This window comes from Uloborus diversus, chromosome 1, assembly GCF_026930045.1.
Source record: "Uloborus diversus isolate 005 chromosome 1, Udiv.v.3.1, whole genome shotgun sequence".
NCBI lineage: Eukaryota > Metazoa > Arthropoda > Arachnida > Araneae > Uloboridae > Uloborus > Uloborus diversus.
The window spans coordinates 186,894,094-186,966,182 of NC_072731.1; positions in this window are offsets into that span (position 1 = coordinate 186,894,094).

Sequence of the window (72,089 nt, forward strand, 5' to 3'; positions counted from 1 at the left end):
AGTGTACCACTGTTGGCCATGAGGTGCCATAGGTAACATTTGAAAAGTCGTTTTGAATTTCATGGTCTCCAGTACATTTTGTTTTGTATTTCAGTACTTGATTTGAGTTTAGTCTATGTGTTTAGCTAACATTTTAAACGCTAATATCTGCTGCTCTAAACAGCTGAAAAAAAATTGAAATATAAACTTCTCGTGCAAGCACTCGTTCAGAAAAAAATTGAAATTGCTTTTGACTAACGTAGAACGTGAAGGGGTGCGTGAATTTTTTCACTACCGCACTAGGCAATTTATGTGAAATTTTAGCTTAACAAATTAAATAATAATAAAAATACTCCTCGGTGTGCTTCCTCAGGGTTCGAATTAGTTTTGTACCAAAGATCAAAGCTGTCTCCAGGAAATGAGCAGCTACAGGGACGATTTCTTTGGCAAAACTTTAGTAATATACAAAGGTCACTTTTTTTTAACATACAGAGGCACATGTCAGTCACAAAATGAGACACAACGTTTTCGCAGAAGGCCTAACTATGTAACGTTAATCCAGGTTGGTATAGTTTTAATGCAAATTTATTACCTACATAGGCTGTTCAATAAGTAATAAGACTAATTTTACTGCCGCAAAACCACTCATCAGAATGTTAACTCCTTTGGCATGAAAAATGTCTGTCGTCTGTATTAACAAAGGCTACCGATAGTTGGTGCGTACAGATTCATGTTCCTAAGCATCACGTGATTAAATTGAAGCATGTTGGCGGGTGCCTACAAGAAATCAAACTAATTTTACTGCCGCGAAACCACTAGTCGGAATGTTAATTTCTGTGGCATGAACAATGTCTGTTGCCTGTGTTAACAAAAGCTACCGATAGTTGGCACGTACAGACCCATGTTCCTGAGTATCACGTAATTAAGGTTTGTGAAGTCTGTTGGCGGGTGCCTACAAGATGCAGCCAGTTTTGTTAAAACGGAAGCGTCGTTGGAACAAAGTTTTGCGACTAAAATTTGTTTTCGTCTTCAAAAATCAGCATCGGAGATCTTTGATATGATACGTGAAGTTTTCAACGATGAAGCGATGTTTAGAGTCAGTACTTTTTGCTGGCATAAAGCTTTTGAGGAAGGCAGGCAAAATGTAGAAGATATTGAACTTGAGGGAACCGGGAGGGGGGGGGGTTACAGAGACAATGATTAACACTGCTGCTATTATCATCAAGAGGAATCACAGAATTATTTTACATCAGTGATTTCTGACTGTTTCCTTAACTTAAGAAACCATTAAGAAGCAAACAGTTTGAAAGAAACAAAACATATCGAAACTCTCCGCAGGCGGTTTTGAATAAGCTCTCACAAACTCAACGTTCACAAGTTTTGAAGAAGTGGACAGAACGTTGGAATAAATGCATTTTGTCCCGCAGAAGTTTTTCTTAAAAAAATCATGTAAATTATGACGATTAAAGTTGTTCTGTATTTTTTATAAATTTAGTCTTATTACTTATTGAACAGCCCTCGTAATACTCCTTACCCAAATTAAGTCTTTTGATCTAACGAAAAGCAATCTTAAGTCCCGTTTGAATTGTTATTAAACATTTCCTTAGAATTTCTAATCAAGGATTTTTCTTAAACGTGCATATGGTTAATTTTCTGTATTAAGTAAGTGGAATGTATACATATTGTTATCAATATCTTGATAAAAATTCCACTCATGACTCTATATTGACTTATATGTGCAATTATGCAAAATAAATACTTTAAAACCGGTAAAAACTGCACACTATTTGGCATTTTTTGCACTTAAGGGGCTCTCAGTCCATAAATGATGTCTCATATTCTTTCAACGCACCTGACTCCCCCTTCCTTTGATACAAAGCGTCACACTTTACCTTACCTCCTCTCCTTGTCACAAGTGACGCCATAATACATAGACATACTGTCACAAAAATGCTTTTATTTTAACCAAAATGTGTGGTGTCATATTTTTTGCTATCTCCTCACCTTTTCCCGAACTGCCACAATTTCAAGAAACCCCCTCCTCACTCAAAGTATGATAGTATAATATAATTTGTGGACGTATCCTAAGCACGCCAATCTGCATATTTATGGTAATTACCTTAATTAATTGCTTCACAAACAAATAGTCAACTTCTGTTAACATGATGCTAATCCTGTAAAGGGAAGTGGGTACATTGTAGATACTGCATTATACTCAGAATAGGCAGTTTCTGAGCTTGAAGCCCTTCATTTTCAAATACAGATTGAGTATATTTTTTCATTTTATCTGTGAGTCTGAAAAGTTTTAATATAAGTTCACCGCGGGAGCTGAGTTGCAGTGGACATTTCCCCTCCTTTTCAGAACTTCTGGAGAGGTGTCACCGTCTATCAAGGGTGAAATCGAACTCCCCCACATTTTTAACGAAAGGGGGAGGGGAAAGGGGCTCACTTTCATATTAAATTCTAAAAATGCATCAATGCAAGTATGTTGGTATGAATTTTCTTCTTTGTAACACAAAATAACATGTTATTTTAGTTTGGTAGGAAGCTTTAATAGAAAAACCAAACCCCAAACTCGTAATTAGAAGAGAATGAAGCGGAATTGGAGAGCTACTGTTCTGTGCCAAAAAAAAAAAAAAAAAAAATTCTAACTTGCCCATAGAGGTAGCACCTTTAGAGTCGCCCTTCCCCAGTTAATGAGCAAGTTTTAAATATTTTTTCAGTTTATTTCAGTACAAAAATGCAGCTGTTCCTTTTTTCCCGGCATTCTCCAACTCTAAATATCAGAAGAAACAGTTTCCCGCTGTAGAACAATTCTCAAATACAAACTTTCCTATAAAGTCAGTTTCCTTTTGAGGAAAAGAAAATGCTGGTATCTATACTTTCATTGCAGATTTCGCAGAAATAAAAGAATAATTACGACAGTGATTTACAGCTGAGAATTGCTCACTAATCCGATGTAAATTACGTTGTAGTTCAATATTGTTGCATAAATTGTCTGCAAAAGACTTCATCAACACAAGTGATGACATATTTCTTTTAAAAATATTATTAATCTTATGAAAACAAAAGCTGATAGAAATGTGAAGAAGTAAAACAACTCTTAATAAGATCAAGTTCTTCTTGCTCTAGTATCGAGGAAAAAGAAACTAGTAAACGGAAAACGTGATCAAACTGTAAGATTCTTGCTTCGTTTCTAGCATATAGAGTCAGTGCTAAATAAAAGCGTGGAGGATAGTTTTTACCAAACTTATAAGAAGTTTTTATGACGGAAAAGCTGATTAAATCCTATATCGCAGTGTTTGAAAAAGTGGAATATTTTAAATAAGATTACAGGAATAATCTTATTGAAGAATTAGTTAAAGAAGTGTTAGGGGCTGTACATTATTTTTCCAAAAACTTTTAATCACTCCGTCTCATTGCTACAATGTACCACACTTCACCTTACCCCTCCCCTTTTTGTCATATGTCACCCAGATTTTCATAAGCACAATGTTTTAAAAATGTGTAATGTCACACTTCTTGTGACAGCACCTCACGCCTTGTCTCTCTCACTTCACACACACACACACATTAGGGTGTCCCCCCCCCAAAAAAAACAACTAAAGTTGATTTTTCAAGTCGCACATCCTCTTATATTTTTCCTTCTAGGTCAAAACAAATGTAAAAAAAAAATCATATAATCTAATCAATGGCAACCCGTGCCGACATGTGCCTTGAAACTGTAAACTAGCACTATGCATTAGGCCGGAAAAAAAAATCAAAAAAAAAAAAAAAAAAAAAAAATGGAAGTTCGAAATTTTATGTTGATAAAACGCTGCTTAAGCCCTACATCTACCACAAATGTTTTTTATCCAAATTAAAAAATACACTGGCCCCAAAAAGTTAAGGTTCAACATGTTTTTCAAAGCTCACCATAAAAAAATGTCAGTAACAATAAAATGCATAGTTTGCATGAATGGTAATAACGAATTTAAAAACCATTTATTACCATACATTTTTTTTAAATGTAAGGCAAATTTTAAGAAGTTATCAAGCTGAAAAATATAAACAGTAAAGTAGGTAATTAGGGTTAAATAGATATCTTTGCTCTCTTGCAATGTTTAAGTCTCATTTTTTCACTTTTAAGTTACATTTTTTCATTTTACAATGCATTCTTTTTTTATTATTCATTTGCAAATGTTGATTTGAAAATGTGTTCGCTAATAATTTTTGAACTTGATTTTTTATTTAAATGTGCTTGTAATTTTATAAAAGATATGTAAAAAATCAATTTTTAGAAGAAAACTATAAATTTTAGGCCTTCTTCTGGACACCTAAATATTTTTTAATTTGGACAAATATTTTTGTGGAACATGTGAGGCTATGGGGGCATCGTTTTATCAACATAAAATTTCGAGCTTCAAAAAAAAAAAAAAAAAAAAGGCTGGTTTACACTTTCACGCACAAGCCGGCACGGGTTGCCGTTGCTCCAAATATATGAAACTTTTTTTACAATTGTTTTGACCTAAAAGGAAAACATAAGAGGATGTGAGACTTGAAAAATTTACCTTTGTTTTTTTGGACACCCTAATATATATGTATTATTTATTCAACACACATGTATACACATACGCACAAAGAGAGATACAGAAGCAGAAATGGTTAAAGTGAATTTCTCCCATTCAAAAGCTTATCTTCATTCTTTTCTACACATAAAATCCTTTTATTCCCTCGTTGACGCTAGTTGAAGCCAAAGCGCAATTGGTGAAGCTCATTTCACAGCTAATTGAGCTTCTTGATTGGTCTACTGCTGCAGTCGATTCAACCCTACCGAAAAGAGTCATAAAAATTGTTACTGCTACGGCGTAACTCTTTTCAGAGCTAAAAAAAGGCAAGAAAAATGTTCCTCGTAAAATTAGATGGCAGACTATTTAGACGTTTTTAGACAGTTGTATAGCCTTCGAATAATGGAATAGAACACATTATACACTTCATACACTTCGAATAAGTGTATAAAGTGCGAAATAAAATGATTATTCCTAATTTTATAAATGGGATAAGGTGCATGTAAAATAATTTTATTTTCAGCTGACCTTTAACAATTCTTCCTATAAATGATATATTTTTAAAAGTGCCTGATGTTTTTAAGAAGGAGCTCCCAAGAAATGCTTTATGCTTTACCAGTGCTTTGTGACCCGAAATATTGTCTATCAAATTGTTTGAAATGTAATTATTATTCTCAGAGAAAGATGTCATGTTAGTTTTTCCCAGAAGTAAAAATGGCATAAATGAAAATAGTGCCACGTTATTTTTGGACTTTTATGAGGAATCATACATATCGATCTCGTATTTTCCAGGAAACGTGTTAAATTTAAGGCTAAAAAAAGTGTTCTTCTAAATTCAAAATTAAAAACATATTATTACAAATTAAATTTTTAAAACGATAAATGTCCTTGTAGAGAAGAATGGCGAAGCAGTGAGACAATTGCATGTTGTCTTGGGTATTTTTTTTTTTTTTTTTGCAAAACAATAAATTGAGCATTAAATAGATGTAGTTCATGGACTCGGCAAGGAAGAGGTTTGGAGGTCAACCCCAGGGCACCCAGAGCAAAGGCGTTCCCGTTGTCAGTTTGGTCGCCGCCCCCCCCCCCCCGTCCATACATAAAAATTATAAGACTTATACTATTCTGATTCCTAGCCGGGCTCCCCAAAAGGCCTTCCCATTAGTTTCCGACTAGAATGACATGGCCCTGATCAACATTCCCAAAACCGTCGATTTTACGCTAGACGGCTAGCCAAAGTATAATATTTTATGTACCTGTAAGCTCTATTATGACCACTTTCCAAAATGTAAATTCTTGCTTCAGAAGTGATGTGGTAATACTTTTGAGTTCAAGCCGAACCTTTTTTTGAGCATAGATTAGAGCCTCGATAAATCAAAGTGTTTAAAACCGGAATACTGCGGTGAATCGGAAATTCCGAACACAAGAGGGTATTTGAAAAGGGTTATCAAGAAACCGCAGAAACTTTAACTCTGGATCAAAACATACATATGTATGAAGCACGTACAATTGTACACATTTACAAAAAAAAAAAAAAAAAAACTACTAAAGGTGATGTTTGTAATTATATACTGTTACTATAAAGAAGATATTTGTTTGATAAATGTCATACAAGTTATAAAGCGCAATGCTTTTCATAAGACACAATATTGAACTTGAAATATTTAATGTGTTACTTGCTGTGCAGTAAACTCATTGTTATGTTCTTTCATTTCAAACCAAAGTTCGTAGTTGAGAAATAATTACGAAACAAAACAATAATTTACTTTGATATACAATCGGTTTCAAATTAAATAGCATTTTAAAAACTAAAGTCATTTACATTGTTCCAAAACTTAACTGGTGGGTGTAAGGTAAAAAAAAAAAAAAAAAAACAGTCGTGGCACTGGCCAACAAAAGTTATGCTTTTATTTTTCGGGTTTTTGGATAGCATAATCTTATTATTTTGAAGATATTTTGAAAGAACCAATCGAACTAAAATTCAGTTAATGCAGTTAAATGCATCGAAATTATGTATTATACAGTCATACGACATACCTTTGTTAAGCCCTCTGTAAAAAATAGCGTCCGTCGGCCTGTCCCATCACAGAACATTTTTTTTTAAACATTGAAAAACAATTCATTCATGGGTGGGCTTTAGTCACCAACCTTTCGGCTAACAGTCGAACGCGCTCGATTGCGTCATGGAGGCTGCGCTTTAGCGGAATTGTTAAACGATGTTGTATAAACAAAGCGTGCATGCGCGTCGAAGGTTGCAGACGGAGCGTTTTTTTGGACGTTTTTTTCTGTTCATTGAAGATGCTCAACTTACGATAAAAAGCATATTTTCAAAAAAAAAAAAAGGTAATATAAGCGCACGTTATTCGGAATAGCTGTCACTGGGAAGGTGACCATGAAGTTATATTGCTAAATTACGAAGAAAACAGTAATAAGAATAGATAAATAAAATACTAGGAAATCGAAGTCGGTTAAACGAGTTTCCGATTACAAGAGTTGCATATAATCGAGGTATTAACTGTATTCAATCGATGAAGATTGCGCGCCGAATGTTTTCCAGTTGTTATCATATTTCAGTAGAAATTGGCTGGTTTATCATGACGACGAATCACTAACAGAGCGTTTGAAATAATTAACTGGAAACTATGCAACAACGGTTTACGCTCTTCAGAAGTATCTCCTTGCGATTGCCGCTTATTTCCAAGAATGAAGGAAAATGTAGCGATAAAATGTTTTCAGGACGAAGAAGAGGTTTGGGAAATTGCTCGGGGCACTTACAATACATGTTCACAAGAATGTAATATATGTTTCAAACGGAGAAAAAAAAATCTTTTGTCATCTAAGGGAGAGTATTTTATAAATAACGTTTCATGGCGTAAATAAAATGAAAATTCTACGTAAGTTAAGCACGAGCTATCAAACATCTACTTCGGTTTTTGAGAATTTCTAACGATGTATAGAAAAAACTCCCACTGGTCAATTGTATTCCACATGCGTTGAATTTTAATTTCAAAAAATGTTTTAACGGAACACGTTTTTGATCACTTTTATATAAATGTTCTAGAATGTTTTTGCACATAATAAGAAATAAATAATAGGTTTTCTTTCACTTTTAGAGAGTCACTTGTTTTTCTTTAGAATTAAAGTTGGGGCTTTTTATTATATAAGGTAAATGCACTAATAGTTGCCACAGTTAAGCATATTTTGTGTATTTTTTAAACTGTGGGTTTACAATATCAATACCAATTTTAAAACGCAATGATCGTATTATAGCCTAACTTTTTCTTTTTCATTCCCTTTTTTAAAAAATACCAGAATCTCATTTTTTTTTTCAATTTTTCATCCATTTTTTTCCAAATTTCAAATTTGATCCATTAGTGGCCACTTCAGAATCTGAAATTTTCAGTAGTAGCCACATGCTTAAGTCAATAATGGCCATCTGACATTCTTTCCCTAGAATTTACATTACTTACTTTAATTTCAAATAACTGATGAATAAAATTGATTCAATATGATAGTTAAATCAAGTACCAATATATTAATTACATTTTCCTTGAACATTTCTTTCTTTAAAGTTCATAAGTATACTTAGGTTAGTAGAAAATTTGTATTTCTTGTACGCTAATGTAAAGAAGTAAAGTAAAAGAAAGTGCATGCACTTATATAAGTATTATACATAGGGTCTGGTGGGGTAAAGTGGTCATAAAATCGTATGTTTTCAACTTAGGTGGATAATAAATGCAACAAATTCTTTAAACACTTCAACTTTTTTTGTTGTTATTTTACATTGAATTCTTAAAGAACACGGTACATTACATTTTAGGAAGAAACATATTGATTTTAGTAGTTTTATAGAACTTTCTTTTCCCTATGTTTTTATGACCACTTTACCCCATGGGGTGGGGGAAAGTGGTCATAGCATGGGGTAAAGTGGTCATAGTTAAAAATAGTAGCAAAACCATTATAAAAAACCCCTAATACTTGTATATTTCAGCTGTTTTTATAATTACAAGTATATTCACGAGTACATGTGTACACGAATATATACGTGTTGTGTTATACACGAGTAAACACGTTCCTATATGAGTAGATACATGTATACATCAGATACATGCATGCACGTGCCTACTCAAGTATATACGTGTAAATACGAGTATATAAGCATGTATACTTGATTACCAACAGGAGTCTATACGTGTCTACATGAGTACATACGTATCACATGTATATACGTGTCACGTATATGTACGTGTCACGTGTATATACGAGTATATACGCGTATAAACGAACATCATATGCGCGTATGCACTTGTATCTCGAGAAAATACGTGCATACTTGAGTATATATGTGTATATTAGACGTATATACGCATATATGTGTACATACATACATATACGGGTGTACACGAGTTAATTCGTGGATACATCCAGTGCGTCTGTGTACGTGTCTACTCACGTATATATAATATGGAAGCACGAGTATATACACATGTACACGTGTACACACGATTATATACCTGTATAGACGTAGATACGTACATTATCGTGTATACACCAGTATATGTATGTGTACACGAGAATATACGTTTATATACATGTCGGCCTACAGAGTGAATCTAAGCTCTTGGGCAAAAATCAAACGGGTGTGAGAGGGGAGGATAGAAAGATAAGAGGAAGAAAGATAAGAAGCAAAGAATCATAATTAAGTTATAATCACTGACAGGCTACATGCACACAAAGCCACGAGGCAAAGCAGGGCACAAATTTGTTGCACACAGATGATTTTACCTAACATTTTAGTTTTTAAGAAATATTTAGAGCAGTTGTTGAAAGTTACGGTCCGTAGTAGCTCTAATACACGCATCGCAACAAAGGCGCAGCGGCTGATGAAAAATTTTCAAAAGTCTCGTTTTTGCAACAGAGAGGGATCTGTAAATGCGACGCATGATGTTTTTCAGCTAAAGGCCGTAAATTTCATCAATCGGTTTAAAACTTTCTTAAGTCCTAAAATGTTGTGTAAAATTGCATTTGTGTAATATATATATATATATATATATATATATATATATATATATATATATATATATATATATATATATATATATATATATATATATATATAAATTTGTGCCTTTTTTTGCATCCATCAATTTCTTACTTTGCGTGCATGTAGCGCGTAAGCATTGTGTTTGTGACCATATGTTCCTTATTAACTCTTACTTCTCCTCTCCTCTAACACCTTTTATTAATTTACTCAAAAATGCAAACTCAACCTGTACACTTTTATATCATATGCTTGTATGTAAGTGTCTACTCGAGTACGTACACGTATATACGTGTCTACCTGAGTATATAAGTGTTCTTATATATACGAGTATAAGCGAGCATATACGTGTATAGTAGGATGTATAGCTGTGTTGATAAAAAATATTTGCAGATACCCATATATGTATTTATTGGCGCATTTATGTGAATATGTCTATGTACATGTCTACACGAGTATATATGCGCATATATATACGCATATACTCGTATATTTAACCCCGTTTACTGTAAAAACAATACATATTGAGTAAAATGAATATTTAATTTGTATCTGCCTTATACCTAAAGATTAAGTGACATTAGAAGAACAATATTTGTTAAGCCTAATATTATGACCACTTTACCCCATCTTACTTAAATTGTTCTAAAAAATTATCTAAAATAGATTCAGCTAACTGCTAATGAGTAAGAGTTCTTGAGAAATGTAGGAAGCTTCCTGTACAGTCAATCTGTTCCTAATTCTAACAAACAAAATTTCCCAAGGATGCTAATATAGGTGTTTAGATTTTTAAATTTTTCATGTTCACGCAAAATATTTTTTTTTACCAAATAAAATTTTTCCAGTTGTAAAATTTTGTGTTCAAAATGTAGTTTCTAACTGCTTTACTGTAAAATAAAAGTTTCACATTCATTCGAACGTTTATTTCCAAGCTATAGCCATTTATTTGACGTATGACCACTTTACCCCATTGACCACTTTCCCCCACCAGACCCTATAAACTTTGGTAAGTATGAACTGAATAATCACTATCACTTCAAAATCATTCATAATAAAATAGCAAGGTAAGCACACCATTCAATGTAATTCTAAGACATTTTGTTTCCTACAACTTACCAAGGCACATTATTGGATATAGGAAATTGATAGCGGAAGTTTTCAATACTACTAAAGGCAGGGTGTCCAGGCATCTGGAAAGTCAGGGAAAGCCATGGATTTCGGCTATGATCGAAAATAGTCGAGCAATGAAATGGAAAGTCATGATTTTCGGCAAAAAATGCTCAAAAATCATGGAAATTGACAATTCGTCATGGATTTTGAGTTCAAGAACATGGATATTTATCGAATTCTACAGATTAGAATAAAAATACACATCTTCGCCATTTTTTTACGCTATTCCGCGTCAATCCCGGTTTTTAACACATATCGAAATCCAACTGCCTCCGCTTCTTTAATACTCGCTCGCTTTTTCTTCTCTATGTGATTTTACCACTTGGACATTTTTAATTATGTATTTAGTATTCATTTTAACCATTCTTATATGTCTAATTATGCAGTTGCGATTTTTTAGACATCTAACTTTGCCGATCTCATTCAAAGCGAAAATTTTAAGTCATCCGTGTTGATTCAAGAGACTCACAAAAATTATCATTAATCTTTATCTGTGTCTTAAGTTAATGAAGATTTTTGAAAATAAAATTGGTCTGAAAAACTAATTTAAACGTTTTAGACATCGATAAAATACAGAAATCAGGAAATTTTTAAGGGTAAAATTTTTAAAAAGTCAAAAAGTATTACAAAACACACAAATTCGGAAATTTTACAATATTTTTATCCTATCCTAAAGCTTTGTCGGTAAATGTCTGGTATGTCAGGTAATGTCTGGTAAATTAATTATTAAGTACTTTAATTTAATATTTTATTTCTTTCCGATTATTTATGTTATTTATTGTAAACATAATTTTAGTAACTACTAAATTATTGCTAGTCACATATATTTTAAAAGACTACTAGTAATACAATGTCCGTATTTTGTTATTCGGTAAACTTTGAAGTTTTATTCGGTAAACTAATAATCTCTCCCTTCCCAAAAATTTGAACTTTGCGCGTCCCCGACGATTGGCAGTCATAAATAAATATAAATAGTAGATTATTAATTGCAAAACACATACTTGCTGACATGGTTTAAAGACTTCAAGAAAACAATTGTTTAATAAACAAGTTTTATAACTGAAAATTTTATCTATCATGGTTTTTACTAATTTTACTGTGTGTGACTTACCTCTAATTAGTTTTTTATCTTTAAAAAATCTGTATTTTCAAGAAATGATTGTTTAATTCCAAGATATTGAAAATTATCTGCTTTGATCAGAAAAGGGATTACCTAGATCAAACATTATGCTCTCTCCCCTCCATTTTTTTACTTGCTCAGAAGGCAGGTTGCAATCGGTTCTAGTTGATTTTTTCTCCTCTATATATATACTAAGGCGTCAAATTCCTGTTTTTTTCCTTTTTGCTTTTTCTCTTTTTTAACTAACAAGATATTTAATAATTTTTTCCTCCATGATATACGCCCCTAGGCCAGGACCTAAGATGACCTCATGGGTAATCCGGGAGTGTCCATAGAAGAGGTAAATGCACTAGCAGACGCACTAGCAGTCGCCAGAGTGAAGCATATTTTATGGCTTTTTTAAGATGTGGGCCTACAATATTAATTACCACATTTTAAACTCAATGAGCATATTATAGTCCTACTCTTCTTAATTGCCCACTTAATTTAATTGCCCCATTTTTTAAAAATGCCAGAATATCAGTTTTTCATTTTTTTCCCCAAACCGCAAATTTGATCCATCAGTGGCCAGTGGCCATTGTATGCGAGTCAGTAGTGGCCATATTGTTGTTTAGAAGTGGCCACCGGGTGGCCACTACTAGATCACACAATAATATTATATCAGAAATGATGCAGGCTATTATGCAAAGAGGACCTATTGAAAGGAAAATCGAGTTGATTTATGAGAAAATTTATGATTCAGTAGGGACCACTCGGTGGCCACTTTTGAACTACCCATCCTTTTTGGTACCAGCAGTGACCAGATAAACTGACAGCCAAGAAAGCAGCTTTTTCCAGTTAGAAACGTACTAAACATGATCTATTACATTTCTTCCCATGTTTGCAGCTCTAAAGATATTATTTTTGAGCATTGTTCTATTCATAATACAACACAATGTTTATATACCTCGTTATGGAGAAGCGTTAGAAAAGAGCTGAAAAAACATAGACAATCCAGACGAACATACTGAATAGTTGATAACGATTTTTCATGATGCTCTGCATATTGCTCACTACAATATAGCCTGATCTGTACCTCCTACACGTTTGAACCCATTGGGAGACAAGGGAATCCTAATTTTTCAAATATAAACCTTAAAGTGGCCGCTACTAGAACAGAAGCCACTACTGGTGCGCTTATATTACGGTAATAAAACAATAAATTTGCAACGATTTATATGCACAGTTTTCAAATGTTGGAGCAAATAAGTTATACAGTTAGGAAAAAATGAGGGACGACATATAACTGAGAGACATGTTATGCATGAGTTTTAAATTATTACTTTTGCACCGATAATACGAAAAATTTAGCTTGACATAAAAAAAAACACATATTTAAAATAACGAGCTGATGTGTGCATCACATGACTTCCTTTTACACCAATTTAATGCTATTTCCCTATTATTGCAATTTTAATGGGATTCTCTCTCTAACTCTTTAAATATCACTAGCAATGGCCACATTGAAAGCAGATTTAAAAAAAAAAAAATCGCCAAATTTTTCGCCAAGTTGGCGACAAAACTTGGCAACCAAAAGACTGGCGATATATCGCCAAGTGACCGCCAAATTATAACACCACTTGAGTTTGCATCGAAATTAACAATGATTTCCCCCCAAAAAGGTGCAAAAGACCCCTTTAGAAACACCCGAATGCAAACAAAATAGGAGGTGCACAACTAGACCCCACTACGAGTCTATGTACCAAATTTCAACTTTCTAGGACATACCATTTTTGAGTTATGCGAGATACATACGCACATACGCACATACGCACATACGCACATACACACATACGCACATACATACAGACGTCGCGAGAAAAGTCGTTGTAATTACCTCGGTGATGGTCAAAATGGATATTTCGCGTGTCTATACATTCTTAGGCACTTTTCCGCATGTGGTCGAATCGAAAAAAAAAACTCAACATTCATTTGGGGGTGAGCAAAATGGAAATTAAGGGCGATTTTTGAGTGAAAATTTTTTCGCGAATACAATACTTCCTTTTTGTAAAAGGAAGTAAAAATTAGTAAAAACTTGTGTTTGTAGAAACAAAAGAGTTGAGTATCATGAGAAATAGGACAACTGTTTTTGTATGCCGAAATAGAACAAGAAAAATTATTTCTTGCTAGTTAGGTTGATGTCCAGCTTTAGATCCTCGGTACTTTATTTACTGGAAAAGCTAAAGCTGTTAAATCTATCGAACAAAATAAAGCTACTAAATCTTTTGAACAAACTAAAGCTGCTGCACTTGAAAGGCAAGATAAAGCTGTTACCTCTAATGGACAAGCTACAAATACTTTTCTTACTTTATTTCGGCGTACAAACACATTCGTCAACTCTTCTCGGATCACCCCTGGCATAGTTCATGCCAATTCAGGTTGGCGAAGAAAAAGTCCGATTTTCATAGTATCAGAAGTTGTTAAATTTAACATAAGTTGAAATTCAGAAAAAATAAGTCACAGGCATATTTCGATTTTTACAAAGTAAATAAACATACCATGCCGAAATACAAACCGCACTACAACAACTTTTAAAACAGCTATTGAGTTTCTTGGATGCTTTACTTTTCCAAAGTCGTTGTTGAAATTCGCAAGTCTTGTTGAAGTTGCTACAACAAAGTGCTTTGTTTCACTACTTGATAAAATACAACCGATCTAGGAATAGAATGCCGAAGTGCAAATGCTGTCCACATTTTAAGTGTGATAAATAAGGGTAGCTTTTTGTTTTAGTAAACACTATATTTTATAATTTAAGTGAAAACTGAATTCTTGTCAGTAGTTTTATTTAATGCTCATGCAGGGGCGCCTGATGGGAGGTCACTGTGACCTTCCCAAAATGTCCTTATTCGGCAAATTGCGTCTAACGATTCGGCAAAATTATCATCATTCTGCAAAATGTGTAGTTCTATTCGGTAAAAGTATCATCATTCGGCGAAAATTGAAGTTCCATTCGGCAAAATTTAGAGTTTCATTCGGCGAATTGAGGATATCCGCCATTTCAAAAATTCAAGATCGAGGCGTCCGTGTGCCCATTTGCAATCTGTTTAGGTTCATGAAATTAAGAGTTGAATGATTTCAGAAATCTTTTAGCAAAATTATTCATCCTTGAAACGACACGCTTTAAACAAAGAAAATTTACTTGATCTGGACGCAAATATATTACTCACACACACACACACAAGACTACTTTCGCTTTCTATAAATATTTCCATTGATTTACAGGTGGCTAGAAAGTCAATGTTTATGATCAATATTTCATATGCGATAACCCATTAGGATCCATTTTTATTCCGCACTAAAAACCTATTGCTGCCTTATCTGTACATTTTCTTATCGTCAAAAATATTTCAGTGCTCAGTAAAGGCAAACATTGACCACACGTCGTTAAGTGACAGAAAATAAGGAACAAAAAGTTTAGGCTGAACCCAGGAGAAAAAAATTATCGTTATGGTGAAAGTAAGTGTTCAAGTTATAGTACAATCTGTAGAAGAAATGAAGATGTAGTTCTCTTGAAGTTTATACTCTCAGTATGATTTTTTTTAATAGGAAAAGCACTTCGGCAAATGTTTTAAAATGTTCCTCAGATTTTTTAAGTCACACTAAACGTTTTATTGACTATGTACTCTTTAGTGTTTTTTTTTTTATTTTTATAGATGGTGTGTGATAGCATTTCTTTCTGTAATTGCTGGTTTTAACCATAAGTTGTTTGGTAGAGTATGGGCATTTTTTAAACGTAAATTATACATAATTAACATGAATGTGAAGTTTTGTGAAAATTGGTTCAGCAAATGTTGCGTAAATAGATGGGATATTTGCGTCTATATGCTTCCGTGGGCTGGTAAAGGCAAATTTTTCATTTTCATTTTTTTTCTTTTTTTTTGCATTTATGTCATCTATTGTGCGTTAGCGTTTTTTTGCTTATTTGGTTTCCGTTGGAAAAAAAACTACAACATTTCCTTACTGTTAAAATTTAATCCAAAATGCATTTCTTCAAACATCTCGAAAACTCATTTCTGCAGATAATGCCGCTTGCCTGCCCACGGCAGTATGGTCCATTAGAAATAAAAAGTTAAAACCATTAATTTTTGATTAATTTTTTTCGACTCAAAAATGTTTGGATGATACGTGACATTGCCAACATTTATTCGTCAATTAAAAATAAATCTTGAATAAAAATAGAAGCATGGTTGTACGAAGGTAGATGCGTTCTTCATTTTGGCACGTTTTTGGGAAAAAAAGTCTCATAATTTTTTTATTTCCTTTTACAAAAAAAAAAAAAAAAAAAAAAAAGGAAGTATTGTATTTGCGAAAAAATTTTCACTCAAAAATCGACCTTAATTTCCATTTTACTCACCCCCGAATGAATATTGCGTTTTTTTTCTACTCGACCACACGTGGGTAAGTGCCTAAGAACGTGTAGACACGCGAAATAACCATTTTGACTATTCCCGAGTTAATTACAACGAATTTTCTCGTGACTCTGTATGTACATATGTATGTATGTGCGTATATGCGTATGTATGTCGCATAACTCAAGAACTTTATGTCCTAGAAAGTTGAAATTTGGTACGTAGACTCCTAGTGAGGTCTAGTTGTGCACATCCCCTTTTGGTTGCATTCGGGTGTTTCTAAAGGGGTCTTTTGCCCCTTTTTTGGGGGAAATCTTTGTTAAAAACTCAAGTGGTGTTATAATTTGGCGAACACTTGGCGATACATCGCCAGTCTTTTGGTCGCCAAGTTTTGTCACCAACTTGGCGACAAATTTGACGATTTTTTTAAATTGTTTCAATTTGGCCACTGTTGGTTGAATCACGTATAAATTGCCAGTAATGGGGAAATTACATTAAATTGGAGTAAAAGGAAGTCATGTGATGCACACATCAGCTCGCTAAATAATAAGTCATAAGTTTTTAATAAGTAATTAAGAAATACCGAACTGATTACACCACGTTCGACGTATGCCTTGTAAACGATTACCAAAAGCTGTTTTCTATTACAAGCAACAAGGCTGACGAAGGCAATGTCTAGGAAGCGCTATCCTGGTCAAGAAACCAAAACTAGCCTTTGGCCTAATTCTTGGGGAGAAAGAAGAAGATTTTTTTTAATATTATGGTTCTAGCGTCTCTAGAAAGTGAAAAAAATATACTTTATCATTCTTCTGTATTCCATAATTTATGAAACAAATTTTGACACAACACACACACACACAAAAAGAGGTTTTGTGTCAGTGTTTACTTTTAAACTTGTTTTACTTTTAAACTCTTTTAAATTTATGTAGTAATTCTAGTAAATGGTGTAGAATTTTAAACAGTAATGGCAATAGAAACAATCTATGTTTTTTAATGTTAGGAATAATGGTAAAATGTTTTAAAATTGAGAATTACATAATATAAGTATGTTTTCTCATGAAATTGGTTACAAACACTTCGGAAAAACCAATCTATTGTATACTTACCGATATATTTCAAAGATATAAGGAAACAAACCCAAAAGTTTGATGCAAAATCCTTGTTCAGAAATATCTTGAATTTCAAGCACTTTTAGAGCAACAATCTCAAAACAATTTTTCATCTTTGAAATTGATAATGGGGGAAAAACATGAGTTGCAATGGAAGTTGAAAGAAATGCGTTTCCTCACAAATATGAAAAATATACTATTGCTTCTTCCTTTTGAAAGGATAAACATCACTACTCTTAAAAGGCATTTTACACAAACGAAAAATTGCAAAACATGTAGTTTATATGGGATTGATTTTCATGCAAGCTATTTATTTAAATCTTATTTGCATAAGTTTTTCCATATCTGTTGAAACGTATTAATTTCACAATGTTTGCAGCTTGTATTAAGAATAAAGCATTAAATATTTCATGTTGTATATTTGTTTTAGATTATCATTTTACATTTTCGTTACTTCAATTTTTAAACACATACCATTTTTGTAAAGATAAATTTTCTCTCATTTGATTAATTCCAAGATTCGGAATTGTTTGCACCAAGGCTGCGGAGTTCGAGAAAAAATGACCGACTCCGACTTCGACTCTAAAGAGTTTTAGAGTCGAAGAGTTTAGATTCTTTGACTCCGACTCTTTTACCCCAAAATCAGTCCGACTCCGACTCCGCAAGCACTTTGAGGAAAACGACTTCGATTTGGACTCCGACTCCTGAAATTTCAAGCCTTCGACTCCCGACTCTGACTCCGGCTCCTCGACTCCCAAAATTAGCCCGACTCCGACTCTTCGACTCTGGCTCCAACTCTGCAGCCGTGGTTTACGCCTCAGTTTTTCTTTGAGGAAATTTATTCAAATACTTCCCTCTTAGATTTTCTGGACAGAGTAATGCAATCAATCTCAATTAGAAATTTACACCTTTAAACCTATATGATTTGTAATATCTCCGTTGTACGATGGCTCATTATTAGAGAAATCTTCTTTCATTAAATTTTTAAACACGTCTAAAGCAGTATTTAGATAAAAACATTTGTTTGCGAACTTATGATACGTGAAAATGATGCTAATCGGTATTTGGATACGATGATTTACGACGAGGGGATAATTATTTGAAAATTCGAGGGAGTCTAATGTCCACATAAATCAGCTGGTAATGAAAGGGAAATTAGTCTCACGATTGCATAACGCAAGAAGGGATTGTTGATTTGTATTCAAGAAAAGAAAGTTTGAGAATTATACCGTAAAATAATCAGAAAGCAAAGTTAATTAGGTTGCAGAAACATGAACAAATAGTAGTTTTGTTAGCGCTAGAAATATTTAAATTAAATAAAAAACTAAAAAAATCCCCTCATTATTAATTTTTTTTTCAAATGGGGAGGTTTAATGCTATTATGATTTTTCAATCCCGCAATATGGATAATCATTTGTCAAGAAGTACCTAGTAGATAGACCATCACCGTAACTAATACAGATCTTCGATAACAGGCTAAAGCACCGATAGATGGGGTTACCAGACATCTCCTTTTCCACAATTAAGATATTAGGTTTGAAGATAAATAACATTTTCCCGAGTCTCCTGTATCTAGCGGATGCTGATTATCTACTATATTATTAAAAAATAGTGAGGGGATTAAGTAGCCAAATTTTTTTTCTGTATCGCTTAAAAATACAGGACTTCAATTGAATTGAACTGAAGAACGAAATTTAAATATAAAAAGAAATTCAAATAATACGCGTATAACGACGGCAGACGATGTTTGAAAATTAAATAATCTTCTTTACTAATAATAAAGCGGAAAGTCTCTCTGTCCGGATGTCTGGATGTCTGTAGGATGTCTGTGACGCGCATAGCGCCTAGACCGTTCGGCCGATTTTTTATGAAGTTTGACGCAAAGTTAGTTTGTAGCATGAGGGTGTGCACCTCGAAGCAATTTTTCGAAAATTCGATTTTATTCTTTTTCTATTTCAATTTCAAGAACATTTTCCGGAGCAAAATTATCATAAGATGGACGAGTAAATTACGAAATTATCATGACGTGGAATGGGAAAGCGAATGAACATAGCCAATTGGCGAGAAATTCGTCATCCATTATTTCTAAATATACAGGCGAACCGAAATACCTTTTAATTTTCAACTACGGGCAAATCCGTGCGGGTCCACTAGTTAAGTAATAAATTTAATGCTTGAAAATAATAATTAGCAATTAAGAAAAAGGAGAGGGTCTTTGAAACGGCTTTCCAATCGAGATGTCGCACAGTGTTTCGATTAGTACAAGCTAGGTGGACAAAAGTCATGTTCAAAATTCTAAACTTTGGTATTGGGATACTGTAAACAATAAACCAAAGCATAATACTTAGTTATTTGTTTATGTCTAACTCCCTTCGGTCACGTGAGTAATAGGGTTCAAAGTACGTATCTGTTTATAATAGAATAAACCAGTTGAGTTCCAGACATCGTTTCATCACACAAAATTAAAGTGTTCCTAATTTCATATGATTTTAATGTTCAAGATGGATATTATTTATACTAGTGTGCTTTTTTTTCCCTAATTTAATTAATCTATCTCGTAGTTTAATAATGTTAAATATTTTTTAAAAGATGAAGGAATGATTTTTTGCCTTTTTCAAAATTTTCAATTGATGGTAATGAATGACTTGTACCCATTTGTATTTTGTACCCGAGCTAAATTTTCTGTATATAATAGCTGCAGCTTTCCCATTATTAATAAGACATAGGGGAGACCTGGGCAAGATGACTATGTTAACTATTTTTGTTGTTTATTAATTTATTTTTAAAGATAGTAGAATTAATTTCACATGAGCTTTTAGAGTAATCCTTTGTGGTATTAAATATATTACCATTTAATTTTTCAAATAAAAATAACGAAGATATTTTTATTTTTTCATGACCTTAACAAATCGTCATCTTGCCTCAGTACTGGGGCAAGATGACTTTGACCTTGGGGCAAGATGACAACGTTGAAAAAGGTCGAACACATTTTATGGTTTGAATATGTTACCTAGTTTTAAGAATGATAACTGTGTTTTAGACATTACAAAGTATCAAATTAAGCGTAATCCATTGGAGCGTAGTGTTGAAGTGTTAAGTTGTGCAGCGAACAATAGACACAAATAAAAATGCTATTTTTATAACTGGAACATGTCTCATGACACCACTCTTGACTTTTACAGCACTGGGTCCGTTCTTCTGTTCGAGGGTCAAAATATTCCTCTTTACAAGCAGGGCATCTTATAATACCATCTTTTGAAGTTGATGCAACTGAATTGCTAGGCATGAATTGAATAGACTTGGACCTAAAGGAACTTAGTTTGAGTTTTTTTTTACTCCCTTTTTAGCTTGACAAGCTTATTTTCCCTGTTTTTTTAAATAATCCTTTTTGTCCTTCCGCTTTGCTCCTTGTTCTGACATTTCTTTGATAGGTGTGCTTGTAAGAATGTTTGAGCTCAGTTTTCTGCATTTTTTTAAAAAAATCAAATTGTGTTGCTTTAGGCAATGCATTGAAATCAGAAACACTAACAGGCTTCTTTGGTGCATCGGAATTAGCATTTGCCATAACTTCTGCTTCGTCTGGATGGTTTTTATTTCGGTTTTCCACTCCCAAGGTCTAAGGATTAGCACTATTATTCTCAGGTTAATCGCCAACAACATCATAGTCCGCTAAAAACAAGAGAATTATGAGTCTTGATCCCTCATTCTTTAAACCCTTTATCGGCATTTTCAACTGTAGCTGGCTTGAAGTAAGCAGTGCTCAAAAGACCACCAATATTTTTGTCTGTGATAGTTTGTCCTAGATGAATGACCATAAAGTTGTCACATGCTTGGCTATAGTAGGTTTTCAATGGGCTTAAAAATGACGCATCAGGAGCTAGAAACGATGCGATGTGTGGGGTGGCAACCCAACCACATGATAATGTTTTTTTCACTGCAATATAAGATAGTCTGCAAAGTTATGCGAGATTTATGATTATCAATAATCAACAGAGCAGGAGATTCTTTGCTTGGTTTAATTCAGTCAACTAGTCATTTGGTCAACTAGTTTATAAATAGCCTCTGTCACCGGCTTTCGAACGACACCTCCCTTGATTCAATGCGTCCATTAACCTCAGAGGAGATAGAAGCGCAAGGTCGCGTTAAAAAACACACAGAGAAATAGGCGTTTACAGGATTTAATAAAACGGACAACATAGTTAAATAAATTCCGAAACACGGGCAATAGGCTAGCTCGTCATCTTGCCCCGCGTTGCTTGCCTTCATCTTGCCCCGAACTGCCTGTTTGAACGGATTCTTCTCCATTGCCATAAGAGAAGGCGATTAATTGACATTTATTTATGGTAATAGGTAGTATTTAAACTAAGTTACTCATAAATACTAAAGAGACACACTATAACTTATCTGTATCTGTAACAGAGCTTATTTACAAATGCATAAAAGTTAGATCGTGGAAACAGTTAACAATCAGAGCTTCAGAACTAACACAAATAAGGCGATTTCAGCGTCTCTATACTATTGCTGAACGAACAGCAGATAGGAGAGCCAATAGTGTGCCGTAGATGCTGTTAACTGGGGGGGAAACGGAAAAAATAAGGCATTCGTCATCTTGCCCGGCTGGTCATCTTGCCCCGGTCTCCCCTATCACCATCAGCACACTCAAGTACAACATATTTCTTTTTAACCAAAGCTTTGTGTGCTTCAATCATTCTTCAAAAAAGAAAAAAAAATCCCTACTCGAAAGAAAGTAATCTAGAGGAAAAAAATATGTTGTACTCGAGAGTAATGAGTATAATACGCCTTATTAATAATGGGAAAAGTGCAGCTATTATATACATAAAATTTAGCCCGGATTCAAACGGGTAAAATCATTACCATCACTTGAAAGGTTTTAAACGAGCAAAAGCTCCTTTTATCTTATTTTTTTTTTTTTTAAATATTGTTTGGTTATCAGATACAGTAGTTAAATTAGGGAAAAAGAACACTTACCAGTATAAATAATATCCATCTTAAACAATTAAATCATGTGAATTTAGGAAAACTTAAATTTTGTGTGATGAAATTATGGATTCTAAACTTGGCTTTTGTCCAGCTAGCTTGTATTAATCGAAACACTGCGCGTCGATACAGAAAGTCAATGAAAAATTAACTTATGTGTATTGTTTTAGTTCACACAAGGTGATAACTGACACGGCAGGAAAATTACTATGTCTCTGCCTTATCCTATTGAGATAAAGAAAGAAGTGGCATAAGCTGCAAAAAACATAAATAAAAAAATCATTAACTAAATGAAAATAACTCAAGTAAAAATCAAAAGGTTTTTGTCACAGACGGCTTTTTTATCAGCTATTGTGGGTTTGTATAAAAGTTTCCACGTTTAGATTGAATAAGTGAAAACTGCTTAATCAAGCTAGCTTCGCAGCTTCATATTCATTATTTTCAGTAGAAAGAACAATTAAATCTGAATCTCCACTTTAGCAGGAGTGTCCACAGAAATTTTGGGGCCGTTCGTTTCAACATACAAAATACCAGGCAGCCCGGTTATCGAATCCAGAGAATGAGTTTCATTCTTATTAGTGCATAACCAAGCTGGAAGCAGATGTCATCTCATTGAAGCTGAGAGCGCCAACAAGCTGGTAGATAAAAGAAATTTATGTCACCTGCAAGTATCCGCAGCATGGTACGGTTCGACTCGAGAATTGAAGGCAAAGCTTGGGTTGCTTTGTAGTAAGCTACCGCCCCTAAGCCAGGGCTAAGACATAACTACATGCAAAACACCAGACAGTCCGGTTATCACATCCAGAGGCTGCAGTTTCGTTTTTATTAGAACTCATCAGTCTGAATTAGGGAATGGAGCCAGCTGTCATCTATTTGAAGCTGAGGGTGCCAACAAACTGGTTGACAAAATAAATTTGCCTCACCAGCGAGTGCCCGTGTCATAGTGCGGTTTGACTCGAGAATTGAATCGTTTCGTATTCAAATTTAAGAAATAATAACTACTAATTCTATTTAAAAGGAACTAATAGCCTGGTTTTAAGCTATCCTGTCATGTAGGGTAACTTTTAGCCAAGTCAGAAAACTAAAATAAATTATTTTAATAAAAGAAGTGCTGTTTCAATACAGAAAAAAAATCTAAATGTTTAAAAGCTTCAATTTTGTTCTTCAAAACATTCAAAGATTTCGATTATCATCAGCGTTTCTTAAATTGTGCTCTGCGTAGCCTTGGGGTTCCGTGAAGATCCTTCAAGGTTTCCACGAAACTTGCAGTCTTTGGTAAATTTGAAATTACTGAATTAAAAACTCGATAAAAATGGCTTGAAGATTCAAATTAGTATTTTTCGAATGATACAGTAAATGTAAAATGTTACGAATAAAGGTAAATTATTTTTAAAAAAGCATTTGTAACCATTAAAATGCATTAGTTTTTTTTTCATTCGCTCTTTCCGTTTTCCAACAAGATCACTTCAGCAGAATATGCAAATTATCAGTAGCATTTTAAAACTCCCGGCACTTTGCTTCATTCTCTACTTTTTCAATTTAAACCCAGGTCAGACTTGGTTGTTTTTCGGCGGCTCAGTTGAGTCTGTTCGTTTCTGCCGATAGCTTCGGTTTTTTGCTCTTGACATGAATATCATAGCTCTATATGTTCAAAATAACGTTTCATGCTTTGACTTAGAATGATTGCTTCAGAAGTCATTGAAAGTATAATGAGCTACTTAGTATTGTAAAGAGCGTATTCTCAATATTTCGTTTAACATGTCATTCTCACAGCCATAATAAATTTTTACAATTCATTTCCCATTTTTAACTTTGGCTCTTCTTGATATTGCACGAGATAAAGATGACATTTTAAGAACTATTACACGACCGCAATTTAAGCTGGTTGATTGAACCACATGACACTTTCGACTAATAATAAATATTTTTCTCCTGCGCATTACTCATCTGCACAAGTCACCGCGTTTTTACCAAAAGCGTTCCATGGAGCACCGGTAGTGACCAACCAGTTAATAACCATTGACTGCATCAGTTGTCATGTGATCAACCAACTGCGGTCGACCAGTAGCTCTTTTGGGACATACCCAATGTAGAAAGAGTACTTTCAGTAACTTCAAAAACAGCTTCCAAGCCCCAACTTTAGAATTAATGAATGACACAATGAGCTGTGTACAATTTTGTCATTTTTCCGTAAAATTAAAGAGTAGAAAACATACTTCATAAACGTCACTGGGCCCTCTAGCTTTTCATAGAAAGCAAATATACATAAAAGAGTTTAAGCGATCCGCATTTAACCGGAATTCTGTTAATCCGAACGAAAAAATTTAACTGCTATTCTAGAAACTGAATCTGTTTGTACATCAATACTGCTTAAGTTATATTCATTTCGCAGATACGTTAAAAATTAATTTCCAACATGAAAACAGTATCAATAAAAGTTAAAATTTTAAGTAAAGAAAGCTCAGAAAGATCAGAGTTGGTATGAACTTGAACACTAAATACTTTAAACAGGGCAAAGAGTTTAATTTCCTTATCTCCTTTCTAGTTTTAAAGCTCAAAATTTTTGAAATTCCATCATCCATCTTTACGACAACAACGCACTGCATGAGAAATCCAAATTAAATCTTAATTTATCAAAGGGTCAAGGGAATTCTGTTTAGAATCATTAATCCTCTGCTTTAAATAAATATTCAGAATAATTAGTCTGCTGAGTTTCAGGTTTGGATTCTGGAAGATTGCTGTGAATGATGCATAAAAATGCGTTCTGTGATGAATTTTTTTTATTTACTTATTCAATCTGTTTAGTTTCTTTAATGACTATAAATTTCACTTTTATCATTATTAATTATTTTCATTTACTTATTCAATCTGCTTAGTTTCTTTAATGACTATAACTTTCACTTTTATCATTATTTTGCTCCAAGACCCTTTTTCTCTCTGTTCCTGTCCAGAAGGTCGAAGTAGCGTTATCGGTAAGCTGTTGAACACGTTACTGGGGAGCCACGGGTTCGATGTCAGTACCCTAATGGTGACTGGGGCACGTCCAGTCTTTCGCAGTCAAAGTCTGGCAAGTTTCTATTCCAAATCAGCATCTCTGAAGTGCGAAGATTTTTAAAAACTCGCCACCACACACCAATCTCCGAAACTCAGCTTAATACTACAATTGAGCACATTTCTTACTATATTAAATACACAGTGAACGCCGGTTAATTGAATCAGTGGTTGATTGAATTAATCGCTTTAATGAATCAATTCGTAAAAACCGGAACAAAATTCAGCTTTTTTGAGTTAGCCGCTTTATTGAATCGGCCGCATTATGGAATTAAAACTGTTTAGAGCATACGTGATTCATATAAATAGCGGCCACTGTATATTTTTCATGCTCCCTGCATGTATTATGGTATTTTTAAAATATTGCTATTCATGAGTGTTCTTTTTGCATGATATTAAATATGAATAAAAATCTAAAAAAGTAAAGCGAAATTTAGATAAATAAGACTTTTTAAAAACACAAAGTAATCATTTGCACAGTTTTTGATTGTAACATCTTCAACTTGTTTAAATCCGATCAAAATTAATTGTATATTATTTTATGTAAGTCTCTTTTCTGTCTTCCCATTTTTATGTTAGTACATCGAAGTACGTTTTGTTCTTTATGTTAATTAGAAAATTATTTTTATCAATCAGAACATTTGGTTTCACTGAATTTTCATGTCTAAATCAGATAACTTCAATAACTTATATCTCGAGAATAGGAAATCGAAAGCTAATTAGTTTTCTATCAAAAAAAAAAAAAAAAAAAAGTTTCTCACTATGAAGGAAAGGAAAAAGAAAGGACAGCAGCTATCTTTTGAGCATAACTGACAGATGTAATTTTATATATGTCTCAAGTGAAACGAAAATTTTCACGTAATGACGCGATGGCACGAAGAACAAAATCTGCATTTACAGAATGTTTTCTTCTAGGTTTTGATGCATATTGTGTTTATATACGCTAGAAAAAATAAACACTTGCATATTCACTGGAACTGTGCTTGAAACATGGTTGCTTTCATTTTTGTTTTGTACTTTACTCATTAGTGGTGTTTTCATACACGATACTAAGCATTAAAGAGACATCTTTTCAGAAAGTAAGCATCTTGATGCCGGAAATGTTCTTGCTGGACATTCCAACAGAATAGTGCACCAAGTCGTTTGGGTCATTATCTCAAAGGTCCCCCTGTCATTAACTCGTAAGTTCATAAAATGGAATGTTCTGTACGTTATTCAAACTTGCCAACTTCTTAATTTATTCGCAGCATTACATCATTTAAGTCCCTTTCAACAACATTATTTAGGACAAAGATGAAATAAAATGCATTGACTTCATGTTTAGTTGTAAATGGAAGATACGTATTATGGTTTAAAAAAGTTATATATATTGTGTGAAGTTAAAAAACATCAAATGTCGACAAGCAAAAATGACTAGACAAATGACTACTTAGCCTCATTTAATACCCAAAGAACGTGAGCTTTGCAGATAAATTTCACAGATAACTCATATAGCTCTTAATACAATAGCTCTTAGTTTTGTCGAAGAAAATTCAGAGAATTAATAAACTTAGCAAATTTTAAGCACCCGAACTAGCACTACTCATACCACTTCGGTTCAAGTTTTTGATAGATTCTTTTGATGTCAAAATGAAATAAAACAGAATATAAAAATATTCAGTAGCAGTCATTAAGACTGAATAAGTTGGTAACCCAACCTGATAGTCTGGATTTGCGCAGCGGTCATAATGCTGCGATGTTAAGTTTGCCCCACATATAGGGGGCGTTTCATTTAGGATTTAAATGTTTTATATATTAAATCTTTTATTCCAACCTATCTATTAAATAATTTTTAAGTTCGAAAAAACACCAAATCAGCAGCGAAGGACAGTTGTTAGACTTCTTCTGCCACTTTGCAAACATGAGAAAGCAGAAATGAATTTAATTTTCATTTATTAATGCACTTTTTAAAGTTATGAAACTTTGGCACTCAGCTACGAATTATTAACTCTGCTCACTTTTGAGGTTCATCAATAAAAAAAAATCAAGTTTAATAGGCATTATTAAACATTTTTTGCATAAAACTGAATTTGTATTGAAACGCATAGTTCCTTAATGTCTAACAACAGGAAACTATAAAGTACGTATATGGGCTCTATATAATTTAAAAGTGTAGCAACAGCTATTAGCCACTTTTCCTATTTCTTAATAGACTAAGCAGCAGGAAAAATCGCAATGCAGATTTGAAGATAGAAGAGTTCAAGGACTGACAGACATTTAGAGGGATAGGATGTGTGTTCGATGTTCGATATTTGTTAAGTTATGTTGAAGTTGCCCTTGTTCTTCGTGCCAAGCTTGATGTTTATTTTTACTAATTAAAAATACTTCATTTACAAGATTTATATAGACTTTTACTTAAAATTGACTTCTAACACCAATCAAAACTTTTATAAGTATATTTTTAAACATGTACACTAAAAGATTTTCTGACGTACAAGATGTGTATGAAGTGGCAATTAATTTTTCATGATACATATCAGGTATAGTGAGGCTCTGGCAAAAGGACTTCCGGTCGGTTGAGGCTTACGGATTCCATTTGTTAAAGTAAGAAAGAGGCGTTGCCGATAACGACTGCGTGACAATCTGAGAATTTCTCCCTTATCCACCTAAACAAAAATGAGCTCGTCCGGGCAAAGATTTCTTTACTACAGCCTGACTATACTTAAAATCCTTCAACACACATGCTGCTAGAAGCTCCAACACAATTCTTCCACCACACCAAAACTTAGGCTGGGATCGCAGAGGCAAGGTACTGGAAAAAGAAACAGGAATGTTTACATGTTTTACATTGTGAAATTCCATATGTCAGGTCTGTCACCTTCTTGACCTCCTCACCATTTCCGATTTTAATGAAATTTCGTGTGAAGGAAACACTGTGACAAGATAACTAATCCTGCCAATTTTCAGAATTCTACTTCAATAATTTTACGAAATACAGGGCTGTTAAAAACTTAAAAAGTAAGAAATAAACGGAAAGTTGTGACCTGCAAATGATTGTAACTTTTATCCTAATTATAATAGAATAAAAATTTAAAAACCACTGCAAAACTAAAAAATAGAGTTTTCTATTAATACAAAACATGATTTTTTCACCACAGGTTTAAGTTTCAAGGTCATTTATCGTGACATCCTCCTTGAATATTTCAAAACACGCCCCCTTAGAATTTCTTCAAAAAAATATAGTTTATAACTCCAACACTGTTCTTTCACTATACCAAAACGTAGGCTGGGACCGCAATGGCAAGGGTGAACAGCAAAAAAATCAGGATTGTTTACATATTTTCGTTAGATGTTTGACATTATTTATGTTCTAATATTATCGTTTTAATTTTTTGGGCACATTCTTCATAAAATATGCATATTTAGATAAATCAACAGGTTTCTTAAATAAGAGCTAGAATATGACAGAACTTTTATTTGACAATCGTCATTTTTATCTGTAATTAGCAACAAATCTTGAAAATAAAAAACAGCAAATTTTTTAGCCTATGTGAAAGCTTCCCGCATAACGGAAGAGTTTTGCTTGTACTTCATGGATAATGAGTAAAAAAAATAAAACAATAATATTAGAGCAGAAGCAATGAAAAACATCTAACGAAAATTCAGTGGACTATCAAAAACTTGAAGTCCTAAGGGACCGGCTAATTGCTTCGAGTTATCAATAGTTTTAGTTACGGGAAGTTGTATGTAAACATTCCTGATTTCTTTTGTAATACCTTGATACTGCGGTCCCAGCCTAAGTTTTAGAAGAAAAGTGTTGGAGCTATAATATGTATATGGTTGAAGAAATTCTAAGGGAGCGTGGTTTGAGGCATTCAATGTCAAAACTCTATTTTTTCGCTTTGTAGTGGTTTTTGAATTTTTAATCAACTATAATTAGGATAGAAGTTTCAGTCATTTGCAAGTCACAATTTTCCGTTTATTTCTCACTTTTCAAGTTTTTAATAGCCCTGTATTTCGTAAAATTATTGAAGTAGAATCTGAAAATTGGCAGGATAACTTATCTTGTCATATGTGTCCTTCACACAACATTTCATTAAAATTGGAAATGGTGAAGAGGTCAAGAAAATGATTCACCTGACATATGGAATTTCACAATGTAAAACATGGGAACATTCCTGATTTTTTTTCAGTACCTTGCCATTTACGATCCCAGCCTAAGTTTTGGTGTAGTGGAAGAATGACGTTAGAGCTATGAAATATTTTATTTTGAAGAAATTCTAAGGGGACATGTTTTGAGGTATTTAAGGTCAAAAGTTACGGTGAATGACCTTGAAACTGAAACCTTTCATAAGAAAGTCACGTTTTATATCAATAAAATGCTCTAATAGTTAGCTTTAGAATTGTTTTTGAATTTTTATTCTACTTTAACTAGGAGAGAAGTTACAGTCATTTGTATGTCCCATCTTTTCGTTTTTTTTTCGTACTTTTTCATTTTTTAAACAGCATTGTATTTCGTAAAATTGTTAAAGTAGAATTTTAAAAATTGGCATGATTACTTATTTTGTTATATGAGTCCCTCACACCAAATGTCGTTAAAATCGGAAATGGTGAGATCAAGAAGGCGATTGATCTGGCATTTAATTGCCCACATGTGAAAAAACTGCGTCCAACGGCGAAGTGATAGGTTATATTTAAAAAAAAAAAAAAAAAACACTATGTGCACTTCCCCTTGGTGTTACACGACTCCGAAAATAATAAAATTACAAAAATATTTTTGTGTTGAATCTGTACACTATCATCCTCTGAAATCTTAAAAGCTTGTACTTTACAACACGTAAAACCCTTATACATTCAATACATTTCAATTTATATCATAAAAAAATATTTTGACGAAAACGTACTACGTTCCATAAAAAGAGAAAGAAAATGAAAAAGAAAATGAGAAAAAAAAGAAGAATTAGAAAGATAAGAATTTGAGCAAAAACCGTTTGACAAAATTGTAATAAAATTTATTCTCTTACAAATTTGACAAGGTTCTGTCAAAACTCGAACTCTAAAAGATGTATTAAAACTATCGATTAAAACAGCACTCGAATATCTCTGAACAATGACACATAATGCTGTCATAGAACAACTTATCGAATGCCCATTATCAATGTAATGGAATGGCAATAATTTTAAAAATTAATCTTTTCAAAGTGATAAATGGCTCTCCAGTGTATAATTTGTTTCTTAGTGGAAAGTTCACTAAATGAGATGATTGCACATGATTTAGTTTATTTTCGTGAGAGCATTAGAAAGTTTGAAATTGGATTTGTAAAGATGTATTGATTGCGATTTAGTCGTCACCTAAGTTATTTATTTAGGTTCTTGAAGGTGAGAAAGTTTACTTAATTGTTGTCAATAAAATGATGAACGACTGTCTGCTTTGGAACTGAAAACCATTTGCTTTTACGCGATGATATCTGGAGGATCGTTAAAGTGACAAAAACGGCTGTAAACTGTGCGGTTATTTAGAAGAAAAATATTACTATCTTAGAATTCGGTGGTGCATTTTAGTTGAAATGACTATCTTAAAAAACAAAAACAAACTTTTAAAATAAAATACCTTCAATGAAGAACGTATTTATTTTTGAATTCAAATATTAGTCTCATTTTCTTCAGTACTAACTATAATTAAAACATTTTTATAACTTTTATAGAGGAAAGATATGTTTTAAAAAGATAGTCTTAAAATAATGTTTTATTTTTTCTCAGTAACGTCAGAACCTCAGATATTTTAATTTTTATAAAATCTTTCGTTGTTGTTTTAGCATATGATAGCTTACTACGCAGTCGTATTACAACTATAATGTAACTAAGGAAGTTATCTCAGTTTTTAATGGTCAAGTAGTAAATGACTTGCAAAAAGTGTGGCTTATTGTTTTCCTCGAAGTAATCCTTACCTTCTGCAAACATATCACCAACAGCACAAACCTTTTTCAGTAAAACTTGAAAGTCTTGAACGCTAATAACTTTGTGAGTGCTTGGCACAGGACTGATTTATTCATGAAGGTTTTTTTCAAGATTTTTTTTGCCCAGGTAGTGAAACCAGAGGTAATCTCTTGTCGCAAGGTCAGGTGAAGAATTGCATAGTCTCCCAGTCGAGTAGCTTACTAGTATCCACGGTATCTAGTATCCAGAATATCTTCCTGCTTTAATAAGCAAGAAGACTACTCCTTTGCAATTCAACAATGACGGCTGCATCATTTGTATCGTTCACGCGTTGCAATTACGACGAGAATCGAGAACATGGCTGCAATAATAGTTTGGGAAGCTGGAAGGAGCTCTCAACCACTTGGAGACTAGCCCAGCAGATACAAAGTACTGCGTGGGTGCATGGGTAGTCCTGTGGTGAGAAGGATAGTGTCTTTTGGTGACAGCCAATATTAGGAAGTTATGGGATTTTCATACACTTTCTGCTACTGGCAAGCACTCGATAGAGTATGGAACGGGAATATTCTTACACAAAAAATAATGCGCTTGAGGAAAACGCATGCTTCGGCTTCACTGCAGTTTTTCATGACCTTCTAATATATATATATATATATATATATATATATATATATATTATTATGGGTGCCATGCTTGCATTTTGCTGAAGAACTGCAAATTTTGGACAAAAACGATGTCCATTTGATTTGGGTATTGCTGCACCCAATTTAGCCTGCATCGAGAATACCCAACCTTGTTTGCTGCATTGACGTTGGTCATTGTATCAGTGCATTTGATTAACTACAGCAGGGAATGAATTCTGATTGGCTTCACCAAGTCGCAGTCTCAGTAAAAGTTTTTGACTAACTTCGCTAATTTTACCTCTCGCTTTATACATATAAAAACTTGAGTCACTTAACGTTCTGCGAGTCGTCCTGTGTTTCATTCAAGTTTCTGTCTAGTCTTTTAGAGTCGTGTCGAATATTGCAGATTAGCTAATTCATCCAACCTAATTTTCTCAAGGTACCACCCACATTTATAATATCAACTTCAAAGTGACAAAAACATCGTCAGGCACTTTCTATAGGTTAGAGAGTATAAATAATGTTAAGTTTTTCATTACTTTCTTGTTCGGAGAAAAATATTGTGCACTTTTAGTAAGTTAAATGTTTGAGTGTTTTTCTTGAGCTTACTGAAACATTCTAACACTGTATTCAGGATACTCCAGGGAGTTTTGAAATCTGTAATGCACTTTTTTAATTTTTTCTATAGCGCAATTTTTCGGGTTTCAAATTTTAGTGATGGTTTTCGATAAAGTTTATAATTTTTACGCAATTTCTGAATTGCTGATAGTATGAAAACAAAAACCTCGATTGAGGATATCAATGTATTCTCAGAGAGACAAATTTATCATATGAGACAAAAAGGTTTTCTTTGCTCTTCTTGCAGAAATACGAGGTAGGTGATTTAAATTTCAAATGATGCTTGTGAAAATATTCGTTTTACGAGCGGCAAAAGTTGGAGAAAGCTTGCATAGAAAATCTTTGCGAGATTGTAAATTTTGCGGGATTTTGCTCTCAACCCCGCGGAATCAATCCCGGTAAATATCATGCGAATCCTGCGGAATTCGTGATTGGGATTTCGGGATTGGAAACCGTAGCTACAATGCCAAGAAAGCCATGACTTACAGATTGTCACTCGTTGGCCCTTCCTTTGACAATCCTATTTTTCTGCTCTACTGTCAGAGTCGAGTCCTAGAGGTATTTAAAACACGTGATGCACTAATTTGCATACATAGCAGTTGTTTAAAACATGTGATGCATTAATTTGTACACGTATTAGAATTTCGAGCAATGGCACAGATCCTCCCTTTAACACTTTTATTTTTCTGCCCTACTGTACGAGTTTCGCCGAACAAGTGTCTAAAACATGTACTGCTCTAATTTGGATACCAAATAGCTGCTTAAACCATGTTATGCGCTCCTTTCAATGACAAAGTAAAAACGGCAAGAACTTTAGTGGTTGCTTTATAAGTAATTTGAGGATCAAACTATGCATAATTTGATGTCAGATATGACGTTCTTAGTGTAAAAATTTAATTTGAAAAGTAAGTTAAGTTCAGAAATCCCTTAATTGAAAATGTTAAAAGTTTTAAACGAGCCTGGAGTTTTTTCCCCCGAAAGTGCTGCCAAAGCTCTCGTTAAAATGATGAGAAACTCATAATTTAAAGAATAAAAATTTTTGCTGCATTAAACACTTTGTGTATGCAAAGCAAAATATTTTGAAAATTATTTTCGAGGCATAAAATATGATAAAGGTAGTAGTAATCCCTTTACGGAAAAGCCTATTTCTTTACTACGCTAAACGACATAAAAGTGCTATGTACACACCGGGAAAAAGATGAAAAATGCTTAAGGAAAGCCACATTAAAAACGCCACCTATTGTCAAATGATTTTAGAGATACTTAATGTGTTAATAAAAGTTTTCTTTCATGAGAAACTAAATCCATTCTTGGAATACTGAAGTGATTACATTCTTGTAAAAGCACTTAGCATAATTACATTTATTGATTTTTTAGCAGTAACTGCATTAAGAAAGTCTATCTCTGAAAATATAACTCAATTTCAAGTATTGCACTGTGCGCATTTAAGGAGACAAACTCTAGTTAAATAAAATAAACGGAACAAGTTCGTAAAGTACTTAATGGTTTTCTAGAGAACAACAATATTCTAAACAGAAACACGAACACGTTTCAATATTTTAATGACTAATTAAAAATGAACTTAGTGCAATAAGACACTAAACAAATGATTCAACCTTACGGTGAATAATATTAACTTCGAGCACTATGCAGGAGAAGTTGAGAATGAATGATGCTTACCTTGTAATACTAACTGTTCAAAAATTTTGATGTAAAGCTCCCATTGAATATCATTGAAAAATTAAAATTATAAAAATCTTACAGCTTAAAATTTTGTTCGAATGAACTTGATATCGTTTACACAAAGTGGCATTTATCTTTCAAGACACTGTGTGTTGTTTTGAAAACATATAGCTGAGAAAAATATTTATTTGAAAAGTCGTAGCTGCAATGTCTAATGCTGATTAATGCTTCAATATTATTGAAGTTCCATGTTTAATGACTACATTCTTTTTCGACTTCGCTTTGTCTAGCAGGACCCATATGTGAACTCGCGTCTAATTGGTATGTAGTAAAATATACAGTACAAGAGAAATTCACTTCAGAAAGAGAGGGAAATTACTTTCAGTACAAACGTGGGAACCCGCTACCTCCTTTAATGTACTTAGGCAGCTATCGGAGCGAGTGCTTCTGACTGGTCCAGCCTCGATGACTCGCAAGCTCCTTGTTAATGGACAAAAAAAAAAAAAAAGGCTTTTTTGCTTCTGGACTTATTTCTTGCTTTTATTTTCAAAAACGTTATTTAAATTTCATCAGAAATAATTTATTTTTTTGAACTCAAACATAACATTGAAAAAGGTCCTTGTCGGGATTTAAACTTTTAATAAAAACTCAAGCATTTTAAATCTGGACCCTTTAGAAAAAACTTAGTAAGTTTCCTAATATTTCACACCTAAATAATTAAAAGGTATACAATCTTGGAAAGAAAACAGAAAGCATAGAAATGACTGCATTTATTGAGAATGAAATGGCAGCAAACTGAAATTCAACATGGCGAATATTGCGATTGCCGCATGTGTTTGGAAACTCGGTCTGACTGAAAAAAAAATAGCTATTTAGGAAAATATTTAGATGAGTGTACGCGTCTGTGCAATACAAATTTGAAAAACAAGAACATTTCATACTTCCGTCAGGAAATGCGTACAACTAGTAACAAACTACTACGCATAATAACTCGCATACGCAATAGATTTCCTTTATGAATCGAACAATGGATAGCAGTAAAAATAAAGTAAGTGCTCAATTTTAATAAATTATTAGTTGTAATGCCAAAATTTTTTCCATTCATGAAATTGTATGATGTTTAAAATGCATTTATTTATTATATTTTGGCGCTTAAGGATAGATGTCGACAAGTCTTGACGCTTCACAAATTTGAGTTCGGTAGAAATCAGATGATCTAGTTTAAGTTTCTGTCAGTTAAGAAACGATGTCTGAGTCCTTTCAAAGAATGTGTAATTTTAATTTCTTAAGTATATTCCAGCAATAGAAAGTAAAAATAATGTAGTACAAAAATGTAAGTGTTTAATATACCATCACCATCTAGTTCCTATACAAAAGGATAAGGATTTTTAATTATACGGTAATCCAGTATGCCACAAAGCTCATATATGTTAGTAAGAATTAGTCCACAATGAAATGAGCTTAACATAAAACTGGATAAGAACCTAGTACAAGTAAAACTTTTTTTTTGTGAGTTATTTTGCATTAACCTGGAGAGAAATAACAAAAAAAAAGAAAAGAAAAAAAGAGAAAGAAAGAAAAGGGTAACTTTTTTTTTTAACTTTTGAAAAGGGAAGTCTGTGTTGTTCTCTTTTGAATGCGACATTTAGTATGATTTTTGCTTCTCAAATGTGTGTGATCTCTTATAACTGCAAAAAATGCAATTACTTAAATAAAAAAAAGGAAGATAATATTTGCTACCGGTAAAGTCGCTTTTTTAAGCCGATAAGTTTTACTTACGGCATAAAGATTATACTGCATAAGCGGTAGATCCGATGTAATCAAACATTTGCCTTTACATTTTTTTTCAAAGTATTTTCAATTTTGTGGAACTTCATTGTGTAAAATATAGGTCTTGTTCGAAATATGATTATTTGAGCTTTAGATAAATTTTGTTCCTAAATTTTCAAATGCTTCTAAATGAAAATAATTTAATTATAACGCGAAATGTATCATATGTCATTGGTTTGTAATTGAGTGATTTTACGAACAGTATAAAGTATTTTTTATCTACTTGAAGGTCAATGTCTCAAACATTGAGAAAAACGATTATGAATGAAATAGAAAATATACCCCCCCCCCCCCAAGAATTAGCGCAATTGCGTAAATAGGTTGGACTACACGAAACAGATGTTAATGATTTGTGAATGTAGCAGTGCAATTTTCGGTCTTCGTTTTTTGTATGAATCAGAACAATAGAGACGTAATTTTATCTATAAGGAGTTTGTGGAATAATATCTCATAGTGCGTTTCTAGTAGAAATTCAGTAAATGAACTTTTCTCAAGTTGAAAATTCAGCAAATAGTTTCATTTGATAACATCTTGACGACTGAACTACAAATGAGATTGTAATATGCGGGAAATTTATCTTGACTTTTATGCAAAAACTTTATTGACAACCGCTATGAAACCAAGTTAGTCTACTATTGAACTATTTCGGTGCTAAAAAATTTTAACACCTAACTGCAAAGGTGGAGTTTTATAACTCAAATGAATGAGACTTATGTATTCTCTTTTTTTAATGTTTACCCGACCTTATATGTACATTATTTCTAGTACTGCTTCTGTTGCATTCATATCAATAAACAATTCAAAATCATTATAAAATTTCCTACCTTAGTTTGCTAAATTTTTGTGATTGCACATCAAATTTAATGTCGCCGTTACATAGACCCCACCTGATCACTTGCGTTGCCAAAAAACCTGCACATTTATTAAGGGTTAATGATTCGATCAGAATGATTGTATTTATTCTTTGATAAGGCTTTTAAATGCTTATTTTTACTCGATAATGACATGAATTCCGTCGCTGTAAATTTTCAAACGATCTTTCCGCGCGAACTTTGTGTTGAAGTTATCATTATGATAATTATTTTTAGCTCAAAAGCGGCTTCTGGTATCTTTTACGTGTTTACAAAATAGTAAATCTTCAACTGCGGAAATGGCTTGACAGAATTTGACATAGCTAATCAAGTGAAAGTCGTTACTACTTGGTGCTGCTCTTTGAAATTGACAAATCATTTTATTTTTCCGTATTCAACTGCTGTTCAGTATGAATACAAACGTTGTAAATTCATCATCTAACAGCATCATTCAGGATAAGGAAATATTTCAGATGTTTTAGTAAAATAGTTTTCATCAAATATATTTTTTTGAAGTTGTATCTGTCAGCTAGAAGAATGAGTTGCTCTTGCTTATAGACTGCGTCTAAATGTATTTTAGACGTCTGACCATTTATGTTTGACAGGAATGAACAGATCTGCTACTGGCTGGGTTTAAATGTACTTTACTTGTAAACTACAGCTACGATTGGTAGTTAGTTTATAGTAACATGATCTAAAACATAAAATTGGCAACTACAGGTAACCCCCGAAGATCACGACTAGTTAGTTTTGTGTTCTTTTGTAATAGGGTGTTTGACAGTGCAGAAAAAGTGAATTCGTTTCAAGTGTTTTCGTATCATAATTTTGAACAACTTTGCCTATTTTTAAAACTCTTTATTTTAACATTTATATAACACATTTGGAAATACTTTAATACTAAATAACATATATATTGTGTTCATTGTTACCGTGTTGTTTGACACTACAAAACAAAGTGAATCTTTCAAGTGTCTCCATTACAATTGAGGCAGTGAGAAGCAAAGGGATGTAAGTAGAAATGTTTCAAGTTTTAAGTAAAACGAGTTTAAAGATTAAGTCCTAAGGCATTCATTGAAACGTTGTTTTGGATCATGGTGGTATAGCAGCACCTACTAGGGCTACTAATAATATCTCTTGCCCCAAGACAGAGGAGAGGTTCACCTACCATTTGTGCGGGTTATCTCCAAATTTTTAATTTTGTCACTTACATCCCTTTGCTTCTCACTGCTTCAATTCCGAACTTTTCCCCGTTTTCATAACGCCCTATGTTATCATTCAAAAGGCAGATTTGCCAGCCATTATGCCAGCTGCACCAATTGCGCCAAACTGCGCCAATTGCCGATCGTGCTCCAAACTGCTTTAAAAGACCGCCAAATGGACTTTTCTGCGCGAAAATTGGACAAACTTGCGCCAAAACTGTAATTTTGCATTTAATGTTGCAGTTCCTTTAGCATATTTGGCAGAATATCATCAAGTTTATGCATTTGGAGCTCGTTTTTACGATTTTTTGGCTTAGTCCCAACTTTTTGCGCATTTCAAAATTCGATTACATCCGCATTTGTAAAACTCGATCGTTTTAATTTTTTATGTGATTCTGTTCCTTTGAATAGAAAAATTTTGCACTGATCATTATTTTCAACCTTCGTTACCTTTTGTTTTCAGTACATGAGGACTTGTAAATTCGTCTTCTTGCCACGTCCACTTGAAAATGTCAACCTAGTTGCATCCAAATTGACTTAAGTGAATGCCATCTGTAAAAATTAATATTGTTTTTCAGACAGAAAAATTGATCTCTAGTTTTGGTTGGACACACTTGAGATAGCAAAAATCTAGGAATTCTAATGCTCTGGTAATGAATATGCGGACATTTCAAGTTTCTCAGATTCAAGCATTTTTTTCATATTCTTAGCATGTCTTAAAATTTTTATATATTTATTTTTTTCTTTTTTCTCATTTTTCATATTTTTTTCACGCGTGTTTAAAAAAATTCCTTTTCTGTGACATCATTTCTCGAAATCATTTTTTTTCATTGTGATTTCATTATTATTTTTTTGATTAAATATCAAACAGTTAAAAATAAAAGGTTTTAATGTTGCCTTTGCTTGATCTACAGACCTGTTAATCAAGTAGTTCAGTATATAAACACATATGCCAAGAAAAAAAAGAAACGGTCAAATATAAGTGAATAACTTAAACATACCAAACAAAAGGAGAAAAAAAGAATCTAATAGCTCTTTAAAACTCACTTGTAACTTATTAAGGTTTTTAAATTCAACCATTCTTTTGTGCTTTTTTTAAAAGCCTTTTAATGTGTTACATAAAAGCAAAAAAAATTTAAAAATAGGTATCAAAGCATTCTAACTTAAATGTGATCTTTAGCAGTGATGTATTAAGCAAAGTAAACTTGTGCACTAAATTTAAATCAAGAAAAGTGTAAGAAAAAAGTAGAGCAGGACAGGATTTGTCCTTTGTAAAGAATATTAGACGAAAAAAAAATCAGAGTTTCAATTTGGAGTTGTAGTTATGGTGTTTTTGCATCCTTAATCTCCTTTTTTATTATTTATCATGTCACACGTGTTTCCGTGTGTGAAATATACATAGTTGCTCTAAATTGACGTAAAATTAAAATTTTTGCTGCTGCAAGCTGCTCCAAATTTGCAATTTTACTGCTCCAGACTGCTCCAAATTCACCGTTTTGCTGCTCCAAACTCACCATTTTCCTGCTCCCAAGATTGATCCAAAAGCGAGTTTTGGTCAGCACATAACTGGATATATTTTCTTTTTGAACAATATATGAATTAAATTCCTTTGCAAATGAATTGCTAAAAAATCGTAAAGTTTAAAATAGTGTTACTTGGGGTAAGGTATTCGTGTTTTTCTGGCACTGTATTCTTCTCAAGTTACCAGTATGCGAATTTGAAACAAGTTGCACGATTGGATTACAGGAGTGTGTTAATAAATTCATTTACACTTCAAGTTGATTTTGCCGACGCATACATGTCATGAGTTTGGGGTTAATGTTTTAAGTATGTCAGAGCAAAATCTTCCATTAACACGTTTTTCTCGTGAGTAGTGTTCCATTTGTCTAAAATAAATTTGTCAGCTTTGTGCATTATAAATAAAATTACCTGCACTCCGATATGGACTCCATTATGATTAACGATTCAGCATTTCGAATTTTCCTAATACATTTCAGCTTCTTAATGAGCAATAAGAAATGAACCAAGATCCAACGAGCGTTTTGGGTTTTAATGTTTAAACATTGAAACATCTTTCTTAATTAAAGACTGAGAGCTTAATTAAAGCGATGCACTACTGTGAGCAAAAATCGATTATAATAGCTGCAGAGAGACCAAAAATTTACTCTTTTTAACTCTTTTATCATCAATCATGATTACGTGTGCACTAAAGATCGATAGTCTTGACCAATTTAAATAAGTTTTAATCTTTTAGAATAGCACTATGCGAATCAGTTTATGACGTCATGCTATCTGTAAGTTGCGCATGCGTGAAAATTCAATGGATGAAGTAGTGAGTATATTAAAAGTGAAGTATTTATTCACAAAGCTGATACATATGTGTGGTTTATTGAAGCAACAACTACCACTCTATTGTTCATGTCCATCATTTCGAGTTTTTCTGAAGAGGGAGGAGGAAAAAGGGTGTAAATCAATTGCTAATTTTATTTGGAAACGACAGAAAAACGTTCCCTTTTATGTAAAAAAAAGTATTTTTTCAAAGCCGGATGAAGGGGTTTAACCTCCCCTCCTCTCCTAAATAACGGGCTTAGCTCTATTATTAAAATTCCATGTTTCATACTTTGTACCTAGAACTTTCTGATTGCAGGATTTGAATGAAAATTAATGAGAATTTTAGTTTAAAGAAATAAATACATTTTAAGAAGATTTACCAGAAAAAAATGATTAGCTAAAATTAGAATAACTGTCATTATTCTAGTTTTAGCTAATGATTTCTTAATGATTTTGATCTAATTATGGAAGCTTTGCTTCATTAGTTTAAGTACAAGTTCGAATTGAAATCTGCTCGATCTCGTGTTACTAAAATCTATTCAGAATGCAAAATTCCAAATTTTTAAAAACATTTATTTCAATGCTTGTTTTTTTAAGAAGAGACACCTTAATTGTTTAAAAAGTAATTGATATTTTAAGGACCTCACTGTAAATAATAAGTCACCCTTAAAAATAAAGGAACTGAAAATCCGTTTTAATGTGATTAATATTTAGTTTGAAAATATTTCGATGGTAATTCATTAACACTCTCACATTGAAAGCGGATTAGCTCGCGTTTTGTTTAAAATAAATGATAAACTAGCGCCTTAGGTAATGATGCAAGAATTTTTATCCTTTGTTCGCTTTGAGATGAATCTGTTCTCATTTGCCATTTTCTTACATTTTGCTAATTGCTTCTTTCACTTCAAATGTTTAAATTTTCCAATTATCTCAATTCTGTGCGAAAGGGATACTAATAGTGGATTTATAGAGAGAAACAAAGACGTTTTGCAAGTGGGCAATGTAAATAGATATCCACTGTTGATTGCTTCAAGAGGATTGATCGTCCTTTCTCGAATTGACATCTATTTCCTTTTATGTAGTACGTTTGTTATTTTCTTGATTATTTAGAGGAAAATCGAAATAAAGAATTTACACACATTGTATTGTTTTTAGAAATCGGAAAATAAAACCTTTGGTCGTATTTTATTAGTTTTTTTAACAAATAGGTTCAGTTGAGATAAGACAAGTTTCAATGCTTTAACTTTAGATCACCCTTTTTCTTTTGAATGAGCTCGGAGACAAACGCTTGTGTATTGTGACCAGGACGATACCCGCAGAAAGTAACTGGGTGTGAACCATTTGACCTTTTGACTTTTATAGGGAATGAAATCTAATTTCCTTTTCTCCCAGGGACTGAGGGGTAAATAAAAACAGTGATTTTCTTACCCATGAGGTTAATGTAGGTCAATAACCGGGATTTACAGAATCATGATGTAGAGGCTCAAGAAGTTTTACAGTGGTACTCAACCTGTGACCCATACCTTGTTGCGTCCAAGGCAGCAGATTCGGTCTGATTTTGGAATAAAGGAGTCGGAGTAAGGACTCGATGATTTAAAATTCCAAGTGTCGGATTCTGTCTTTTCCCTTCAAAGCCAGCAACTCTGTTAATACTTGCGGTATTGAAGTCAGACTTATTTTGGGGTAACATTGTCGAGGTCAGAGTCAAAGACTGTAAAATTGTCAGGGTTGGTCTTTTTCCGTCGACTCCGAAGCCGTGGTTGCGACCTGCTGAATCCTCCGCTGTGTCCAAATTAAATTTAAAAGAAAATAATGTCGAGTTTAAACAAATAACACACATAAGTGTGACTTACAATAAAATTTAATTTTCCAAAATGACAGGAAAAATGAAAAGCTTAGTTGTTTCTACTGACCTGGAATGCAGTATTTGTGGGATAAATGTAAACACCTAAATTGTGCATCGAAAAGATCAGGGAAGGAGAGGTTCATAACTAAATGTTTTCAGTAATATTTTGCATGACGAAATTGGTTGAAACCAGTTACTTTGCAGTTTTAGATCTGAGTGAGAGGAAAATGTATCTATCTGTATATCTATATTGTTTCACTTCTATTGTGAAGTCGATTTGAGTCATAACCAAATGAACAAGGTATAATAGGAATTCCTCCAGCAGTGAACATTTCTTTTGTCTGATGAACTAAGCTAAGGGCGAGCTTCACATGAAATATCGCCAAATTTTTTTAAAGAATGTAATAAATAGTAGGCATTTGAATTTTTGAATTAAAAAATATTCGGATAGCATAATTTCTAGTTTTTTACCTTTTCAGTTTTTAGATATTATCTGTGAGGGTTTTAATTTTCTTTTAACTCGGTAGAAACAATTAAAAATTCATTTTTGCTTAGCATGCACTACAAAGATAATGCCTCTTTCCTAAGATTTAACGCCCTTTTATAATAGGAACATCATGTTTTTTTTTCTCTCTTTCACAATGAGGAAATTTAACGATGCTAATTTTTCACTAGAGGCATTTAGTGCTTTAATAGCTGCAGAAGATAAGAAAAGAAATAAGCTAAAATTAGATGGTCATTTATTACTATGTCTGCAGTGGATTAAATTGAAAGTCTAAATTGAAATAGTAATTTTCACTTTCTGAGTAAAAAGTAGTGAATGTCTTTTCTTAAATTTATTACCTTGATTACGAATGTAAATGAACCTGGAATAATACTTTGTAAATGCTCATTAGGGATTTTTTTTATCACTTCAAGGATTGATTGAAGCCCTACCTTTTTTAATGAATGACTGCAATTTGGAGTGTATTATTAAAATCTGCAAAACTTTTGTTTAGGATGCGAGTAAATTAGTGGAAATGGTTTAGAAAAATCCTTCTCCCTGTATATGTATCTAGGTGAGGGTTAGGAATATCAATAAATGGCTTGATAATCAATTGTTTACTTGAGATTCAAGTGTGGTATGAAATTTTATCAACTACAGTCTCTTCGCGGGAAAGATAGACTGAACGTAAGCAAACAAGTTGCCAGAAGGTTTGCCAAACATGGGTCAGTTTTGAGGATTCTCCCTGGAATAAAAATAAGTCAATCAATAGCTTTCGCATTCGCCGTCTGTTTGACACCAATTAGCACTTGTTCTAAAGCAAACACGTGATTTAGGTCGCCAACTGGCGCATTTCATTGTTTAAATCAAGTTTATTTTTCTCGTGAACGCAATCTTTTATTTATGACACAATGGAACCCTTGGTAAATTTCACGTGCATTTATAGTTCTACTAGCGTACAATATACTAGTGCCTACTAGTGAGTAGTGTATAAAGTACCCTGCTCAAAAATTTACTTGGAGGTTATAATTAAAGTTACCCCGTTTAAACCTACGTAGTAATCGTTCGAATAAATGTATGTCATTGAAACTTGGCGATATATGTTATATGGACCAAGAAAAAAAAAGTATGCAATAAGAAAAAAAATTAACTCAAAATGTTACCATTTTGTCATTTTTTCCAAAGCTCTTGCGATTTTATGGTTTTAGCAGAGGTGGTGGGCGAATTTCGTTTAGGAATTGCAAGAACATTACTTTCTTTATTGCCACACGGCAACTCTTGGCGCTTCTTAATTATGTCAATATGACTTGTACAAAATTATCGCCAAAAAATCGATAACTAGTATTCTAACTCTATTGAAATTTGGAAGTAACTAACAGACGTTTATCTGTCACACGTGACGGAAATGTGTTAAATTCAGAAAAAAAGCCTGTTTCATGTTGGCCATTGGAAAGCGGTTCTGTACTATATTCAACGTCTACTGGAAGGTTGTAACTGACTATTTAGCCGCAACAATAGGTCAGTACGGTGAAAAAAAGTCTGAACTTAATCTGTTCCGAGCGACGAAACGGCATTTGATAATCAAACAAAAAACTATTTCATGTTTTCGACTAAATCAATCCTGTGTTATACTGAATGTTTGCTCTAAGGTTAGAATTGACAATTTAGCAGCCCAGTAAGTCTTCTCTGGGAAAAGGATCCGAAATACTTCCTCGAAATAGGAACAAACCCTGACTTTTTAAAGAAGGCACGCGGACAAACTTTTTCACCACAAAAGATTTTAAAAAATGCAAATTTAAATTCTACCTACGAGAAATTGCAGAGTGTACCATTTTAATAAAGTGGGAAAAAGGAATAGCATGGGATCATTTCACTTATCCACAAAATGCTTTGGAAAGCGTGTAGGGGCTCTAGGAAAAAGGGGAGAGGCAAGTGGTTTTTTTTCAAAAAAAAAAAAGGGGGGGGGGTTGGAATCTAAGATATAGAAAATAGCCTTTAGGTAGAAAACATCAGAAATATTTCGTCATTAAATGCAGATAACAGCAGAAATATTCCGTTATGAAACGTAAAACGCTAATAAAATCAAATAAGTAACGTAAAAAAAAATCGTTGTTTGCATAATAATTTACTTAGTTGAGCTTAAAAGAAAAGAATCAGAAGAAAATAGCACTGTCTCTTTGAGATTAAATTTACTATATTAGGAAATATAACTTTTTGCCTACAATGAAATGAAAATCTGATATACAATTTTTACTTTTCTTTGGCAGTTTTAAAAGCGTTTGAGTAAATAAGAAATATTAGTTTACGTAAACGTTTGAGAAAGAGTTGGTCAATAACTGCCATGAAATAAGCTATAGGCAAAATAGTACCATCATTGGCGTCGTGTAAACTGGAAATAAACCCGCACTTGAAGGCTTTACTGATCTTTTATATGACTTATTTAATTTTAAGTGTAAAAACAGGACTGCTTCATAAGAAAAAGACCTCCTCTGGTCAAATTCAGTTGTCAATTTTTGTCGCAATTTTTTCAAATGTAATAAAAGAAAAAGAAAAAATATTTTTTTCTTGATTTCTTCGAAAAAATGTACTCATTAAATTTTATTTCATAATGTTCTCAATACATTAACCCGAGTTGGTTAATCTTAGCTCAAAAGAATTCCAGTGCATTTGAGTCTTTAAAAAATGGAACATTAAAAGCAAATTACGTTCAGTTCATTGTGGGGGCACATTTATGCACGTGTAAAATAAACAAGTTCTTGAATATTTAATAAAATGTTAATTAGTATTCAACGCTTGTATAGCATTTTATGATTTTTAATTTTCGATGCACTAATTAAAAAATAAATCCATACTTAAGTGCACGCCGAGTCGAAGTCTTTATCTTTCCTTCCTTGGGCTATCACCATTCCACAAGAGTTGCATGTTCGCTTCAAAATGGGGGAACTTAACGATGTAAATTTTTCATTGGAAGCCATTTGCGCTTTAATCGCTACCAAGAAAAAAAAAAGGCCTCTGTAAAAATTAGTTATTTATCACTGGCTGTAGCTAATTCACTTGAAAGTAGAAATTGAAATTATAATTTTCATTTCGTAAAAAAAGAAAGCTCAGTCGCCGTTCTTTCTGAAACTTAAGACAGTGAATTACAAATGCAAATTGAGCGCTGTGAATGAATGCGTTTGGTTCATTGCCGTTTAAAATTCAGTTATTAGTGTTATTTTTTTCAGGGTTTGACATTAGGACTAGGTTAAGTTTGATTGTGATTACAAGAATTGTGGATTTTGTTTCTTCGCGAACTGTTAAAATGTCGGGTTCCTGCTGTTTTTCAACTATGACTGACTTTGTTAAAATATGCGTTATTAGCAAGTTAATTTTGGGTGAATATATTTGTTTTGAAATTATTTACACTGCCATTTGTTTACTATGTTTGACTTTTACCTACAAATACATCTGTGTATTTTAATAGATAGGTATATGTTGAGCTAATGCAAATGTTTGCAGCTAGCGATTTCGGAAGAGGGGTGTTTAGCAAAACGTGAGAAAAATCTTTTCACTAAATCTATTAAGACGTTACATGGAGTAATTCTAGGTGAAATGAATACAACTTGTTAAAACCTAGAATGTTTTAAGTAATATATAATTACGTGTTTATATTTATTTTATTCACTAGCCAGGACTAGTAATTTTTGTAGCTTTTGCTTCTTGGCAGAAATTTAAAAATTTTGAGCCGCTCCTCGAAAAACTGTCATTTGTCCCATACATGACGCCTCAAAGTTTTCTTTAAAAATAATATTTTAAAAAGGTAATGAACAAAAATGTGTTGTTTAAGAAATCACTAACGTAAGTGCGATTTCTTAAGCAAAAAATTTCGTCATTAACTTTTAAAATTTTTACTTTTTAATGAAATATATGAACTGTCACGTGCGGACAAAATTCCTACTTTTTCAACGGTTTGAATTATTATTAATCAAGAAATGAGATATGTTTCCTTCACATTGGAACGTTAGCTTTCAAAGTCTACTACTTGTTTCGTCATCGATACATAAACAGAGCGAAAATCTTAACATATTCACAGCAAATGACAAGAGTTTGACTTTAGATGTCCTACACGTGACGCATACGAATACATTAAATTTTAAATAACAAAATCCTTGCTAATATTATAAATACAAAAGTGAGTTTTATTAGATAGTTTGTAAATTTTTCATGCCTTAACTACATAACCGGTCATCGTAGAATTTTGTACACCATGTCGGGCGTGCAAAGTAGAACATGGGGTACCACCTTTTGGACTCTTTCCCAGTTTTAAAGAAATTTATAAATTTGCGAGTATCTTATCGAAAAAAAGTCATATTTTTCGATGTTTGCTGCATGTTAAAACCCTTAAAAAGTTGCACAATTCGAACTATATCCGAAATTCGAGGGATAATAAGAGTTTAAGTTGATTTCATACCCTATAATGAGGCTTTTCTTTATTTTTAAAGTATCGCCTGCGGTTTCTGGACCCGGATTTGAAATTAATTAAAGCTGAATTTCTGGTTCTTAGCAGATTATATTTTCGTGAAAAGTAACCCGCATGATGACTTTGAAGAAAGAGAGCAGCACAATTCGAACTATATCCGAAATTCGAGGGATAATAAGAGTTTAAGTTAATTTCATACCTTATAATGAGGCTTTTCTTTATTTTTAAAGTATCGCCTGCGGTTTCTGGACCCGGATTTGAAATTAAATAAAGCTGAATTTCTGGTTCTTAGCAGATTATATTTTCGTGAAAAGTAACCCGCATGATGACTTTGAAGAAAGAGAGTGAAGGTTGTCCGTCTTAATATAATAACATCTGTTTCGTAATCATTCATTTGTGTAAAAATGAGTGAAAACGTTCTTATATATTCAAAAATAATAATGGGCTTATTTTTCTGAACTATCGTTTGCTCTTTCTACTAGTTTTTTTAGCTTTTGTGGAACGCAATGCGCAACTCCAGAGCTCGAATACGCTACCCTGCGGTGACTAACAATACTAAAGAAAAAGGTAAAACATTCCATTCCACGCGTTTTCTTTGGGGAAAATTACAAGCTTCAGACAGTTTGAGATGTAATGTAATTTCAGAAGAATAGAAAAGAAAGCTTCCCACAAACACGTTGAAAAATTAGTCATTCACTAAGCGTCAAAGCAAGTTATAAGTTACTGCATTTGTTTGTTTTACCTTTTTCATCCGCCATTAGATGATGGCTGCAGCGCCCCCTATAGTTTATTAGAGTTGCGAATAGGTTTAAAAGATTCCAAGAGCTGATGTACGTTAGTTTTAGAATTACTTTTAGTCTAAGTTTTAGATATTTTTCTGACATTTTCGAATTTTAATTCAATAATACTTGCTGCTGTTAACGCGGAAAGATTGCGCCTGATGCTGGTTAATACATAAAAATAACTGAAATTTTGAGATAAAAAAAAACCCTAAAAGGTCTAAATTTAAATTTTGACTCATAAAATTGCTCTTTTCTACACATTAATGGAAAATTCAGCTTTTTAAAACCTGATTGCTGAACATGCCTCACTTGACACAACATTTATTTTTGAGGTTGACTGTGCAACGCCGGGCAAAGCAGCTACTTATTTTGTGGAAAAATGAATGAAGGAATAATAGATGAAGTTATCATGCTTTTTTAAAACAATTCTTTCGATAATAAATAAAACAGTAGATCCGTGTTTGAAGCACAAAATACTGTTTGAAGAAATATCCATTTCATGCAATCCAAGCGATGTGTATTTATTAACCTTTAAGTGCACTTCTTGAGTAACATGCGTGCATATGTATTATCTTTCACGATGGTTACTTACAAGTTTAAAGAAAAAAAATTCAAAAAAACCCGCCTTGCTTATAAGGCATGGTTTCGTAAAGCAGCCATCCACAACCAACACTAAACTGATGTGAAAATGAAAAAAACTGAAAACACTTACCACAATTTCTTCAACAAACGCAACGAAATAAAATAATAACAGGGTAATTACACGGGGGGTGGGGACATTTTCAAAGCAAAATAGTATGTATTTTGTAATATTCAACGGAAAATATACGCTGTACAAACGGAATTTTCTCCTGAATTATTGTATTTTCAGCTAAATGGCGTAATTCTAAAAATATATTTTGGATGATTTTTAAAAAAATGTTAAAAGCATGGTAACTGACTGACATGCTATTTTTCAAAATGTCAGCCAGTTACCATGTTTTTTAACTTAAAAAAAATCATCCAAAATAGATTTCGAATTCAATTATACCTTTAAGTTCACCTAAAAAATACATTAATGGGATAAGATTATAATTGGGGGGGGGGGAGATTGTTTGAACAAAAGTATGTTGAAAGTTTCAAAATACTTATTATTTTTCTTTAAAAATGTCAGTCAGTTTCCCGTGGAATTGCCCAACAGTAAAAAATATCTTATCTTACTCAGCAAAATAGTAGCAAGTTATCGGTTTTTGTCAAGTAAAGTGAAGAAACTGTCTATTAATAAAGGGGGACAATAATATTGCTGAGTTGGTAGTTTTGGAAAGGTGAAATAAATGCCACCAGATCTGTCGCGGAAGGGAATCGTGAAATATGTCACCTTTTGACTAATTGAAGTCGACGCTTAAGTGGATATATCAACTAAGGGGAGTACACTGAAACATATTTATTTACTGAAATTTTGATCGGTCGTGGCGAAAATATGTGTGAAGTGACAACTGCAATCATGAACTTTCAAATATGTTTTTATTTTATTACATACCTTACAGGACATTATGTGTCCAAAAATCGTTCACCGGAAGTAAATTTTATTAAAATTAATAATGTAAACGATGTTTTAGTTATTGTAAATTCTTAAAGCAGATAACGTCATGTAATAACAAGAGATATTGGTGGTATCGCCACAAACCAGCGGCCCTACAAATGCGCACTTTTTTCTCGAGTGTGATTCTTTATGTTGATGCTGATGGCGACATGGCGTTTTAACTTGTTTAAAAGATTGCCCCATTATATTTATAATAGGACGATTTGTTCTTAGTTCTGGTTGTTTATTGTATTCTACAATTTAATGCATTGAAACGATTCAACGGCGACTCCAGTATTTGAATACGGATTGGACTGACGAGAAAATAAATAAATAAAGTTATTCCAGATAGAATTTTTTGCGATTGAACTTACCATGATGACATCTGATTATAATTTTGCGTGTGTTACGGGTTTTGTATTGAAGAAAATACAGTTGAGAAATATTTATTTAAAATTAAGTATCACCGAAGGAGCAATGTACAGAAATAGGAAAAAAAACCCGTACGCGAAAAAGAAATTGTAATGCCTTCTGTGCGTTAGAAATCGCATGAGATGCGCTTCAAAAAAAGTTTTAACAAAAATCATCGAACGGATAGGAGAGTTCTGCGCCCTACCAAAAAAACGTTTTACATCTGTTTAGATAATGAAAAGTGGTCATATAAACTTTGTACTAAAATATGATTGAAGTAAAAAATCAACGTAGATAAACCATAAAAAAAAGCAGCCCACAGCTATTTCAAGTACATAGTGGAGCCTCTTCATCAGTACAAAAAAGCTCAACGCAAAAAAAGAACTGCCTTATTTTCTTGATAATTCGTGCTTTATTTACGTTGCTCACGTAAATGCGACATGCATACTCTTAGCTGAAAAACCAAGAACATTTTAATATCAACAGATTCTTAGCCTCTGGAGCTTCAAGCTCTTGGTAAAACAAGGTTGTATTGATAATGGTGTTTTCTAAAAGTTTGGTGATGGTTTAGCACTGGTTATGACACTTGGTTTAGATGCCAAAGAATGCTGCACATCAGAACGAGAAGTCGTCTTTTAAGAGCTATGCAGGAGTGATAGTGGATTCAAGTAAAATTTTCTGAAGAGAGTGTGGAATTTTCGGAAACTATGAGGAAGTTCAACCCCCCCCCCCTCCGTAAAACGTTTCAAAATTTTAAACAAAAATTATTAAAATCTGTGAAAAAACCATTTTTATTGATTTTTTTTAATTTTAAAGTTTTAAAATGTTTTGTCAGCCCAAAACTTTTAGAAATGGCAACCCAAAGTTTTGGAAATTTTGGATCACAAGGCACCCCTGAAACTGTGCTAAGTAGCATTTGGATGAAAGTTGTTTGAAAAGATATTGTCTGAAAATGAATATTTTCAATACATGTGTATGTTACCCTGGAAGACTAAATTTTGAGAATGTCGATTTTTCGCCAGTAATATTCGGTCAGTCGCCGATGTCTTTGGCAAGCTAATGTTGATGTTCAATGGTTTATCTCGATATTAAGCTGATTTTAGACCTTCACAGTAATAACACAAAGACACCGACAAAAATGTTAAATCAGGAACAAAATGCGCAAGACAAAATATTTTTTTTAGAGGTTATGGAAAAATTCAGTGTAAGTAAGAACTTATCACTGTATTTTACTGTGCATATGCAAATTTATATATTTATACTTTTCCTGTGGCAACGCCTCTGGGATTGCAGTTTTATACTGCGGTCTCTGGGACGAGCGCGAAAAACAGTAAGACTGCGGCGGCATGATGTACACAATATAATTGTTCTTTAATAAAACCAAGCAAAACTACAATTGTGTCAGCCTCAGCTATTTCTCAAAATAAGTTTTACAGTCCACTACCAGCGATCAACATATGGTCCAGCAGCCGGATAATAATATGGCTAAAACATATAATAAAGCTGAGTTGAACAGATTAAGGGGACGCGTAAAAGCAAAACTCACGATTATAACTAAATTTGATGAGAAAGATAAAGAATTGTGTGAGAAGACTAAAGTTGAATGCGAAAGTAAATTACGTGATATCTTGGAATTAAAACAAGAATTGAAAAGGCTCTTCGAGTTATACGGTGAGTTAAAGTTGGATGAAAAAGAAGAATTCGAGTGTGATGAAGTCTTCATGGAATTGGACTCTATCTGCGACACTCTGGAGGTAAACATTAAATATTTCCTTACCGGGTTTACTGATAAAACGGATAAGTCTAAAACTGAAGACTTTAACGCTAACAATTCATTAAAGTTTGATTTGGCTGCCAAATTGCCTACTATCCCGTTACCTAAATTTAGCGGTAGAATTGAAGAATTTGCTAACTTTAAGGGTCAGTTTCAATCCATGATTTCTGCTAATGAAAACATTTCAGAAACTCAAATATTATTCTATTTAAAAGCTGCCTTACAAGGTGAAGCAAAAATGTTAGAAACTAGTGAGGACACGTTTAAATCCTTGTTTAGTGCATTGGAGGCTAGGTACGAAAATAAACGTACAATAGTGGATCTCCATATTCAGGAAATATTAGGATTAGAAAAAATAAATTTCGAAAATTCAAAATTATTGAGAAATTTATCTGATAAAGTTAAAAAGAATTTAAGAGGCTTAAAAGCGCTTAATTTAGAATGTAATGATCTTTCAAATGCGATAATAACGAACATTGTTCTTCAAAAGTTAGACAAAGATTCTAGAAAGGCATACGAATTATCTGTAGCTACTAAAGAAATTCCGTCATTACATGAATTATTACAATTTATAGATAACAGATCTAATGTGCTTGATCAATTAAATACGAGTATTTCTAACAAAAATGTAAAAGGGTTTCAAAATCCTATGTCAAAACCCAGAAATTTATTTATTAATGCCGATAAGAACATTAAACTTTGCTTTATGTGTAATGAACAACATTCTTTATTTAAGTGTAACCAATTCAACAATTTAAATATTTCTCAGCGCTTAGAATTTGTAAAGAATCACAAATTGTGTAGAAATTGCTTAAGGCAACACAAGTCTGAGTGTCGTTCAACATTCAAATGCTCGGTACGCTTTAAAAGGCATAATACATTGCTACATTATGAAAAAGACAAAAATGACAGTAATTCAGTACCTTCAAATGTAAATGTTAACAATTCGTTTTCCGCGATAAAAGAATTTTCGTACAAACAAGAAGCGTCACTCGTCAGTGTGCTTCAAGGTCAGAAACCTGAAAATAGTGGGGTAAATCAGAATGTTTCTATTAAAGAGTTGTATAGCGAGGAATATTTCAGTAAAACGGCTAAACGCGATGATTCTGGTAGAGATATAGTAAAACTTCCAATAGAGGAAAAGAGTAGGTCATTAAGCAATTTGAAAAGCTCCAGAGATGTCGCAGAGAGATATTCGCCATTTCTTGCCACTCGTACTCGAGGGACTTTGATAGATGAAGGACATCAAGATTTTCCCGATGCATGTGAAGTTGCACGCGGGGACGTTTGTGTCAATGACGTTCTGTCAGCTTCGGAAATTTTGGATCAGGCAAAGTTCCAACAGTCTGATCTCATTCAAGTTTTGCATAAAGAAGAAATGGAACTCAATAAATCGATGTCTAACCATCCCGACTTACTACACACAAACTGTGAACATTCGTTAACGCCTCAAGAAATGACTGGAAAGACATTGGAAATGTTGCGTTCAAGTTCGGATTATTTTACATTTAAGGTGACTGTGAATCTCAAGGAAAATTACACGAAAGGTGAAGTTCCTTTTGCGATTTCTAGAATTTTCGAACCCCAGGGTCCAATACAACCATTCATTTCGAAGGATAAAATGTTCCATCAGAGACTTTGGGTGTTGTTACTCAACTGGTCGGATCCTTATCCCCCTAAGGAGTGGTTGAGCTTTTTGAAACAACTTCCAGTTATAAATCAAGTGCAAATTCCCAGGTACAGTCTTCTTCCTAAAGCAATTACTATTCAGCTACATGGATTTGCTGATGCTTCAAAACAAGCTTTTGGGGCAGTTATCTACTTGAAATCGACAGATGCGTTTGGATACATAAAAACGAGTCTCTTGTGTAGTAAATCAAAGGTATCTCCTCTAAAAACCTTAACAATACCTCGTTTGGAGTTGTCATCAGCTCTGCTTTTAGCGCGACTTACATCCAAGATTATACCCATATTGCAGTTGCCAATAGATAATATTTATTTGTATAGTGACTCGACCATTGTTCTTGCCTGGATTAAAACCCCAGCGGAGAAGTTAAAGCCGTTCGTTTCCAATAGAGTGAAGGTAATTCAAACGATGAATCAAAATTACCAGTGGCGACATACCTCTTCTAAAGATAATATAGCGGATATTATCTCTCGTGGACAAGATGCAGATGTTCTCTTGACAAATAAACAGTGGTGGGAAGGACCAGAAATTTTAAAACAACCTCAGTCACATGGACATTCATTTGAACTAAACGATCTTAATCAAGTTTTATATTACAGTGAAGTGAAGGATACTCATGAGACTGTCTTAACTGCTACAGAAAATGATTTGTTGGTAAATTTCCTGAATTTGAGTAATAACTATCAAAAATTAATTAATGTATTTAGTTATATTCTTAGGTTCATTTACAACTGCCAGAATAAAGTAAGGAAGATTGGACCTCTAACAGCTGATGAGGTCACTGCCAGTGAGTTAAAACGTTCATCGTTTGTTCAACAGGAAGGTCTTAGTGATGACTTTCAGCAGCTAAGTTCGGAAAAACCAGTAAAATTGTCAAGTAAATTAAAATTTTTGTTACCTTTTTTCGATAAAAATTCAAATGTCATAAGAGTCGGAGGTCGTTTGTCAAATTCTCAATTACCCTTTGATGCAAAGCATCCAATAGCATTGCCTAAAAATCATAAATTATCAACTCATTTTGTTAGATTTACATCTAAAAAATTGCCATCTTGGTGCGCAAGCACTATTGCATGAATCTAGATTAAAATTTTGGATAATTCATGGAAGAGATCTCGCCCGGAAAATTGTACATGAGTGTGTGATTTGTTCAAAATACAAACCACGATTTTTAGAACAGAAAATGGGAGACCTTCCGCCTGAACGCTGCCAACAAACATTTCCCTTTTTGAATACTGGCACTGACTTCGCAGGTCCATTTTATATTAAAAATAAAAATCAACGTAAAGGAGCATTACAAAAAATCTTTATTGCAATATTTGTATGTTTATCAACCCGTGCTGTTCATTTTGAAATCGTGTCGGCTTTAGCATCTGATTCGTTTATTGCTTTGCTAAAGAGATTTATGCCTTGTCTGGGAAAATGTGCTAGTTTATTTAGCGATAACGCAAAAACCTATATCGGTGCTCACAACGAACTCTATCATTTGCACAATTCAGTAAGCCAACCAGATGAGACTTCATCAAAATTTATTTGCTTTGAAATAATCAAATGGAATTTTACTCCATCTAAATCTCAATATGGTGTCAAATCAATTAAATTTCATTTAAAACGCGCAATGGGCAAATTGAATTTTACTTACGAAGACCTTTTAATAATCAGAAATCAAATCGAAAGAGTTCAGTGTAAAGTATATTTGCTTTATTGTGTATACATGTTTTCATGTTTAAATGTTTTGATTGTAATTGAGTATTATATCTGTTCAATTTACTTCTGTGCATTTTATGGTATTTTACTGATAATTTTATTGGTAAATATTTTTGAAATCTATCAATTTCAACGCCGGGAGTATGTATTTTACTGTGCATATGCAAATTTATATATTTATACTTTTCCTGTGGCAACGCCTCTGGGATTGCAGTTTTATACTGCGGTCTCTGGGACGAGCGCGAAAAACAGTAAGACTGCGGCGGCATGATGTACACAATATAATTGTTCTTTAATAAAACCAAGCAAAACTACAATTGTGTCAGCCTCAGCTATTTCTCAAAATAAATTTTACAGTCCACTACCAGCGATCAACAATCACCAAGGCAATTGTTTTTGTCTCCGGGATTTTTTGGATCCTGTGCATAAATGTAGTACCCCTTACCGAAGAAACTAATTTTATTGAGAAGAAAAGTACAATGTAAGAGTAATTAAAATCTAAAAGAAAAAGTATTTATTGTAGGTGAAAAATGATTTGAAAACTGTCGATAAGAAATAAGCTCAATTATTTCTGAAAATCAAAAATACTATTGAGAAATATATTTGTACTTGTGATTTTGTTTGATAAGAATTTCGAGTCGGAGCTCGTTTCAAAATGTGTATTAAATGTATTTGATATTTTGAAATAATCTTGTTAAAATTATGATTAAAGAAAAATAAGGATAAGTCAAAGCATAACAGCGGAAACAAATTTGCATATAAATATTCATTTAATGGGAATTTGTGCAACAAGGGAATAAGTGTACTTGGAAGATACCGGAGACAAATCTTTTAACATAACATTTTGCTCATCCAATATTTTCCATTTGGTATCACGTTACTCATACTTTGCCGGATTTTCCTATCAAAATGGGGCGGAGTTTTTTTCACCTTATTAGAATTGAGCTCGCCCAATGAAAAAGAGAACAAGATAATAACTGCAGAATTTATAACTTCATACCAAACAATGCATGATTTGTATTTTTTTTAGCTACAAATTTTTAGTTGCCATCTGTATAAATTTATTATGAGAAAAAAAATGATATGCTGACCAGATGGAGATGTAAAAAGAGCTGTCCGGATGAAAAGTTGACTTTTAAATGCATAGTGACATATTAACGAAAGAGGAAAACAATTATGAATACAAGAGGAATTAGTAAAGTCAGACAAAACAACGTAAGTAGAAGCACAAATTTGTAAATTACAGCAGACACGTGTTTCGGCGTTACAGGGAACGCCCTTTTCAATGCAAAAAATAATGAGCTTATGGATGAAAAGACATCTGACAAAAGCCAAGAGCAGATAAGCATGCAGCTTAAAAGATAAAAACAGCGGATTAGCCAAACACCAATGACAAAGTTATAAACCGATCAGGAACCAATAGGAATGCAAGCAAAGGCCAAGAGCTTTCTCTTAGGTACGAACCCAGAAAGAAAGAATTCAATTGGACAAAGATTAAGCCGAAGCTTAAACAAAAAGAAAAGAAATTGTCAGTAACCGTGAACCGCAAGAAAGGAAAAGCAGAATGGAAAACCAAGAAATAAAATAAACCGAAACAAAAAATATTCAAAAAAGGAAAAATAAAGATAAATAGAAGAAAATTGAGGGGGGGGGTGTCAATCAAGACAAACAGGTAAAAATAAACAAAGGAAGATAGATAAAAATGAATGGGGAAAAAAGGGGGGGGGGAATGGGGAAAGGACAGTATTAAAGGTATGGGAGCCAAATGTTAGAAAAATATGGAACTGCACTAAGATCGTTAACTAAGTTAGAACTGTTCCTCAAAATATGAAAGGATTCCCAAAAGTCAAGATGTGATGAATTGGGGAATTTTTGGATAAACTGATAAGAGTTAAAATCAAAAGAGTGATTCGAATCCCAACAATGTTGAGCAATACTAGACTTATTTAATTGTTGTTTTTTCACATAATTTTGATGCTCTTTCAAGCGAATTTTTAAAGCACGCCGAGTCTGTCCAATATAGGCAAGTTTACAACTACAATTAATTCTATAAATTCCACAACAATTAAGAGGGTGAATAGGATCTTTAAGAGAAGAGAATGAAAGTTTATTAATAGGAGAGAACACCACCTGGAATTGGAAACGTTTTAGAATCTTAGCAACCTGATAGCTTACAGATGGAAAGAATGGCAAAACAACCAAATTCTTTCGGATGAAGGTTCGGTTAAGAACATTAGTTTGGGATTTATTTGAAAGTTTTTTATAAATGGAATCAATCAAAGTTGGCGGATAGTCTCTATCAATTGCCACAGCTTTAAGATAATTAAGTTCCACTTTAAGAAGTTCCGACGAAGAACAAATATTAATTGCGCGATAAACAAAAGAATTGAAAGCAGAATATTTTTGATTTGGAGGATGAGACGATAGTCTATGAGGAGGTAAAGAAACAGCAAAAGGTTTGCGATAAACAGTAGTTTCAAAACCAATTTCAGTACAGAAACAAGTACATCAAGAAATGAAATGCAATTATTCCGTTCTTTCTCACAAGAAAACTGAATATGAGGATCAATGGAGTTTAAAATAGATAAAACCTCATCACTCTCAAACTGATTCTAGTTTTTTAGAACAAAACAATCATCAACATACCGAACATAAAATTGAAACTGCAGTTTTTGGAACAGCTTAACCTCAAAATAATGCAGAAGACTTTCTGTATTCCATTTCACCAATACGGAAATTGAGGATTTAATTTTCCTTACCCGTACTTGTCTTAAGCAAAGTTTTTTTGTTTTTAATGGGAAATTTTATATTATGTTAGATGGTCTGGCTATGGGGAACCCACTTAGCCCCATTCTTAGTGATATTTACATGCATTATTTTGAGGTTAAGCTGTTCCAAAAACTGCAGTTTCAATTTTATGTTCGGTATGTTGATGATTGTTTTGTTCTAATAAACTAGAATCAGTTTGAGAGTGATGAGGTTTTATCTATTTTAACCTCCATTGATCCTCGTATTCAGTTTTCTTGTGAGAAAGAACGGAATAATTGCATTTCATTTCTTGATGTACTTGTTTCTCGTACTGAAATTGGTTTTGAAATTACTGTTTATCGCAAACCTTTTGCTGTTTCTTTACCTCCTCATAGACTATCGTCTCGTCCTCCAAATCAAAAATATTCTGCTTTCAATTCTTTTGTTTATCGCGCAATTAATATTTGTTCTTCGTCGGAACTTCTTAAAGAGGAACTTAATTACCTTAAAGCTGTGGCAATTGATAGAGACTATCCGCCAACTTTGATTGATTCCATTTATAAAAAACTTTCAAATAAATCCCAAACTAATGTTCTTAACCGAACCTTCATCAGAAAGAATTTGGTTGTTTTGCCATTCTTTCCATCTGTAAGCTATCAGGTTGCTAAGATTCTAAAACGTTTCCAATTCCAGGTGGTGTTCTCTCCTATTAATAAACTTTCATTCTCTTCTCTTAAAGATCCTATTCACCCTCTTAATTGTTGTGGAATTTATAGAATTAATTGTAGTTGTAAACTTGCCTATATTGGACAGACTCGGCGTGCTTTAAAAATTCTCTTCAAAGAGCATCAAAATTATGTGAAAAAACAACAATTAAATAAGTCTAGTATTGCTCAAAATTGTTGAGATTCGAATCACTCTTTTGATTTTAACTCTTATCAGATTATCCACAAATGCCCCAATTCATCGGATCTTGACTTTTGGGAATCCTTTCATATTTTGAGGAACAGTTCTAACTTAGTTAACGATCTTAGTGCAGTTCCATATTGTTCTAACATTTGGCTCCCATACCTTTAATACTGTCCTTTCCCCATTCCCCCCCCCTTTTTTCCCCCATTCATTTTTATCTATCTTCCTTTGTTTATTTTTACCTTTTTGTCTTGATTGACACCCCCCTCCCCTCAATTTTCTTCTATTTATCTTTATTTTTCCTTTTTTGAATATTTTTTGTTTCAGTTTATTTTATTTCTTGGTTTTCCATTCTGCTTTTCCTTTCTTGCGGTTCACGGTTACTGACAATTTCTTTTCTTTTTGTTTAAGCTTCGGCTTAATCTTTGTCCAATTGAATTCTTTCTTTCTGGGTTCGTACCTAAGAGAAAGCTCTTGGCCTTTGCTTGCATTCCTATTGGTTCCTGATCGGTTTATAACTTTGTCATTGGTGTTTGGCTAATCCGCTGTTTTTATCTTTTAAGCTGCATGCTTATCTGCTCTTGGCTTTTGTCAGATGTCTTTTCATCCATAAGCTCATTATTTTTTTGCATTGAAAAAGGCGTTCCCTGTAACGCCGAAACACGTGTCTGCTGTAATTTACAAATTTGTGCTTCTACTTACGTTGTTTTGTCTGACTTTACTATTCAGCACAAAGGTATTTATTTATCTCAAGAGGAATTCATTAATAACACAAAGGTTTTTAATGAATAAATACCTTTGACTTTGAAAATTAAATGAATAAATTACCAACGTTTTATTGCACAAAAATTGCAAAGTACTGCAGACACGCGTTTCAGGGTTACAAAAAACACCTTTTTCAATGCAAAGAATTGTGAGCTTTTGGATGAAAAGTCATCCGAGGAAAGAAGACTTTTCATCCGAGAGAGATTTTTCATCTTTCCTCGGATGACTTTTCATCCAAAAGTTCACACTTTTTTGCATTGAAAAAGGGATTCCTTGTAACCTCAAAACACGTATCTGCAGTAATTTGCAATTCTTGTGCATTAAAACGTTTGTAATTCAGTCATTTAAGTTTCCGAATTAATTATTTATTCTTTTGAATACCTTAATCTAATGTGGTTCCCAAACTTTTTTGATTTGTGGCACCCTTTCAAGAATTAAGCAAGGGTGCCGTGAGAAAGTTTTATCTCTGTTATGTTATATGTATTGATATTTTGATACTGTTGACATTCCACGGCACCCCTCCCCTCTCTCTGTGGCACCCCAAGGTGACCACGGTACCCACTTTGAGAGCTCCTTCATTAACTCGTTTTAAATATGGAAAGAAAGCGTTAAAAAAATGTACTCTACAAACGCTGGTAGAAAAAAATAGTTACTGATAATAAATATTTAAGAAACTTCTAGAAACAAAACAAGACCCTCATTTCATACCCGAGACCAGCCAACAGAAAATTCAGAAATACAGATCAAGTTCAGATACATGTGTGTAATTAAAAATTTTTAAATCATTAAAAGTTCAGATCAGAACCTTGTTACAATCTAATAATTTAACAGGTTACGCCACCACTACTGCAGCCTAATAAAAACAGATGAAAATACCAATAATTGACAGGACCTTCTATGGTTGCAGGAGCGAAGACATATTAGAAAAAGTTAAAAGATAAAAATAAGGGAGTGCTAAACTTCACGCAATTCTCTGAGTGCCGTGTGCAAACAAATGGAATTTGCAATTTAAGGTAACGGGTTTTGTGAACAAGTCATAAAATAAAATATCTTGTTCAAAAATGAAAAAATCAAGCCATTTGACAGGACTCATTGTCGCAGAAAACTTTTGAATGTTTTCTTTCATTATTCATTAAAAATGTTGTGACGTAGTGAGTCACAGAAGTAGCGTTGAAAAAAATTCAGCTTTCAATTTAACGCCAGTCACACCACGAACAAAAATGGACTAAACCCCTTTTAAAATGGAACAAATAAAAAATTTATTTACAGAGAAAAAAAAAATAAAAAAAAAACAATTAATCATGACAGATGGGGTTACAATTTTCTCATGGCAAACGCAGTTGCCTCGTGGTGATCACAAAAAAAATCACGGTTCCACATATGAAACCGGAGAATGCCTATGGGCACCTATTTTCCGTGAAGTCCAAGAGCAATCTGCCCTCCCAAAGTTCAGACGAAAAAATCCTCGTGAAGGCAAGGGGCTTGTCAGTTAAGCCCCCTAAAAATTTCCCATTGGTGGGAACATGTTGACGAGCACCGCAACGTAGTGGTTCCGTCGAGAACTTCCAGCCCGGATTCGCTGGTTGATCCGGCGCCTCATTAACATGAGGATACACCTCCACGTCTGCAGGTTTGCGGCAAGACAAAAGGGATCACCGGCCAGGCTTGACAGCAGACTCGACACACTGAAGTTTGAAACTGTCCAAAGTGTCGCCAGCTAGTCGGGTCCATTCTTCAGTGCGGGAATCCAACCCAGACACAAAGGGTAGTAGAAGAATAGCTGTCCGTCAGTTCCACAGAGTTCGGTCGGGCATCCCCGTCGCACAATGGACGCGCGACATCAAAAAGGGCACAGGACTGAAGATGCCACAGCTCCTCCCCCCTTGAGAGAAAAATTTGCATGTGCAACCACATCAAATTTAGGAAGACGCGGGTGTCCATTGGTCAGAGAACTCGACTCCCGAAAAGACAGCTACAAATTCGAAAAACAAACCCAATTAAAGAGTACAGACATCCGACGCGTGAACCAACCTTAGGTTTTCAAGTCTGCCAACTCTTTCAAATTAAGTTCGTCAAAGACAAAATTTTACAAGCATAACCTGCGTCACTTAATCCAGTTTGGAAGTGCATCATATTCCTTAATGATTTTTCTGACGTCCAAACTTTAAAATTTCAGTAGCTTACAGAAAAATTAAGTAATCTAAAAGTTTTCACATATGTTACCCACAAAACAAAAAATTTAACCCAAAATAAATTTCAATTTTATTCGACGACCAAAAAATAAAAAAAAAAAAAAAAAAAACGATAAAAATACCAATTTCCAAAAAAAAAAAAAAAGCGATGTATGGCAATTAAAAACCCACATAGTCTGTTAAATACCGCGATTATTTACAAATAGCCTCGGGGATTGTTATGGGTCCCGTCTACTAAGGCCGTCCGCGTTTCCGTTTAATTTTCCCGGCTTATGCTCGATTTCAAAATTGTACTGCTGCAAACACAATGCCCAACGAGTAAGCCTAGCATTAGTTCCCATCCTTTCCCTCAGAAAAGTGAGGGGGTTATGATCGGTTTGGATTTTAAATTTTTGGCCATTTAAATAGTGATCAAGTTTTTTCAATCCAAAAATTACAGCGGCTAACTCTTTTTCAACAACGCTATAGTTTTTTTCGGCTCTAGAAAACTTTTTACTGAGGTAAACAACAGGGTGTTCTTCCCCGTCAGAGATCTGAGCTAAAACTATCCCCATCCCATTGTCACTTGCGTCAGTTTGAAGGACGAATTCTTTAGAGAAATCAGGTGCAAACAGAACGGGGCTTTTCAACAAACTTCCCTTTAGAATTTGGAACGCCTCCTCACATTCCTCTGTCCAAACTACCTTTTCTTTCCTAATCCGCCCTTTCAACGCACTCGTTAGGGGGGGCTGCTATCTTGGAGTAGTTAGGGATATACCTGCTGTAATATCCTACCAGTCCGAGGAACGATCGCACCTGTGTTTTGTTAGTGGGGGCGGGAAAATCTTGCACGGCTTTCACCTTCGCTTCGCTAGGAGATCTTTTCCCCGAACCGACGTCGTGACCCAAAAATTTTATCCAATCTTTCGCGAACCGACACTTAGATGGCTTAACCGTTAGCTCAGCCCTGCCTAACCTTTCCAACACCTTGCTTATATCCGTCATATGCTGCTCCCACGTCGGTGAATAGATGGCTATGTCATCAATGTACGCTGCTGTGCAATACTCTAGACCGTCCAACACTTGAGATAAAAGCTTGACAAAATAAAATGGTCCATTCAAAAGCCCGAACATCATTTTTTTCGGCCGGTATGTAGTACCAAAAGGAGTGACAAAAGCAGCGTACCTACTTGCCCTTTCTGTCAGCGGAATTTGAAAATACCCCTTGGTCAAATCCATTAGCGTGATGTATGGAGCAGCACTCACGCGCTCAACCACCTCCTCAATATTTGGTAATGGGAAAAATTCTGTGCGAGTAATCTTGTTCAATTTTCGATAGTCAACACAAGGTCGGGGATCTTTCCCAGGTACCTCCACCAAAATTAGGGGACTGGTATAATCTGACTGCCCGATTTCCACAATTCCCAGATCTAGAAGTCTTTTTATTTCCTCGCGCAATATTTCCGTTTGCCGCGGAGACATTCTATAAGCTCGCGATCTCACGGGGTCGGCGCTGGTCAGCTCAATGTCCATAGTGACCAATTTAGTACTCCCAGGCTCCGATGAAAACACCCTTCTATGTTTCTGAAGCACTCTTCCTAGTTGGTCTATTTGTTCTTCGGTTGCTCGCTTCTCTAAATTGCTCGCCCGAAGCATCTCTTGGAGATCAAAATGGGTAGGGTCTGGCAAGGGATAAGGGATTTCCGCCTCTTGTTCCACATCTTCTACTTCCTCCTCCATTATTAAATTTACTCGCTCGGGGCGCTTATGATATGGTTTTAGTAAATTCACATGATAAATGGTGCCTTTGTCCCTTCTCTCAGGGACGTCGACAACATAGTTAGTTTCCGATATTTTGCTCGTAACTACTCCTGGACCTATCCAGTTCACTGCCATTTTATTCGCTTTATTTGTCGCCAGTACTAATACCTGATCGCCCACCTTAAATTGCCTATTCACAGCATTCTTGTCATACCAAGCCTTTCTTCGTACCTGCATTTCACTCATCTTTTCTACCGCCAAATCCTGACATCTTTTCAAACGGTTGGTCAAATTTAGAATGTACTCTACTACATTTGGGTCAGATTCTTCTGGCACCATCCAATTCTCATAGAGCAAAGTTTGCGGAGTTCTCAAATTTTTCCCATGAACGAGCTCGGCTGGGCTAAATCCTGTACTCTCATGATTTACTGAACGGAGGGCAAATAAAGCCAACGGTAAATTTTTTTCCCAGTCTTCTCCCGATTCCACGCATAATGCTTTTAATATACGTTTGATGGAAGAATGCATCCTTTCAACCGGATTTGATGACGGGTGACAAATAGAACTGTGTCTAACCTTTATTCCAAACCTGTTAAAGAATTCTGTCGTTAATAAACTGGTGAAGGAGCGCCCTAGATCGCTTTGCACTTCCCGAGGGAACCCAGTCCTGGAGAACGTTTTTAACAAGGCATCAATTACATTCGGGGACTTAATATCGGCCACAGGTATAGCGTCAGGATATTTTGAGGCCATAATGATGGACGTTATTAGATATTTGTTCCCATTTTTTGATAAGGGCAAAACTCCCACAGCATCTATATTTATGACTGCAAACGGTTCTGAAATGATAGGCACGATTTTTAAAGGCGCTTTCTTTCGATCACCTTTCTTTCCTACGCGTTGACAAGCATCACACGCCCTCACATACGACTCAATTTCAGCATAACAATTCGGCCAAAAAAAATGACGCAACACTTTATCCTTCATCTTTGTAGCACCCAAATGGCCTGACGCGCCATCATGACAAAATTTCATAATCTTTTCTGTCAATCTCGAGGGTATACAGAGCTGCACCCTTTCTTCTCCCAGCTTAGATCTACTCGGACGGACCAGTTTTCCTTTCATGCATTTAAAATCCTTTCCCTCCCCTTTCGAAACTTCTTCCCACAAGGGCTTTAGAACAGAACACAATTTCTGCTCTTTCTCGAATGATTTGGAATCTATTTCAGCTAACGTTAATCCCTCAAAAGGCTCTATGGGGGGTAGTGAGCAAGTGTCCAACTCTTCCACTCCGGGAGGGGGAAAAACGTTTGCGTTCAAAGTTTCCTGTGTTGTGGAATTCACTTCCGTTCCTCCCTGTTTTCGACGTAAACTTCCCCTCGTTTCGACTGCGTGTAAGACCTCTGGTTTTGTTTTTGACCGAGAAAATAATTCCGCTGTCCTATTCCCCAAAAGATAGAATCTCGCGTCGCTATCCGTGTTTTTTATCGCTGCTTTAGAATACACACAACCTTCGTCGGTCTCTATGTATATTTTTGCCAAAGGCAAGCATTTACACTCTTCATCTAAAGGTTGCTTCACTTAAACATATTCTCCCGTAAAATCTTCTGTTTTGATCCAACTGCGGGGGCAGACATCGATGGAGGCCCCGCTGTCCCGAAGGATTTTCCGAACCTCCCCATTTATTTTCCCAGTACTTATATAAGGGGCAAAACACTCGCTTAGTTCTTTCGTGTCTCCAATATGATTGATTTGTTCCCCTTGCGCTCTCTTAAATTCAGGGCAATTTGGTTTTATATGTCCCTTTTGTGAACAAAAATAACAAATAATTTCCTTTCTTTTTTCGAAATTACTGTTTTTTTCCCATTTGGGGGGCTTTTTCTTATTAGCACTTTCCGATTTAGTATTGCTAGTTTTTGCCGGATCATTTCCTCCTTTCAACCAATTTTTCTTTTTTGTGCGTTTTGGGGTCGTTTTGTTTTCCCTCCGATTTTTTGAAAGTACGCCGAAGGCTCTCGTAGTGATCTAACCTTTCAGCGAGGTCTGACGCCTTACGGAATTCTTCCCAGGAGTCCAAAAAGTGTTCCCTCACCTCAGCAGGGGTTCTCTTTTTTAACTGCTCCGTGAGCAATAACTCCTTTAACTCCTCGAATGTATTTACCTCCGCGGTTTCTAGCCAATTGTCTAGATAGCTTCTTAATTCGAAGGTGAGATCTGCCCAGGAGGAACCAAACTTCCGATTATGTTCTTCAAACCTAATCCGCAATTCCAAAGAATTTAGTTTGAACCTCTTCATTAACAGGCGCTTCATGTGAGGAAAATCGTCGCTTTTCTCAAGGGGTTCCTTCACAATTAGCTCTGCTACTTCCGGGGGCAACAAAGGAATAAGCTGGGAAACCCACCTCTCTTCCTTTATCTCCTCTTTCTTAGCCTGTCTCTCAAAAATTTCAAAAAATAACGAGACATCTAATTGCTTCGGGTCAAATTTTGGAACCAGATGCTTTAAATTTGATCTCCTAGAAGTATCTGTACTCGCTGACCCATTTGAACTCAAGCTAACCGTTTCTGCTGCGGTAGTTAGTTTCAGTTTATCTAGTTCAAATTGTCTTTCTTTGTCTCTTTCCCGACATTCTCTCTCTAGTTTTTCTCTTTCCCGCTCTCTCTCCCTTTCTAGGTTTTCTCTTTCCCGCTCTCTCTCCCTTTCTATCTCTTCTTTCAAAAGTCTCCAAGTCGATTTTGCAAATTCTTCATCATAATCTGTAGCCCCTACAATCGCTTTAACTATGTACCGACGTGTATCTGAGTCAGACGTTTCCACGCCAAACTCCGAGGCTATCTTTCTCAGATTATCTTTTTCGATTTCAAAAAGAAAAGAACCCATTTTGCACAAATAGATTTTTAGAGCGTTCCCCTTTTATTTTTATGCAAAACCCTAATTATTACATGCAAAATCCAACAATTCACAATAACAGCATGCACATAAATATCATTCTACAGCTCTATTTCACTAGATTTAATTAACCTGAAATCTATATCATCAAAATAAATCATTAATTTATATGACTTTCCTTTCCAAACTGAATATCAAAGATCTGCAAAACAATTTTTTTGCAGTCACTCACAGAATAATTCTCACAAGAAATCTTTAGTCAAATTCTATTTTCGAAAACATTGAAAATTTTTACAAACATTAAAACCTTAATTTTTCCACCTTATACACAGTTTAAATTCTCTCTCAAAAAAAACCCACAAAAGCTGCCTCATCGGTAACCAAGAAACAAAGACCGGACTCACCCTTTTCTGCGTCTTTTTCTATCATCAGTAATCCAGTAGGGGGAAAGGCACACACAAAATAACTTAGTTTCGATCAGCTCTTGGACTACTTTAGGTAAAAATAACCTTACGTTTTGAAGAGAATTATATTTCAAAAATACATTAAAAAAATAGAAAGACCAAAGTAACATGGGTCTGTTTCAATCTCTCTGAAACATGATCAGACCGCTGCCACCAAATTAGCTGTGACGTAGTGAGTCACAGAAGTAGCGTTGAAAAAAATTCAGCTTTCAATTTAACGCCAGTCACACCACGAACAAAAATGGACTAAACCCCTTTTAAAATGGAACAAATAAAAAATTTATTTACAGAGAAAAAAAAATAAAAAAAACGATTAATCATGACAGATGGGGTTACAATTTTCTCATGGCAAACGCAGTTGCCTCGTGGTAATCACAAAAAAAAAAATCACGGTTCCACATATGAAACCGGAGAATGCCTATGGGCACCTATTTTCCGTGAAGTCCAAGAACAATCTGCCCTCCCAAAGTTCAGACGAAAAAATCCTCGTGAAGGCAAGGGGCTTGTCAGTTAAGCCCCCTAAAAATTTCCCATTGGTGGGAACATGTTGACGAGCACCGCAACGTAGTGGTTCCGTCGAGAACTTCCAGCCCGGATTCGCTGGTTGATCCGGCGCCTCATTAACATGAGGATACACCTCCACGTCTGCAGGTTTGCGGCAAGACAAAAGGGATCACCGGCCAGGCTTGACAGCAGACTCGACAAACTCAAGTTTGAAACTGTCCAAAGTGTCGCCAGCTAGTCGGGTCCATTCTTCAGTGCGGGAATCCAACCCAGACACAAAGGGTAGTAGAAGAATAGCTGTCCGTCAGTTCCACAGAGTTCGGTCGGGCATCCCCGTCGCACAATGGACGCGCGACATCAAAAAGGGCACAGGACTGAAGATGCCACAATGTACACTGCAAATAATATCTGTAAAGCTACAACAAAAGAGCATAGAAACTCTGTGAAATTACTTAAGTACTTCTTCAGCAGTACAATACTTCTTTCTCGATAACAGTTTTACTAAAAACTTTTTTCCCTCGCTTTGTAAAAATACATTAAAAGAGAGAGCGAGAGAGAGAGAAAATCAACTGTCTCAGTTCAATTACGCACGCATTTGATAAAAAAAAACACTGATCAAGTTTCTGTGTAACACAGCTTTTTTTCTCGCATTGTAAATGATTGTTGTAAAATTATAGAGAAGAGTGAGAATTTAGTTAAATTACACGAATACTCGTTTAAAAGATCGAGATCAAGCTTGTATATTAAGTTTCAAAGATAAGTACATCTATTTTTGTGAATTTCTTATAAACGGCCAAATACTTTTAGCTACCTGTTTGAAGATAATCTCAGCTCATATGGGAAATTAATGGATTACAGCTCTTCCGCTGCTGTTTTTGGCTGATGACCACCTAAAAAATCTAAATTCCAGCCTCTGACTGCCATACGCCGAGCGGGTTGGTCACCTGCTCCTAGTTCCGAATAAGCTGCGGCTATAGGGCGATCTTTGAAATGGTATGAAACTTTGCTTGTTTGTATTTTTTACAGAACATTGGGTATTTTATTCGTATCATTTTAACACAGACAAAAAGTGACTTCTTTCGGTTTAGTTAGTCTTGGCTTGTTTTCTGTAACTTTCTTTTTTCAAGTCGCTGGAGATTTTACGTTTATAATTTTCTGTAGATTCACGTCAATCGACTGATATAATCCCGAAGATTCTCATATGGTTTCACCGAAGTTTTGTGACAATCTCTCACATTTTTTTCTTCAAATCAAAATAAGTTTGTATTTTATAATATTTAAAGCACAAAAAGTTAATTTTACAGCGAATTAAAAATAAAAATATTGTGAACCAAGCAGCTGAAAAGATAAAACTATTGCAAATTAAAGAAGTACATTCCTTAAAAGGTATTAGCAGCTATAAATATTTTTTTTCGAAATGTTTATGAACAACTAAAACAGTGAGATGACGCAAACTTTAAAATTTTGATTTTTTTACAGATGTTCTGAGCTTGTAACTTTTGTCTGAGCAAGCAATGTTTTCTATGCAGTTTCAAAATTTTTAGGATTGGAATTAAGACAAAATGTACACTTTCATTTTCATCTTAAAAATCACCTTTAAAAGCATAACTTTTTTCTTCACATTCTGCAAAGAACTGAAATTAAAACTAAACGCAAATGCGTTAATATGTTGAAAAAAATCTATTACAATGTTCTTGTTAAAGAATTGATTAATTGCATTCATTTTGACACAAAATTAAATGGTATTTCTTAATAAAGATAAAGTTTAATTATTTTGAATGCTCAAATGCTTTAGGGAACTGATTTTTTTAATTATTGCGAGTAACTTCATTAAACTAAAAAAACACCGCCAAATAAAAACGAATTATTTTCATATTTTAGAAAGAATAAAGCTTCCAGAAATGCTTGATTAATTACTAATTTAAAAAACTTTGCTTTATTTTTTGGCAATTATGTACAAAATATCGACATATTTGGGAAAAAAGTTTGGATCTGAATGTGCATTTCAAACGAAACGAAATTTATTTTATTGTTTCCTTATGCACTACTTAAGTTTTTAGTGATAGTTTTTATTCTTACTTTTTTTTAGTCGATTAAAAACAAAAATTGCATTTACTGACATTATTCAAAATTAATTCGCATAATTTTTTTTTAGGAGTTAGATGCTACGAGTGTTTTAAAAACGCCCACATGTATTCTAAATGAGTTTTTCAAATTTATACATCTATTGTTTAAAATTTTCTCTGACAACTTCTTTTTGAATGTATGCTTTGCTTCCTTTATGCGTTATCTTACCTGCTTGTAATAACAGCTTTTTATGCATAAAGTGAGTTTACAATTTATCATACTTTAAAGACCTGCTTACACATTGCGAAATATTTTTCTTGTTTCAGGACCATGTTTCAATAACCTTCCTCTAGTCCGCCAAGATTTCTACTCTAGCAATCACAAGTAGGTGCATCAATTGACACCTCTGCTTTTATAGAAGGAAAACAATATTTTGAACTATTTTTGATGACAATTTAATGCACACCATTACGAAAAAGACTAATAGATATGCGTATATGAAAAGCAACATCTGAAACCAAAAAGTCATTAAAAATTGCATTCAAATGAGAATGAAATGAAAATATTTCTGCTCAAGTCGCTGAATTATGTTTTACAGGTTATTTATTCAGGAGTTCAATGCCTCTATATGTTGGTCAAAAAACACGTCATGAAACTCCATTCTTTGGACTTATTGTATTTATTTTTAAATTCCTTTTTGGCACGTTTTTCTCAAATATATTCTACACGAAATAGGTTAAAAAAAAAAAAAAAATTAATTTGAATTCTGAAATTTTTCGCAATTACGAACTGAGACAGGACCCTACTCATTGGAGTTATTGTTTCTAGAAACGGCTCCTGTCCCCCCCCCCCCCCAAGTCTGCCTCTCCTCCTGGGCGGTTACTTGTGCATAGTTGTGTGTGTGCGTAGACCTGTGTGTATGCACGTAGGTGTGTGTGAGTGTATGTGTGTGAAGTCGTGTATGTGTGTGTGAACGTGCGTGTGTGTAGGACATGGACGCCTCCAACCGGGAGAAGCGGATAGCTCAAAACCGGAGCAGCCGCGCCGCGCCGCGCAGCCAGCAGAGGACGGTGGTGCTGCAAAGGCTTCTGGTCCAAGTTGAAAAAGGCACGGACGCCAAAAACGGTCAAATGAGAACAATAAGCAATCGTGATTGCTCAAAAAAAAAAAACCTTGATTGGTTTCAAATAGAAAAAAAAAAGTAAAACGTGTTGAATGACATGGTAACGCGGATGACCCGAACAGGTTTGTTTTGACCAAAAATTAATATTACAATGAGAAATCATATAACATTAAGGTAGGGAATTAAATACAGGGAATAATTTTACTCTTAGGTAGCGAGCTAATATTATTGTTTTCTGTGTTTGAATTATGACCATCGTATTTACATGTCCCACAAAAAGTATTAAGTTGAAATTTCTTCTCTTTTGAATATGTGGTTTGTTATTAATTTCGTTGTAGTTATTTTTTTAATTTTATTTTTCCTGCATTTACTCAGATACGCACTCAATTAAAAGGGGCGTCAAAACATATCCAGTAAAACTTGTTTTTATTGTTGGAGATTAGTGAAACTTGACGGCTAACAAGTTACGGAACACAACCTGAGAAAACTGTAACAAATATTAATAATTTTCTGCTCAATATAAAACACGTTGTTGGCTTTTAACCGCCAGAAACTATGTCGGCCTTATACTCTGTCTTGAGAGAGTCTACACAAAAGATGTTTGGGAAGCATTAACACACTTAATGGGAGAATACTGTGTACCCATATCATTGTATTGAATTTTATCCTTTATAATTCTCGAAAAACTCAGACAGTTCACCTGATGATTTCTGAACCTGTTATTAAACCTCTGATTTTGACGATAATTATCATTTCTGAAATTATATCTAATGGCTCTAGAATTCGATTGATTATCAGTATTAGAAAAATTTCCCGACACAGGTCTTTCAAAATAATCAGAACGGCCCAAGGGCTCAAAATTTGAGTTATGAGATTGGCTGAAAAAATTGTTTCGACCATGAGAAATATTAGACTTAAGTCGTCGATTTTGAAATCGAGCACTGTTGTTCATTTGTTTTAAATACACAAAACATCTTTCTTGCACATGACCAGCTTTACCACAAAATCTGCACAACAGTTTTCTGAATTGACGGTTTTGAGGAAATGGTCTTGACGACACCTCAAATTGTTTAGATTCACATGCAGAATTAGTAGGAATAGTGTCCAAATGCTCCTGAGAAGCAAACAATTTTTGTTTTGGATAACCATCATTTTGTCTAGCTTTAGACTGAACACCCCTTTTATTTTGATCCAGTTGCAATTCTAGCGAAACAATTTTTTCCTGTAGTGCCAAAACATGTTCATCAGAAAATTGAGGATTCTCATAGGATTTAACATCATCTTTCAATTTTTGCAATTCCTCAATTTTTTTTACAGCCAAGTCAAATGACTTGATGTCAAGTTCTAGAATTTTGACTCTAAAGTCTGACGGAATGGTAGACAACAATTTTTGGTACATTATTTCATTTTGAAATTCAGGATTCTTAATTTTGAAAACACTAGTGGTAATTAATTTTATTCTATGAGCCAAATTCAAAATTGACTCTGATTGTTCCATGTTAATGGAGTGAAAGTCCTTCATAGAATA